The sequence below is a fragment of the Meriones unguiculatus genome, chromosome 14, assembly GCF_030254825.1.
Source record: "Meriones unguiculatus strain TT.TT164.6M chromosome 14, Bangor_MerUng_6.1, whole genome shotgun sequence".
NCBI lineage: Eukaryota > Metazoa > Chordata > Mammalia > Rodentia > Muridae > Meriones > Meriones unguiculatus.
The window spans coordinates 75,344,821-75,416,909 of record NC_083361.1 but is presented as its reverse complement, the minus strand read 5'-3'; the positions used below and the strand labels follow the sequence as shown (position 1 = coordinate 75,416,909).

Genomic DNA, 72,089 nt, shown 5'->3' with positions numbered 1-72,089 from the left:
AGGAGATCCACAAGGACCAAATATATCTGGGCACAGGGGTCTTTTCTGAGACTGATACTACAACCAAGGACCATGTATGGATATAACCTAGAACCTCTGCTCGAATGTAGCCCATGGTAGCTCAGTAACCAATTGGTTTCCCATAGTAAGGGGAACGGGGACTATTTCTGACAGGAACTCAATGGCTGGCTCTTTAACCTCCCCAACCCCATGGGAGGAGCAGTCCTGCTAGGCCACAGAGGAGGACATTGCAGCCAGTCCTGAAGATACCTGATAAAACAGGGTCAGATGAAAGGGGAGGAAGTCATCCTCAATCAGTGGACTTGGAAAGAGGCAGAGAGAAGATGAGGGAGGGAGGGAAGGATTGGGAGGGAATGAGGGAGCGGGATACAGCTGGGATACAGAGTTAATAAAATGTAACATAATAAAAATTAAAAAATAAAAAAATACTTTAGGATATCATATACTGAACCCCAGTATCATTGCTCACACACTGAATAATGGGATCTGAGTCAATATTCATGCCCATGTTACCTTGAAAATCATTTAACTGGTTTGATTCCTCATTTAAAAAAATTATGTAAAAAAAAGAAATAAAATAAGCTAAAGGCGAACTGTTCGCAGCTAAGCCAAATATAGCAACTGGTAAAGAATTTATATACCAGTTTGCTTCATTCTAAAAGTATCATTGAAAGAGGTAAATAAGATGATTAAAAGTTACAACAGAAAGACTAAAATAGTGTGGGAATCTTTAAAACTTTCTGTAACCCACATGCCCCTGGTCCCATCAGCCTAAAGGAACAAATAAATTCTCACTAATGCTCACAGGTTTTGCTCTCATGGCCTTACCTGAAGGACCTCCTTCTCAAAGATCTTCTCAGGTTTTTGATAGAGCCCTGGTCTTGTTATCACTCAGAAACAAGTCTGATGTTTCCTACGCCTCTGCCTCCTTGTTAATATCCACTGCCCCGGGCACATTCTGTTCCTCTGCTGTTAATGACTTTATGCCAAGTCTGTTTTACTGTCTGAGTCTCCATCTGTAAGCCCCAAATCCATGCTACATCAACGTCACCCTGTGCCAGGTCCACATCCATCATTGTGATGCCTATGATCAGAGAGAGCCCTCATAATCACACTTCTTCATACTGTGTTCACCCTCTGGAAGACATTAATGATGGACATCAAAAATGAGCTCCAGGCAAGACCAAACAGAACACTGGATCCTGAACTAACCCTTGTCATACTCTGCCACTACGCTGTCTTTACTCATCCACCCATCCCCAACCCACTCACCCATCCCCATAGTCTCCAAAAACTACATCCTGGTTTCCAGCCAGATTCACAAAAAATCCTTCTCCCCCTGCATTTCTTTAGTCCTTGTAAATCCCCTACAACTCAAAAGCCTACTAATATTAAAAGGATGTTTAAGGCGTTTTATTCCATGTTTTAGATATAGTTCTCTTATAACTTTACAACAGCAATCTACGGCAAGTGCTATACTAGAAATCATAAGACAACTGGGAAATAGATACATTGGTGTGAGAGCATTTGCTCATGTCAGAATGCGTGATTGATGACAGAGCTAAGATTTGAACCTGGATTTCATGCTTATCTCTGTAAGTCTAAAGCCCTTAATTGCTACATAATGTTGCTTCTTTAAGAAAAAAAAAAACAAAAAAACAAAAAAAAAAAAAACCAAAAACAAAAAAAAACAAAAAACATCTATTAAGTTGTAGGATAGCTACGGTTCTATTCTTTGCTCTTTCCAAAATGTAAGTTCATTTAACTTAATCTGATGATAGTCACTTAATAGGCATTAGCAAGTACTCTTGTGTTATTACTTTCTCTCTTTTGAAGCAGGACCTGATTGTTAGGCTTCTTCAGAGCCCCAGATCTAATTCGTGCCTAAAACTTACTATGTAACTCAAGTTATCTATGTCTCTATGACAAAATCATTAGGTACATTAACACCGATCAGAAAGCAAGGAAGAGGAAAGAAATCAAAGAGATGTGAAAATATTAAGTAAATCACTATCCCCTGATATTTCTTTCCTGCCAGCCAACTTAGGTCTTTTTTTTCCCCCATAAGGGTCCATCCTGTTTCTTTAGGTAGAGGAGAGAAACAGGCTTTTTGCTTAGCTTTAGCATTTTTTTTTTTTTTGTATTGTTTTAAATTCACCAGGGTGTTGGATTCCAAGCTGGCTGCATGAACTCCTGCAAGCACCGACAGCACCGGCTGGCTGGAGTGAATCACTGCCTTTAATCCCGAGCTTGATTAATGCGCCAGTACTTGTGGGGGCATGCTTGACATCCAGAGCAAAACAGCTTACTCTGTACGGAAGAATGACCTCAGAGAACACCCTTGTAAGTCACGGGACTTACAGGCTTTGGAAGCAATGGCAACACTCGTTCCTCTGAGGTCTTACAACCATCTCCAAGGAGAGACTCGCTCCCAAGGTCCTGTGTTGCTCCACAGGCACATTCTCGCTCTTTACTTGCACAAATTCAGGATCTAATTTAACACCCGACAGAGCTGAACGGAACTCGTGTTAAAGGTCCTTGGGTGGGCTGTAAACAAATATAGTGTTTTCATGGCAAACGCAGAACTTAGGGAGAGGCCCAAGTGTCTGTCTGTCCCAGAAATGAAGCTGTGGGCGTAGATTTATCAGGAAGCTCATGACAGTGTCAGGGCCTCTTAATTCTGTGCTTCCCTTCCAAGGCTCTGTTGTTTGTTACCTTTAACCTTGTAATTCTGTATTAATTTCCTTCCTTCCTTCCTTCCTTCCTTCCTTCCTTCCTTCCTTCTTTCCTTCTTTCCTTCCTTCCTTCCTTCTTCCCTTCCTTTCTTTTGAGACAAGATTTTTATGTGTAGCTTTGGCTGTCCTGGACTTGCGTTGTAGACCAGGCTGGCCTCGACCTCACAGCAATGACCCTGCATCTGCCTCTTTGAATGGTGGGGTTAAAGGTGTGCGCTACCACATCCGGCTGTATTAATTTTTTTTTAAGGAGCTCTTTCCCCCTGGATTGTCTAGCCATTGGGACCCAAAGCACCTGGGTCCATTCAAGCTCTAGGCAGACTTCTCAGCAAGATGTGGCCCAACTGTTCCAGATGACTCAGGAATTAATGATTTAACTTATCCCCTTTGGCTCCTTCACCCTTTTTGGCCCTTCTGACACAGATTTCAGGAGCCATCCACCAGGATCCCTCCCCCAAAAAGAAAGGAATCCCAGAGGGGAGAACTCTTTCCCACACTGAAGGGTCAACTAAGGGATACATTTCCTGAAATTCCCAGTAGAGACTTTTCCGAGCTCTCTGTGTCATCAACTAGTACCCCAAAGCCATCCCAGGCATGCTAGAAATGAGCCACAGAGGTAGGGGAGGATTCTACACATTCTTTTCACTGAGCCCAGAATTCCACCCCCCCCCCAAATTCCTACAATTCATACTTTTAAAAACAGCTCTTATATATAAGTAGGAGAAAAAGAAGTAATAGTACTCATTCCTGAACCAGTCATTGGTGGCATTTTATAGGCAATTAATAGATTTTTAAACCACATAAAGGGACAAATGAATTCATCTATGAAATATGAGAAGCAAAACACTAGGAGAGGAAAAGGAACCAGTCAAAAGTAGGGAAGGAAAGGAAAGAGAGAGAGAGAGAGAGAGAGAGAGAGAGAGAGAGAGAGAGAGAGAAAGAGGGAGGGAGGGAGATGCCAGGACATGTAAATATGAGTTTGAGCTGTATGACCAAAATATAATGCAAATATCAATTAACTGTGACCCCTGATTTTTTTTTTTTGAGTTATAAAAAAGTAGATATTTCTTTTGGAAGGGTGCTAAGCACTTTATTGATTGACTCATGTCCTCAGATCCAGTTACTTACATGTTAAGAGATAGTGGATGTGGTGAGAAAATGAACCTGTAATTCATATCAGGTCTGTGTCTATTCACTCTGTAAGGTGAATAGACACAGCCAAGAATGCTCGAGCACCACCCAGTAGATCACGTATGTGAAATCCCAGCATGACAGCTCATACCTATGAGCCCAGAATGAGGAAGGCTGAGACAGAACGGTTCTCCTAAGTTCCAGGCCAGCCTGGGCTATAGTCTGTCTCATCCCTGTCCAATAAAACTTAGACAAAGACCTAACAACAAGGAAAAAAAAGTATGAGAAATCATATTATTGTGGTGTAATTTCTATTGCACACAAGAAAATGGATGGCTAAATGAAATCATATTATTGTGGTGTAATTTCTATTGCACACAAGAAAATGGATGGCTAAATTTTAAATTATTCAGCTCTTAGCATCTTAGAATAAGATACTCATACAGAAGAATCTTCGTAAGCAATGAAGAGATGGAGAAATCTTTGAGAACTGACATGCACAGGCATATCTTTAAAAATTTATGGTAACATCAACTCCCTTATCAGGAGGTACTTGCTGAGCAAAAGGATTGATAATCCAGGTCTGGAAGAAGCTGGATTAACTTGCTTTCTCCTCCATTGCTGCATTGTTTCCTGCTCAACTCTGTGACTTCCATATTGCCTTTGACTGCAATATTTTCAATAGAGTAAAACAAAAACACTCGTGTTCCTTAGCGTTAAGGCCACCACAGGACGTTTTCACGGGTCATCATTTTGATCTGGAGTATTCGTCAATCACCCTTCTCTAAAGCTCTGCGTTACTTTAGATTTCATTGGCGCGGTGCTTCCTGGGGAAGCCATTATGATGTAGCTTCCTGGGGAGAACAGCTTCCTGTTAACACTTCATGAAGTACGGGTGCCTTTCACAATGTCATTTCACATTTACTTTGTGACCACTTGGCTGATATTTATCACACTAAGCTGTATGAAATGTGAGTTGAGGGACCATGTCTTACTCGCCCCCCTCCTGTCATCATCAACACTTTATGTAACGCTTGCCACACGAGAGACTCTGAAATGTTACTTGAATACACGAGGGAATAACTGAAACCTTTTACACTATTATTTTCTCATTGTATGTGTAGGATGTTTTGCTTACAGCTATGTCTGTGCATCATGTGTGTGCTTGGTACCGACAGAGACCAGAGAAGGTGTTGGAGCCCCTGGCACTGAGCTATAGATGTTTTTGAGCTGCTGTGCTGGGAATTGAATCCAGGTCCTCTGAAAGAGCAGCCAATGTTCTCTCTCTCTCTCTCTCTTTTAGGTTTTTAATTAATTTATTTTAAAAAATTTATTACAATTTATTCACTTTGTATCCCAGCTCTAGCCCCCTGCCTCATCCCCTCCTAACCCCACCTTTCCTCCCTCATCTTCTCCCATGCCCCTCTCCCAGTCCACTGATAGGGGAGGTCCTCCTCCCCTTCCATCTGGCCCTAACCTATCAGGTCTCATCAAGACTGGAAGCATTGTCTTCTTCTGTGGCCTGGTAAAGCTGCACTGTTCACTCAGGGGAAGGTGATCAATGAGCCAGCCATGGAGTTCATATCAGAGAGAGACCCTGTTCCCCTTACTAGGAAGCCCATTTGGAGACTGAGCTATCATGGGCTACATCTGAGCAGGGGTTCTAGGTTAACTTCATGCATAGTCCTTAGTTGGAGTATCAGTCTCAGAAAAGACTCCTGTGCCCAGAATTTTTTGATTCTGTTATTCTCCTTATGGAGCTCCTGTCCCTTCCAGGTCTTTCTATCTTCCCCTTCTTTCATAAGATTCTCAGCACTCTGCCCAAAGTTTGATTATGAGTCTCAGCATCTGCTTTCTGGGTAGAATCTTTCAGAGAACCTCTGTCGTAGGCTCCTGTCCTGTTCCCTCTTTTCTCCCTCTTCTGATGTCCATCCCATTTGCCTTTCTGAATGAGGATTGAACATCGTACTCAGAGTCTTGCTTAGCTTCTTTAGGTACAGATTTTAGTATGTTTATCCCATGTCTAATATCCACTTATAAGTGAGTATATACCATTTGTGTCTTTCTGCTTCTGGGATACCTCACTCAGGATGATTTTTCTAGTTCCCACCATTTGTTTGCAAATTTCATGATTTTCTTGGTTTTAGTTGCTGAATAGTATTCCATTGTGTAGAATACTATCCATTCCTCAGTTGAGTGATATCTGGGTTGTTTCCAGCTTCTGGCTGTTACGAATAAAGCTGCTACAAACATGGTTGAACAAATGCCCCAGCCAATGCTCTTAACCACTGAAGCACCTCTCCAGCCTCAGATTAAAATATTTTTAAATTAAAAAAAATTCTCTTTTCATATATTACATCCCGACTGCAGTTTCTCCTCCTTCCCCAGCCCTTCCTACCTCTCCCATCCCCAACTCCATGCCTCCCCTCTTACCCAGATACACCCCTCCTCTTCTCCTGAGAAAAGAGCAGGCCTCCCAGGGGCATCAACCAAACACTGTAATATTAGGCACACGCCATTACATCAAGGCTGGACAAGGCACCTCAATAGGAGGAAAAGAAGGATAGGAGGAATAAGAAACCGAAAGACCCCTGTGTTCAAATTTTTTGGTTCTGTTGCTCTCCTTGTGGACCTCCTGTCCTCTCCAGATCTTATTATTTCCCACTTCTTTCATAAGATTCCCTGCATTCTGCCCAAAGTTTGGCCATAAGTCTCAGCATCTGCTTTGATACCCTGCAGGGCAGAGCCTTTCAGAGGCCCTCTGTGGGAGGCTCCTGACTTGTTCCCTCTTTCTCCTTCTTCTGATGTCTATCCTCTTTGCCTTTCAGGATGGGGATTGAGCATTTTAGCCAGACTCCTCTCTCTAGATTAGTTTCTTTAGGTATACAGATTTTAGTAGGTTTATCCTATATTATATGTCTATATGAGTGAGTATATACTGTGTGTGTCTTTCTGCTTCTGGGATAGCTCACTCAGGATGATCCTTTCCAGTTCCCTCCATTTACCTGCAAATTCCACAATTTCCTTGTTTTTCGTTGCTGAGTAATATTCCATTGTGTAGATGTACCACAATTTCTGTACTCCAACCAAGGACTATTCATGGAGATAACCTAGAACCCTTGCACAGATGTAGCCCATGGAAGTTCAGTGTCCAAGTGGGTTACATAGTGATGGGAACAGGGACTGCTTCTGACATGAACTGATCGGCCTGCTCTTTGATCACCTCCTCCTGAGGGGGGAGCAGCCTTACCAGGCTACAGAGGAAGACAATGCAGCCACTCCTGGTGAGACCTAACAGACTAGGATCAGAAGGAAGAAAAAGAAACCCTCCCCTACCAGTGGACTAGGGGAGGGGCATGCGTGGAGAAGGGGGAGGAAGGGAGAGATTAGAAGGGGAGGAGGAAGGGAACTAGAGGGGGGATACAAAGTAAATAAAGTGTAATTAAAAATAAAATAAAAGAAAAATTAAAAGAAAAAGAAGCCAAAAGAGCCAGGGAGAGGCTCTGCTCCCATAGTTAGAGGTTCCATAAGAACACCAAGCCAAGCTACTGAGCCATAGCATATATACACAGGACCTAGGTCAGATCCCTTACAGGCTCCCTGATCTCTGCAAGCCCTCACGAGGCTGGGTCAGTTGATTCTGTGGGCAGATTGACACATTTAAAGCACTCTATTTTTTTTATCTACACTGTGGCTGTAACTAGGTAGAAGAGAAAGTTTGCCATTTAGATCTGGGCACCATGTTTTGGGTTTATAATTTTTTTTTCTTAGTAACACTGACTTTGGCTTTAGGGTCCAAAGCTATCGCTAACATATAGGATTTTGGTGAAAATAAAAATAACACAACACATGACAAAGGGCAGCTGGCAAAGTGTGCGACGGTCACAAATGTTCAACCACTCACTGTTTGAGTGGGTTCAGCAGGTAGAGAACGTCACAGAAAATTTTCTTTCTCAAGAAATGCGTTTTTCTTGAGCTTTTGAAGCAGTATGTACAGATTAAAGAAGCTGTCTCAACATACATCCATGCACAAAATAGTTGCAATATGACAGACAGTGTGGTTTTTTAAAATGTGGGTTTTACAGTTCTCTGAGGGGTGTATCTTAGTGTCTGTGTCAGGACAAGATGTGATCCATTTGAACTCTGTCTGCTTGTCTTCCACTTAGAGGGTTGATAGTCTAATTCCAATCCTACTGCTGACTGCCTCGATGACCTTAGATAAATCATTTACTCTCTACTAATTTCCATGTTGAAAGCAGAGGTTATCCTATCCTCCTATAATGCTGTTGCAAGAATTCATGACGGTTGTAAATTCCTACATCAAAACAAGAATAAAGGCATGTGACCAATAGTCTGAAAAAAGAAAGACCTCAATTCAAGAGCAAATTAAACCCAAAGCAGACACCAGGAAGGAATTAATAAAAAACAGCATGGAAACAAATTAAATACAGAATATAAAATTAGTAGAAAAAAATCAATAAAACAAAAATATCTCTAAAATGGTCCACAAAACTGAGAAGCCTGTTATTGTGAAAAGAGGAGGGGAAGAGGTGGAGAAAGAGGAGGAGGGGAAAGAAGAGAAGGAAAAGGAGGAGGAGGAGGAAAAGGAGGAGAATGGGGAAGAGGATAAAGAGGTGAGAGATACCCTGAATTAAAACCACCAGGAATGAAAGTCAAGATAAAATATGAATATATCTAAAGCAGAGAGAGATTATTAGTGATCAAAGATGTCCCTCCAAAGACATTGCAGCCAGTCCTGATGAGACCTGATAAGCTAGTGTCAGGTGGAAGGGAGGAGGATCTCCCCTATCAGTGGACTTGGAGAGGGGCAGGGAAGAGATGAGGGAGGGAGGGTGAGATTGGGAGGAAATAAGGGAGTAGGCTAGGGCTGGGATACAAAGTAAATAAACTGTAATTAATATAAAAAATAAAAATTTAATTAAAAAAAGATGTCCCTCCAAGAAGAGCCCTAAGGTAAGTAGATTTCCTAGTGCCTAAGCATCTTTGAGGGAAAAATTACATAAACTCTTCACATTTTTTTTTCCAGAAAGTAGAGAATGTTTTAAAACTGATTTTGAGACTGGAATACCCTGTTAGTAAAGTTGGGAAAAGATAACATAAAGAGAAAACAATTAATAACTATATAATCTATGACTATAAGGTGGTAGAATCTTCTATAAAATACTAGCAAACTAAGTCTAGCAACATGTAAAGAGAACTGAATACCAGGAAAAACTGACATTTATACAGGAAATTTAAATTTCGTTTAACACACAAAACCTAAACAACATAATAACAAATTATGTTGATAGATGCATGGTCAAAAGCCACAGGATCATTTAATATATGCAGAAAACCTATTTGGCAAAATCTAACATTTTTCATGAAATGATATAAAATAAACTAGGAAAGAAGGGAACTTCACCAACTCTGTGATGGTCATCCATGAAAAACATGCAGGTACCATCATGCTTAGTTCCTTCTAAGATCAGGAACAAGACAAGGGTGTCTGCTCTTGCCTGTTATAGTCAACAGTCTACTGGAGGGGCTAGCCATGAGAATTAGGGGGAAAAGGCATCCAGATAATAAAGACAGAAGGGGAGGTATCTCATTCTCAGATTAAATGAAATTACATATACAGAATCCCAGGTAATGTCAAAAGTTAACTACCAGGCCCAACAAACAAGTACAAAAGGTTTTAGGTTTCCAGATGATAACAAAATCAGCCGTATTCCTGCATGCTAAAATGAACTCCTTTAAAAATATAACTCATGTATAAAAGCACTAAAAAGGATGAAAGAAATAGAAATTAATTTGATCCAAAAGTATGAGAACTATGTGTTAAGCATTTATAAAGTTTCGTTGAAAGAATTTAATGGCTATCTAAGTGGATGGGAGAGCTTTTTATACTCATGGAGCGGAATACTTGGTGTTAAGATAGCAGTACTTCTCCAGTCATTTCACACAGTCCCAACAATGTAAACAAAAACCTCTCTATCTGCCTTTGTTAAGCACAATTTTAGAAGCTGATCCTCAATTTCAAATGGAGTTGCAAAGCTCTAGGAACCAAGCTGAGAGCACTGGGAGAACACAGTTGCCAGAATCAACTAAGCAGGGATCATGGGGGATCACAGAGACTGAATCAGTCGTGGGCCTGCATGGGTCTGCGGTACGTCCTCTGCATATATGTTCTGGTTGTTGGTGTGCTGTTTGGGGAGGACTCCTGGCAGTGGGAGTGGGGTTGTCTCTAACTCTTTTGCCTCCTCTTGGGACACTTTTCCTCCTACTGTGTTTTCTCCCTAAGCCTTGGTGAGAGGGTTGGTTCCTAGTTTCATTGTATCTTGTTGTACTGTATTTGGTTGATGTCCCCGGATGGATGCCTGCTCTTTCCTGAGGGGCAATGGAGATCTGGAGGTATGTGGTGGGGACTGGCAGGAGTGGAGGGCAAGGGAGCTGTGGTCGGGATGTATTGTATGAGAGAAGATTAAATAAAACTTTTTTTAAAGAATAAAAAAAGGTATTCTGATTTCAATACTTACTATATTCTTACTATGAACTACTTACTATATTCAATCCATAAACCAAAAAAAAAAAATAAAAATAAATCATCACAAAGCAACTGCAATTAAGACATTTAGTATGACAGTCCCGTAATGATAGACCTTTAAGCGAGTAGAATAGATTTAGGAACCCCAAAATAGATCCTGCTCAATTGATCTGAGTAGGATGCTAGATTAGTAAATAAAGAGCAGTTACAATAAAGAAATGTTGTGGAGGCATTGAATATCCACATGCAAATTGGATGTGGCCTCTTATTATATACTACATGTAAAGTTAACTCAAAATGACTTGAAAGATGGAATGTAAGCTCTAGAGCTATGGCACTTTTAGACTAGAACATAGCTGTAAATCTTAGAACCTTGAATTTGACAGTGGCTTGGTAGACACAATGCCAACAACACAACCAATAAAGGAAAAAGCAGGCAAACTGGACTTCATACATTTAAAAGGTTTGTGTTTCCACAGAACACTATCAAGTAAGCAAGCAGCAGCCAACAAAATTAGAGACAATATAGTGAAAAGCACATTCGTTGTACGGGATCGATAACCAGAGTATTTACAGAACAACAACCCAAATGTAAATAGGCAAAGACATTGTATAAGCATTTCTTTAGAGAAGGCACCATGCATCATTGCTCTCACATCCTGGGGGTTCATGCGTGTTCCTAGACCCAAACCTTGAGGAATGGTTGGGAGACATGGTTTAGTGTCACAGGAGAAGCACAGGTTTTTGGTGGAGACTAGCAGGGTGTGCCTCCAGGTAACTATTAGCCCTCTCACTTGGCCATCTTCAAAGTACAAAACCTGTATTCTGAGACCGGAAGAATCTGCTCAAACTCAGGGTCACTGCTGTTTGGACTTTGGCTTCTCTGTGGCCACATGATTATTCCATCCTGGGAAAGCAGAAATCCCCTCTTCCTGAGCACTTGGTATACTGATGGTATTTCTTCCTTTTATCCCATATGGAATATGTAAATTTATATTTAAAAAACGTGTGTGTGTGTTTTATGTCATTTGTACATAAGGCATTTCCTCTCTTGGCATCTCTGGGGCTAATGAATGACATCATTTTCCCCCTTTATACTCTCCATGCTCCTTCGTGTGCTGCGTGGGAAAGAACCCGCTCCCTCCCTGTCTGATGTAGGCGCATGCACACTGCGAGTCTTGTCATTAATTATGCTCCTTGATTCATGGTAACATGTGGTGACAGTGTTTCCCCATTACACTCAGAAGAGAAGCCTGGGTGGCTGGGGAAGGATGCAAATGCCAAGCCCAGCTTGGTTACACTAGGATTAGTTAGCTATGTGATGATAACAGGAACAAAGGATTGACCCAAATTCCCAAACAGTCAAGTGCTCAGAATGTCATTGTATTTTTTAGGATGAGGGATCCCAACCACGCTTAACCCCTAGTCTCCCCAAGCAATAAATCTGTTTTTCTGAGCTCAACAGCAAAAAACCACCACCACAACCAACAACAAAAACATGATTATTGAAGTTGCAAACCTATTTGCAGCCTTACAAATATCTGTCTGACCCCTGGCTACAGTGTGACGGGGCACACAGCTTCATTCACTCACCGAGCATGTGCAATGCACATCTTTATTTCAGTTTCTTAAGAGGAATTTGAGGCCGAGAGATTTGCCGAAGATCGAGGGTGGTGAGATTGTGAAGTGTGTGCGTGCATGCATGTGTATGTGTGTGGATAAGCCTGTGTATGCCCATGTATGCACACATGCATTTAGATCAGAGAACACCCTTGTGTGTTGTTTAGATGCCACCCATTTTTTTCTCTTATTGTCCCGGTGCCCTCCACATAGGCTAAGCTGGCTTGCACTGAGCCCCAGAAAGCCGCTTGCTCCACCTCTCCAGTAATAGAATTAGGAGCTGTGTTCAATGCTCGGCTGTTGATAAGTGGGCTCTCGGGCTCAAACTCAGGTCCTCCTGAGTTCAGGGCAGGCAGTGAGCTATTGCCATTCCCCCAACACATACTTGCCTTAACTCTAGATCTCTTAAGTCAATATTAACTTACAAGAGACATTTCAGTATTCACATACTTCAGGCAGAGTCACAGGAACTGTGTATTCTATTCCCCATCTAAACATCAGTCTTAAGAACAGACGTTTCCCTGTTTCAGCAGATTCAGGATCCCCAATTCTTAGCACCTGATTATGGCAGTGCTAAAGGCTCCACTTAGTTCTCTCTATACCAACTGTTCTTTGCCCAGTGCTGTTTGCTATGCCTCGGAGACTCTCCCGCCCCTTGAGACCCCGGATGATTCAATCATTGACATATGTTTGAGAGCGCCTCTCCAAAAGCCCCCCTCTGTGGCGCTCATCACCCTGAATGCTCTTGAGCCCGCAGCCCTCATGGTGAGTTGCTGCCCCAGTTCCTGCCCATTAGCAATGGGTCACTGACCTCTGTCTGATTCAGTTTGGTTTTAAAATTGCTGGATGGCTACCTCTCTCTACTTTCTTCTTTCATTACCAGGAGGGATCTGTTCACCATCTTCTCTTCAATCTTCCTTCCAGCTTTAATTAAGTCCTTGGTTAAATTCTCCTCAGCCATTACCAGTAATATGATTTCTAAAACCTGGTGAAAAATCAAAACGTAGTTTCCTATTGAAAAAAAAATGGTTAAGAATTTCAAAGTGACAACAGAAAAACATTCCAAGAGTATCGGGCTTTCCTGATTGTGTGATCCCATGTAACTACACAGGTCAGATACCCCTAAAACCAGGCTTACGTCTGCTGTTAATTTGGCTGAAATTTTGAAATGACTGTATTTCTACTGCTGAGTTTTTCTGGCTCATGCAGCGCCTCCCTGCTCCACCCTGGAGCAGGCTAGCCTTTGCCGCAGCTCTCTTAGGACCTGGGCTCTGTCTGTTGACTCCTGCCCTTTTGCAGTCTTTTCTCCTAATGCCCTGAGGCTGCAGAAATCTACTTCACCCCGATCAGGGCTTGCACTCTGACTCCTAGACATCTCACCCACTCAGTTCTCCAGCCGGAGACCTTGCAAAACCCACAAATGGGTGTGTTTGGCAATGCATTTGTTTATAACAATTTCTGGCATCTGGAGCAATTTTTGCTTTTTATTAAATATGTATCTGCATTCCTTAGTTGGCTTTCAACTTGTCCTGGGCTCCTTAAGGGAAATTTCAGTATTTTTTTCTTTCTGGCCAAACAATACCAGAGAACTTCACATTGATGTTATAAAAGCTAGCGGCGTCAACATAGCCCACTTCCCCTGCTGGAGCAATTTTACAAAGCACACAGCACAGCACTATTCAGTGCAGCAAGCCACACCCCTCTTTAGTGTAATTGATAACAGCAGAGCAAAATATGTGAGTCACTTCCAAATGGAAAACAGTGACTCCAAAGCATATTATTGTGAAATCCTGGAGCATGGGCATGTGGTCACAGTGATGATAACAGGGAAGAGATTAAGAACTATCAAGAGGAAAGGAAAGATGTTCCCAATGGAGAAAGACGTCAGAGAGAGGTTCAAGGGGGCATAGGTCAGAACAGGTTATAGATGCCGGACATTTGGAGTCTCCTGAAGAATACGAGTTGGTGATGGTACTAATTCATTAGGCCTTTGCCATCAATTCACTAGCTATGCACGTACCATGGCATTTCAACAGTTTCATGAAGTTGGTATCACTGCTCTCATGTTACAGACAAGGGACACAGTGCTCAGAGGTATAAGAAACATAGACCAAAGCCTCAGTCTTGTAAGTCAAGGCCTGCATCCGTGTCTCCTCCCATTTGACTGCCTGTGGGCACAGAGGATTGGATAGGTCTTGGACACCTGTCACAGAAAGGCCAACCCTCTAGGTGGGTAGCAGATTGATTTATGTGGAAAGGCTCTGAAATGTTATTTGAGCCGGATTTGGTCCTTTCTCATTGTTATCCTATCTGGAAAAGTTGTGATCAGTTAGCTTTCTTCAGAAGCTGAGCTGAAGGTGGGGAAGGTAGACTCCAATACAGGAGCAACCACTGAGGCATTCACAGGAGAAAATAAGGAAGAGTAAAGGTAGTAATACAGGAACGTAGAATACAGAGATCAAGAGAAAGTACATGAGGAACTGGAAAGACACAGAGAAACAAGAGAGATGAAGAAGGAGGGTGAGGTCAGACACAAAGACACGGACTTCAAGAGAATGGAGTGGAGAGCCAGCCTCTGTAGCCCCTAACAGGATTCTGGATAGACTACGGCACATACCCTTGGGTGATATCTCTGTTTCTCACAACAAGCCTTTCCACTTAAGTTTTGACCACTGAATGCCAAATTCATCTTTCCTCCTGACCATATGACACCCATTCATTTGTAACAGTGACAGCACCTACTATGTGTCCCAAAGATGACGGACAAGCCTCCACGTGCACCATGTGCGAGGCCAAGTGCCTCGTCGGTGAAGTTGTTACTCTGCTACCACCACATACCACACCTCCAGAACAAACTGCATGCTCACTGCCAGCCTTTCCCTACCATCTATGCGCTATCCTCTCTTGTGTTCCTTTCTGCCTTCACACCTCCAGCAGCTATGTTCTAAAGTCTGGAATTCAAGGGATACCAAGATACAGGTAGCCAGCCCTGAGCATCGCCTGCATTTTCATTTTACAGGTCCCCAAACAAAGACTTCCCTTTTCCAAATTTCAAATGTAATTTTGTTACACCATAGAGATTAATATGGACCCTCAGTAAGTAAAAATGGAGGGAGTTTAGTTAAAAGATTAAAATGTGAGAAGATCCTGACTTCCTGTTCACTTATTCTTCTTGATTTTGCTACATTGCCTTTTAAAAGTTGGCTGACATCTCTGAGTCTTGGACTTCTCATCTATATGATGACAGGGATGGGGGGTAACATGAATTAAGATCCTTTCAGCTCTTACATTCTACAATCTGACTTTAAGCACCACCTTGTTTGATTGACATTTAGAGAAGAGAAACTTGGATGCCTTCTCAAATTTGTGCTTTGTTATCATATCTGTTCTGGCTGCATGTGGAAAAAAAAAACCTTACAACAGAGCATATAGCTTGTTGGGAAGGAACTAAATAACATAATGGATACAGCAAAATGTCTTCTAAATGTTTATATCCTCATAGACCTGGGCTTCCCTCCACCTTGGTAAAGGCAACTTCTTTCCAAAGTAGACAGCGGTCAACATAGAGACTCATAAGTGATCAGCATGATGAGAAGAGAGTGTGCACCCTGCCAAGGCTCAGAGACCATCACAGAAGAAGAGGTAGATTGTTAGCTGAATGATGGGGGCAATTGCTGTGAAATGCTGTCTTCTGCACATGCTGTGGCTAACTTCACTCATGAGCTCGTAAGAGCTGTGCCTACCCACATGAGGCCTGTAGAAGACTGAACCTGTTGAAACTCCCATCTAGATAGGAGAGAAGACCTCACTCCTTACTGAGGAGCTATTGGCAGCTGATAGCTACTGGGAAAGTGGGAATCATTCTTTTTGGAGGGTGTGACCACTGATAGGTATCCAGTTGTTCAGTGGTTGCCCCTGACTCATGCACATATGGGCACACTGATTGAACTCAGTGTATTATTTTTTTTTAAAGGAATGAGACAGAGGTCCTAAAAGGGGATGTTGGAGGTAACCCAACATTTTTAAAAGACATGTTTAAGAGATATTGTGAAGGATATGGGGGAAGTTGGAGGGAAGGAATGAGGAATAGGGGACGTATATGCGCGTATTTCATTTAGACATATAGTCTCAAAGACTAAAAGACAAATAAAACATGAGAAAATGATGGCAAGAAACTAACTGAAGGTTTGAAAAAGCAGGCAGGGGCCCCGCACCTAAGAGAAGGCTTGTCCCACAGTCCCAAGAACTTATGCAATGGTGCAAACAGCAGAGGTACAAGGGTGTGGACTCTGCTGAATTAGCAAATTCTAATGCATGTATCACAGCAGGCTGGGCTTGTGGGCTTTATTTAGGTAAAGTTCCCATTGAGCTCTGGCTCCCAGGACCCTGTATTATTCAGAGCTTCAGAATGTTGGCCTACAGTTCCATGAGTCATGCTGATGAAATTTCAAGAGACAAGGACATTCTTAAAATTAGCTTGGAGACAGCAACTGGCTCTCCCTTGGCCTGGCCGGCACCTTTTTGAGGTTATTTCAGTTTGGCTCTCAGGAATGGCTGAGTTCTGCTAGTCCTCTGGCCAGTGACCCCTCAGACTCCCACAACCTCTCTGAACTTGCAGGAAGCAATCAAATATTGGGGCACTCACCCTCAGGCCTGCTTGGATAGGAAGTTTTCCACAGTTCTCCTTGTGCTTCCAAGGTTGAGATGGCATTCTCTAAAGTAGCCCCAAGGCTAGGGGTGCACTGGGTTGGGTTGGCCATTAGACAAAGATGAAGTGTGACCAACTTAGTTCTCTGACTGCACAGGCCCACTATGTGCCTTTTGACCAAGCCTCCTCTAGGGGCAGGAAATCAAAGCTGAGACTGACTTTGCAGTCAGAACATTTCCATCAGGATGAGATTGTGTGTAGATGCACAATTTCCCCACTGTTCTCCGTATAACAGAGGGGTCTGTTAAAATCTTCAGCTGTGGCTCAGTTCCCATTTTTTTTACTTCTCTGATGGAGAGCTTATTGTCTTTATTGTCTCCATTCCTTCTCCATAGGGGTATGCTCTGTCTTGGTATAACTGAGATTCCATTGAACAAATCTAACTGAGCTACCCAGAACTCAGGGAATGTGACTTGAAGGTTTAAGTAGGATTTTGAGTGCCCAGCTGGTGAGATTCAAGATGCCCCAAAGGATTGAAATACTCTTTGTTGCCTTCCCACCAATATGGCTACATTCATTGCCATTCACTTAAGATTTGATCATGTGCGAACCAAATGCCTCACCATGCTGAGTATAGAGAATATTAATATGCTTATTAGGTGTTGTCACTGAAGAATTCATCTTTTTGTAATGGAACAGTGATAGGCCACCATTTTAAAATAAGTAGTGTGATATTAGAATCAAAGGCAAAGTATGAGTTACAGAAAAAAGGCATAGAAATACAGGGATGTGGTCAGGCTCCAAGGGAAAGTTAATGATGTCTGTTAGTAACTAGGAAAGTTAAGCAATAGTGTAGATAGTGTGTTGAAAAAAGTGTTAACTTACAGCATGGCAGAAATGCAATTTACCATAGACCCCTCCCCACTCTCTCTCTTCCTGCTACTTCAGAAATATTAAATCCATTGGTGACCAGAGGGGTAATGGAGACGGGGTTCAATGGTTTTAACTTAATCTTAGCATATGGCTAAAGAAGACATCCCTGAGAGGCCAGAGCATCCCAGATCAGGACTCTTCTCCTAGGGCCATGCCTGGGTTACCTCCAACATCCCTTTTTAGGACCTCTGTCTCATAGTTCCCTTGACCCTGACAGATGTGTTCCTATTCCTGGTGCCACTTGTAGCGCTGAGAAGCAGTGTATCTCCAGTCTTTCTGTCAGAATCCCCCACTCCTTCAGCAGTCACTTGCAGACAAGATCTAAGATAACCCTGTCATGTTCTTTTCTGGTGTTCTGTACTTCTAGTGTGCGGGAAATGACTGCATCCTTGACAGTGAACCGCTGTAGATGTGCAGTCCAAACCCACCCAGCACACTACCCTGGCTTTTTTATCATCTTATTGTGCCTCAGGAACGGGAGCCATAATCCAGTTCTGGTCTACTTTCAAAGGCGAGCTTCAAGCACCTGTTCTCTGTGTTCTCAACTACACTGAATACCTTGGTAACTTACCTCTCCTCTGTAGGGAGAGAGTGGTAACAGCTCCAGTCCTTATTTTCTATTCTTGATCTGGCTGAAGGCCAAGACTGAAGATAGATAAGCCCTTACGATATGCTGTTATATCTTACAATATGCTGTTATATCTATATTTTAATCTTAATATTTATTATATTGGCATCCGAGATAAACCAGGGACAAAAAGAATCCCGTTTCAAACATCTTAATATTTACTATTGTGGTAGAACCTCAAATGGAGAACAGTGCCCCAGGAGATGGTCAAATGAACGATCTCCTGCAAGCAAGCAAAAACTGGGAATACCTTTAAGCCCAAATTATTCTCTAGATCCAGTCTATAGCCAGCCTACTGGACTAAGTAGGCTTCTGAGTGTAGTGCTCACATTCACGGTGAATTTTTTATCTCAGACTTTACTGTAATGTGGCCAACACTTAAACTAAAAATGTTTAAGTATTGAGAAAAGACAGGTTTGGAGAGGATCTGTGTTTCTTTACACAGGCTTTTTTTTCACCTATGTACAAGATGGCATCCCCCCAATACAGAGGCTAATCAAGCACAGGATTCATGCTGCGTCACAAGAAATTATGAGGATGCTGTGAGTCTAGTGGTTTTCTTCTGCCTGGACCACAAACGAACTTGATTGACTAGCTGAAAGATGCTTTTATGAGCCAAGGAAGGAAAGCATTAGTGGGGATTCCTGGCCCTCCAAAACAGTGTAGGTCGTTTGTCACCACCATATAAAGCCATGTCCAGGATCCCAGCAGTCAAGCTCTGAGCCCTGCGTGGGATGTAAAAAGTGAGTCACATGTTGGTGACTCACCAGCCTGAGACCACACAATGAGTCAGACAAGAAAGGCCCAGGGACACTCTTTTTAAAATCTAAGTTGTTCGGACTGTCTTTTAGAGAACCGCCCTTGAAGGAAAGAAGGCTCCATGGTAAGTGGATGGGAAGACTTGTCAAGACTCCCATCTCTCATCCCAGAATAGCGACATGCGTCTGAAATCTTGGCGCTTTCTGCAGCAGATTCTGATGTTGTTTTGTAATCTTTGACCCTGCTTACTGATAACAAATTCATTACTCCCTAATATCCACATGTGGTCCCCACGGACGGAGCCCTGCTCATTGCTGTTCACCATTTGCTTGTGCTTCAGTACTTATGAAACCCCAGATGCAGTAAGTCTCATGCTAGAGCAGAGGCAGCAAGGACAGGACACAGCCTTGGTTCTTAGGGTTCCATTTGATGAGGTCTTGAGCCAACCGCTAATTTCGTGGTTTTCCAAAATAAAAACAGAAGTAACAGTATACCTAAAAAATTGCATGGAAAATGAACAAGGTACTGTTTGTAAATCATATGGAATGTAAGATGTGCTTTATCATTGGACACATGTAATATCCATTAAAGACTGTGATACTTGGAGAGAGAACATTCACCCACTAGAGACAGGCTGAAGATCATGTGTTTTCATAGGCTACAGCCTGGCTGAAGAGGAATATGTGGTTTTTTTACTCTTTCTGGATATGAAAAGATGAGACAGGAGATAGTGGAGGCTCTACTGATAATGTATTTTATGACCTTGGTCCAATCTCCTCTGTCCCTGAGCTTGAATTCCCTCACCCATGAGCGCCAGGTAGAGATCCCTAGTTCTGAGTGCATTTTGCAACCTTCCCTGAAATGCAAGGTTAAAGTTTCACAAACTTCATGAGTGTGAGGGTGCATTTTTATGTCAATTAATTTTAAGACACCTCTATATAAGTGCTGCTGCATTTTTATGTTTGGAAAATCTATAGAACTGAAAACTATTCATGAAGTTTATAGTCTAGCACAGTACACAGTACTAAACACTCTATGATCATGGCCGTACTCTATTAATTTCAGAAGGTCATATAATCTTGAGAAATAGTGTTCTATTTAGGTAGGGAGCCATACTGTTTAACAATCATCTAGACAGTGTTTGACATCCTTTGCATTAATGTGTCATAATACACCGCTTCTGGGTACATAGCTCACAAGTTCTCTGTAAATTCCTACCTCATGACTAATAGTTTGTCATTCTAATTGGAGACCTTTTGACCAGTTGGCTAGACGCTGGGCCCTTTGCTTGTACTTTAAATCTAAAAGGGAACCTTGGCTGTGCAAGAGCAAGGGCCTCAGGAAATCCTGGTCCTAAGTCTGCCCCTCAAAAGGGACACTGCATCCACTGATTTGTAAGAAGGCTGGAGAGTTTATTAGGAGGGAGAAGAGAGGTTGGATTCTGTTCACTAGTAGGATTTAAACATAATATACACCAATTATCAGTTAGGAGGCAACGTTGTGAAAGGGAACTATGGCTTTTTCCTTAACCAAATCACCCACCACAGGAAGAATCTTGCCAGCTGCCAGGCACACGTAGAACAAGGCAACAGGTCAGGTCACGTGTCCATATCTACTTCTTTAGATGATAATAGGCTATAGCCTGTGCCAGTTGTAATAACCAGCTGTCATGGAAACTTAAACAGGTTTATAAAACATACCAACCCCAAGGCTGAAAACTGTGTGCCTGTGGCAGAGAGTGGCATTGAGGATCTTTTTCTCTGTGTCCATTAGCATACGGAATCATCCAGCTTTCAGCAACAGCTACAGTATCTGGGAAGAAACTGGCCATCCTGATTCTTGGATGTGGGATGTGGGTAAGCTTTCCTGGGGCTTCTCATAAATGACTGGCCTGGGGTTCTATTGGACATATTCTCCTACCTTCCAGTCAGGGCAGATTTAGTGCCATAGAGGTTTGGGTTCTACATGTTAGCAAGATTGCCTTTGCAATGCCTGTGATGTAAACAGAGTGGAGCATAAGTCAGAAAACAAAGATGATCAGACAGATAATTGTTGGATGTTGTTTTATTTTTAGGATCCTTTGGGTTCACCCAGTGGTTTACTCTGCTGGTAACTGACCTGAAAACAAGCACGTCCTTGTCCTCATAGCCACGAAGCTCTCACAAGTGCTGTCTCTTTATATCATTCCATCTCATCTTGAGCCAGTGGAGTATATCACAGGGACCCTTCTTTCCACAGAGTCCCTGGTTCCTTCAGATGGTTCCTTGTTTCCTGGGCAAGAGCTGATGTTTAGCTGCAGAGTTGGAGGAAAGACCCTGGAGTTGACTCCAGGGAATTCCTCTCAGGGAATTCCTCAATGCTCAGAGGCATTCTTTTCCTACTCTGCCAACCAGGCCCCACCCAGGCTTGTGGAGAGGGCAGCTGCAAAATGGACAGCAAAGCTGAAGTGTTCTTAACTTCCTGCCACAAGGGTGTCACTAGGATCGGGCATCTTGAGGACTGGAATAGTGTACATTACGGAACACAAATGTGGGTTTGACTCCTAACTGTGTATCTGACGACTGTGCAGCCCTGCACAAATCACTTAACCCCCACTGAGCTTCACTTTTCTTGAGTGTAAAGTAGACTTGAAAACCCTGCATCATGGGGTTGTTAAAGCATTATCGCTAGGTTCTGTAGGGTGCCTGGAAGTCATTGCTTGTGGGGCCAGTGCCGCGACAGTAAGGGAAGAGGATTTCAAAGCCTGCTTCACAGGTCTGTCCATACTCCTCCAATCCCAGCCTGCCAGGCACTGTCCTGGTCACTTGTTTATAAAGATGATCAAAAGACTCTCGCTTCAGCTAGCACGCCAAGAGCTCAGCCCAGGGACCACCTGGTTTTCTTCTCAGTGTACAGACCACATAGATTTCTTACTGTCTCTGTGCAGAGGCCCATTCTGGATGCTCAGATGCAGATTATGATGGGAACAAAAGGAGCTAGAAATCTGTCAGTGGGAATGTGAAAATGCAATGTTGGCTGAATCTCTCTGGCAAATATCCTCAGAACATTCCTCCTCTGCTCTTAGGGTGAGGAGGAAGAGCATTCACCCCAGATTGTGGGGGTGGGAAAATCTGCTCTTCATTAGGGGGTATTGTGTGCAGTGGGATCAGGCCTTCCAAGAAGCAATGTTCACAGTCTGGGTGTTAACTAGCTAGGCCAGCTCTTCCCAGCATTAAAATCCAGCCTCCAGAGCCCAGGAGAGTGAATTGTTGATAGAAGCTCTCAGATCTTTCTGCCCTTCTCTTCTACTGAAAACCATGTATCTTATTACAGTTTTTACCCATAAGTAGAAAAAAAAATGATCCTCTCTGTCAGGGACACAAAAAAGTATTGAAAATTTGTTTGTCAGTATCAAGCTGAGAAACCCAGTAATCCTAACAGGCATCTCTAGCCTGTCTTTCTTGCAAGCTCCTGATCATTACCCATTTTTTTTTTGTTGTTGTTGTTTCATTATTCACTAAGAAAATATATTGCATAAGGCAAGGACATTTCACTCACTGACATTCAGGATGAGACAGTAAACCAATCTCTAAGGATTTAAAACAGAGAGAACACTATGCTAGAGAAATGACCAAAGAAAAGATGGAAGCTAGGAGAAACCAAACAGGAAAGGGTAAAACATCTCAAAGTTAACCTCAGCAAGATGTGAGGCTGAATGGAGAAAGAGAGGAGGTGATGTTCGCCAAGTGAGCTGCTAGGCTCACGTGCTGAAACAAACTGTGGATGATGTGACTGCAGACACCACAGCGCATGGAGGAGAAGTGGCACCTGCCAGGTGCAGGAAAATAGGGACACCCCTTTTCTTCCTTCTTGCCAGCGTACATTCCTCTGAGGCATCTCCCACTGCTCAACCCAGATGGAAGCCAGGTGACACAGGAAATGCAGCTTGTAGCCTGTGCCATTCAGAATAATGCAGCACAGCATGGGTGATTTTTCTAAGGCAAGCCCACTCACATATGTGTCTACTCATAATCACATTACCAAATAGAATACAGTGCACCTTTTTTCTTTTAAATGAAGAGACTGTGGTTTGGAGGACAGACTGACACACACACACACACACACACACACAATCTGATATCCTTTCTAATCTAAGCTCTACCTGAGATTTAAACTTTCAGCCTCCCTCCCCACCTTCTGACAGGAGAGCTGGGAAGCTTTGAGTTAAGCAAGATCAATCTTGGAATCAAATCAAAGGGTTTATTTTGACTTTTGAAAATCGCCATTAATAGAAAGCATATCTGATGAAAGGAGCTAAACAACAATCCTCTGGCCACAGGAGCTTGATGGCCAATCATCTTTGAAAAATGAGCAAGAAGACCTTCTAGGAACATGCTGTGCTTGGCAATATAGACAGGGTGCCTGTAGGTCATCTCTGTGTCTGGAGTCCCACGGAGACACGCACAGTTTTGCCAGTGTTCGTGTCTAGAAACACTGCTCTGAAGTTCTTCCAAATGTATCAGTGGCCGTGCAGCCACTAGGAGTCCTTGCTTCTGTGACCCCCACTCCCCACCAGGTCAGGTCATCTGCAGTCTCATTTCACCATCCCCACAGAATTCTGTGTTGCATTTATCCCGGGCTTGATGATGTCCCTACTTGCCCATGAGGGTAAGGCCTGCTATATCTCCGTGTGGAGCACGTCATTGAAGACATGGAAGATGCTACTGCAGAAATTTGAGGAATGAGTGAGGGAAGGGTCAGAGAGGAACTCAGGATATTCTTAACCACATATTGCAGTGGAAAGAATGTGCAGTCATGTATCTACTGGACTTAGATTGTATCCAGCAACGTTCTCACATGATGTGTAAATTCAAACAATCTCTTGAGACCCAAGCTTCCGGTTTTTGCTTGATGAAACAGGAATCAATTCCCTTCCTGGAGGGTTATTGTGCTTCCGAAAGAAATGGTATTGCTTAAGAGCTAGCATTTCCTTTCTCCTGTTTGAAGGGAAATCGCCCTAAAATGTCAGAGATGATCATCAGGATTAAGTACTATGATCAGCATACCATGGTTTTGAAGAAAGGTGATAATATGAATTAAAATTCAGTATCTGAAGCATAATTAGGTACTTTGAGGTTAAAGGAATTTAACACACATAAAGAGAAAAAAAAAACTGCTCAAATGCCTGGAAGACCAAATTTTAAGGATTATCACTAGTCTTTTGAGTCCAAGGGATTTATTCCCCTGTAGCCGTCAGACCATGCCAGGGAGCTGCTATTGCTGCAGCCATTGAATTTCCAAACACTGTCTCAAAACGCTCAGCCTCAATAGTACTGGAGTGTTCATTCTACCTCTGAAGTCTTCGTGTATAACAGACGATGTAGCAATAGTAACTACAACATAGAATGCCTCCCATAAAGTCGGCACCTGCTAAAGCCTGCATCTCCCTGCTGCTATGGCCAAACTACCTCCAGAGCGTATCAGCTCTTCATCTAAAGCTACAGTCTTATGTGGTAGCCATTGCTGGCATCCCCATTTTACGAACAAGGAAACCGAGTCTCGGAAATCAGTAGAGTTGGTGAAGTTCCCTTGGTTATTAAGCTAAAGTGTCTACTCTAAATGACCAGAATCATTTTGTTCATCGTACTGACAGAAGTTCTAATCTCTTAAAATTACATGGAACTTTGTATTTTAAAGAAAGTTTTCTCATCTGAGCCTCCCAAGAGAATAATGTAATGTGTTCTTGCAGCATTTGAGACTATCTAACTGTGCCACAGAAGAAAAGAAAAAAAATAATTAGATGTATGAAAATTATAAGCATAGATTGGAAACTATAGCATGTGTATTGATGTGTAAACAAAGTCATGGAAGGACTAAAAGACACACGGTATTCATGGACTAGCTGTGCACTGGATCTTAAATGGTTTCTAAATGAGATGTGAGACACTGAATGATTTATACACATTAACTGTCCAAACCATGAAAAGGCAACGTTCATGAAGCCTGAGTCAACCAAAGATCAATAACATCCTAGCTGACTCCAGGTCCTCTGCACAGTAAATGTAAACGAAGCCTCTGCTGCCCACTGGGATAGCTGACAAGCTCTAGCTGTTCCCCCAGCTCTTGTTCAGGTGTGCTTGTCTCCAGGCCTGCCAACAGAGAAAGCACTTGCTGTGGGCCAGCCTCTTTCCCTCTATACGGTCCTTTTGTTTCCACGTACACTCTGGTCCCCAAACCAAACCATCAACGAGGCAGGCCAGCACAGCAGATGCGGCATACGAATGCCTCCATCCTAGCACTAAGGTAGTGTGTCTTTTCCTCTTTAGCCACACCCCGGTTCAGTGTGCCAAGATATACCCCATATCTTTCCACATTTTCTCTTTTTAAAAGTCCTTCTTGTGGTGCTGGCGTTCCAACCCAGGCCTTGTGCACATCAGCCAAGTACTCTGATGCTGAGTCTCTCTCTGTACTTCCAGCCTCCCACTGTATTTTAAATTGATTTCATAATCCGTTTGAACCAGGCACTGTGGTATTCACCTGTAATTCCCACATTTGAGGGGTAGAGGCAGGAGGATGAGGAGTTTCCTGGCATCCTTTGCTAAGTAACCAGTTTTTGAGGCCAACATAGATTACATAAAATAATAACCCATATGCTTTGAGCATTTTAATTTGGCTAATGAGGTTTGTTGTTATTGTTTTATGGCTTTTGTGGGAATGACAAATTGTTTGGTAGTGACTTAGGTGGCTCCCATTGTATCAAAGCAATTTTACACTTGACAAATAAATACAGGTAGGAAGATATCGTGAGCCCATCTTTACAGATAAGGAGATTTAAAGACATAAAGGGAGTCTGTCTTGTCACAAGTCACACAGCTCTTAAGTGAAGTAACTGAGATGCACATAGTTTTTTTCTACTCAGAGCCTAGTTGTTTTCTCCCTCAACACGATCCTTACGGGATAAAATCAGTGAGTATTACATTATGCTAAGCAGCAGGTTTATTGCGGGCCTCTGAAGACAAGTTACAAGGGAGGATCAGAGGCTACTCTGAGCAGCCGCGCCTCTGACAAAGTCTTTGTTTGGAGGGAACCATAATCATTTGGTATGCCCATGCTAGGCATGTCCTCATTCAGATAACAGTCATCCTCGTCTGTTCCTCAAGTATGTAAACCATGTACCCATGGACAAGTCTCCCCACGAGCAGATAAATTAAAGCTCAGAAAATTAGGAGTTAGGTCCGAGAAGAAAGCTGAGCTGAAAAAGGCTAGGTTGTGTCTTCACGCCTCCCCATTGCAGGAGCCAGACATTAGCCTCACAGATTAGCTCTAGTGTTTGCTCTGGCTCTTTCAGCTGTTAACTTTTGGATTAACTGTAGATTGACTTCAGTCGGCAGAGTGCTTTCTCCGAGTTAATAGTTAACTCACACAAGCACTTCTTGCTCTCCCTTCTGTTCTCTTCCATCTTATATTTGAAACCACATACAAGTAAGTACTTCTGGCCAGACAGATTTTCAGGCTAGAGACAGAAGGTCATTGTAGAGAAAGCAGGTCCTCCACTGATGGGAAAATTGCAAATCTTATTTCATTGTGTCACTTCTTTTCCAAACACCAGACGTCTCTGAAGAGGAAGCGGGTAAAACTCAGGGAATCATGCAAATAACCTTCAGAAATATTTAATTTTTCTGCAAATTCACTGGTTTTCTTCGTATTTCCATTCCATCCATCCAGACTACATTCTTTGATTCACACCAAGCCACCAGGCTAGGAAAACATCACCATGACCACAACTCGTGTTTATGAACATTCAGAGCAGATTGACATGCAAATAGAGCGCAGTACAATCCCTGTATTGTCTTTCCTGGTATTGTGGGAGTTTGTTCTGCATGGGTGTTTGTTCACGGATAAATGCAAGTAGAGCCAACAAGACCGAATTTTCGGTGCAGGAACAGCACACTGCTCGAACACTGTATCTGAGATGTGTATGTTTAAAGGGATGGGAAGTAATTTATATGTGACTTCTCTTCATTACCCTGCACTGTTCACGTTCTTATAACCATCGTTCATTGCTTTCTACCATATCTACACTTTGAAGAGAAATAGCAATACTGGACAAGCTCTTTGTTGTTTGCAAGGATCTGGTACGATCATGGTCTCCGTTGAGTTTCCTCACATCTCTGGGAAGTCGGCATTACCTTTTTTGTTCACTCTATAAATTGCTCAGCGCGATAATTGTGTACAAGTTTACGCTGTGGGTTAATGCAGTGTAACAAGATAGAGCTGCGGACTGTGTGTGCGTGAGTGGAGGTACTTGCTATTGTGGATTTGTGCACACGTGCATACATGTAGAGGTCAGTTGTAGACAGCGGGTTTCTTTCCTCAATTGTCCTCTACTTTCATTCTTAGAAATGGGGTCTCTCGGTGAACCTGAAACTCACTGGTCCTCCTGGACTGGCTGCTCAGTGAGCTTCAGGGCTGTGGTTGTCTCCACTCCCCTAGCTCTGAGATCATAAGGGTGCAGCTTTATCATATTTGTATGGGTCTGGGAATCGAAATTTAGGTCCTCATGCTTATGAAGCAGGTGTTTTCCCAACTAAGCCGTCTCCATAGCCCCTGGAAAATAATCCTCCCTCACTCATTTATTGTGTGTGTGCATTTCTTATACCAAAGCACAAGCGCTTTCCAGTGTGTTAGGGTTCCTTTAAGCAGTGTGCTTCAGTCTCGGCCGATAATTACTGTCACATGATGGTGCAACAGAGGGAAAAAAAAATGAAACTGTTTTTCTCCAGGAACTCCTGATCTATAGTAGAGTTTTCATCATTGGGTGTTCATTAGCCTTTCTGAAGATGAGTGTTTAAACTCCTGATGCCTGGGCCACATTTCAGATGTTCTTTAAATTTTTAGACTGTTCACTGAGCAGCTAAAAAAAAAAAAACCCAAACTCTCAGCTGATCTTCTGAGGAGATGACACAGCTACAAAGCGTGCTCAGTTATAACAGCTCATTGCCTGGTTCCCAGGAATCACTTCCTGGCATTTCACAGGTCTTTGTGTCACACAGATCTCTCTGCATGGATGTCATCAGAACTTAAGATCACAAACAACTTTCAGAATCTCTCCTTGAGATGATCTGGAAGCAATCTATATTATTAATGCATATGTGGCTGGAAGGTCAGTATGGCTATAAGAATTCTAGTGATACTCTAAAGACTTAAGTTCATCCCTGGCTCAGGCTTGAGATGAGTCGCTTCTCAGTTTTATCTGTTTTTACCTCTGTAAAATAAAAAGAGTCTAAAAATAAATGGTACCTTGCAGCTTCTCCAGATTAAAATCCTTTAATTCTACATAGCACACAATTGTAAATTGCTTAAAAGAAAAAAAGTGGGTAGTTTCTGATAGATAATGGATTAAAATAGATTCCTGAATGTGGTGGCCTACACGAATCATGGCTGTGTAACAGGTCCTGAGACCTTAGCACAACTGGTACCATATTAGAGGAACCATTCTGACCTTAAATCTAGCAAGTAGGCTCCACCACATGCGAAAACAGGAACAAAGACTGAATCCATCAAAGAGTCCATATTTCCAGGATCCAGGAAAGTCCCTCAATGGACTAACCTTGCTGTTTGGCTTCTGCAGTTTATCACTGTTCTTGCTAACCAAAGCGTGGCAGCCAGGATGTGGTTTTTGTGCATAAAAGGCAAGGGACAGTGAAGGGCTACATGGCTTGGGCGAGTTCACCGTGCAGTCACTGACTAGCAATACAGACCTTCTATTCAGCTTTAAGAATGTCCATGTATGCTCTCTGGTAGAATTACCTCACAACAGCTAATTTTTCAGCTGAGGGATGACAGCTTTGGCTGGTCTCACCTGGGCTCACAGGGGTAGCAGCAGGCAGAAGGACTTGGATGAATTTAGGACACCTCAGATGGTTTTACTCAAGTGCTAGGTGCTGCTTTCTCTAGAGAGACTCAGTCCTGTTCCCTGTGACCTCTCATCTTCCAGGAGAACAGGCTTATTCATGATGTCATGGGCTTGGCACCCTTAGAGAATGGGTATAAAATCATATGAAAATGTCTAGGCTCCCAAGCTTGCTTTATATCACTTTGTTTGTATTCTATTTGTCAAAGAAAGTCACAGGAGCAGCTCAGCTTTAAAAAGTGGAGCAACTCACACTATGTCTTGATGAGGTCGACGATGACACACTGAGAGGAGTCATGGGAACAGGGAAGCGTGATTCATGGCTGGTCATTATTACTGTGCGCCTCCATATTATTTTTGTCTGGAAATGCTTTTAATCTACCAATAAAGAGTTCAGTCTTTGGGTTCTGTTGACTTCAAATCCTACCAGTGACATTTACCATCCCTGTGCCATTTGGTCGAAAAACTCAAATCATTCTGTAAACTGTTTTCCAGTAGGTAATTTGAGGAGGATAATAACGTGGGTGCAATAATTAAATGTGGTCATGTCTGAAAGCTCTAACCAACTTTAAATGTGTCCTAAAACTCTCTGCTTTTACCACAAAACTGGCTTTCCTGAAGGAGGTGAGAGAAAACTGCTTCGTTCCTCAACTAAAGGCATCAACCTGTTCCATCCTTCCCAACAGCAGAGCCAGTTAACTAACTATAATCTCATAAAGGTTTGAATATGGAGGTTTTTAAACACCCTGTTGTAAACACTGTCCACAGAATTCAAACACACACATTCAGGGAAAGGCTTAGTTTGGGGCAGTGACTTTAAAATGAAGGATGTGCCCCACGGCTTCAGTGAGTGTCTGGCATAAGTGGCCCCTATTGCTGCATGGCCGGCCTTGGCTCCTGACTGCCTGGCTGAGGGTGGTTCTGGATGAAAGCAAACTTCTGTCCATGGAACCTCAGCCTCATTTGCACACAATAGACCACAACTTAATGATTTTAGCTTCCTTAGGGACTTGGATGATGGAGGTTGGAAGACAACCTCAGATGGCTCGTATTCTCCAATATGCTGCTAACTGCCTGATGCAGATCCCCCCCCCCATTAAGGCATATTTATAACTTGTTATCTAGAACATGTAAGTGAAGCTTTCTCTAAGGTCATTAAACATGTCCTCCTGTGTGACAGAGTATTGGAGCTAGGTCAGCATCATGACATGGGGTAACTGGGAAAGCTTACAGAGCTTCAGTTGTGTTCTCTACAAAATGAGGCAGTTCTGTTTACCTTGCAAGAGTGCTGTAAAGTTAAGAAGTAAGTGTGTAAAGTACTCAGGGCAGAGCATGAATATTAGGGGAATTAAAGTGCCCAAGAGTGCCTAGCACATGATAGATTTAAAAAAAAATCATTTCCTACATTTAATCTTCATTGTCACCTTGACTGGATTTGGAGTCACCATCAAAAGACACTACAGAGTGTGTCTATGAGGGTGTTTCCAGAGATGTTGAACTGAGGAAGGATAGTCTACCCAAAATGTGAGAAGCAGCGACTGGTGGGTTGGGGATTTTGAATCTGAACTAGTGAGAAAGTGATTTGAGCATCAGCATCCATCTCTCTCTGATTCCTGACTGTTGAAGCTATATGACCAGCCACCCCACACTCCTGCTGCCGTCGTTTCGTCGTTTTGATGAAATGCGCCCCCGAACCATGAGGCAAAATTCATTCTTCCTTCCTGAAATTGTTTTTGACAGATATTCTGTCACAGTAATACTAAAAGGAAATCCTTTCTAGCACCAGGGGGAATTTTTTTAAATTTAATTAATTAATTAATTAATTAATTTTACATCCTGATTGAAGCTCGCCTCCTCCCAGTCTCCCTTTCACACACTTTTACCCTCCATCCTCCCATCTCTCCTCAGAGAGGGAGGAGGTTCCCCATGGGCACTAAGTCACAACAGAACTAGGCCCATCCTCCCCCTCTGAGAACAGACAAGGCACCCCAGTTAGCGGAATGGGATCTAAAGGTGGGGCTCAGGATTAGAGAGGACCCCTGCGCCAGCTGATGGGGGACCCACATGAAGACCAAACTGTTAATCTGCTACACATGCACAGGGGGCTAGGACTATTCCATGTATGCTCTTTGGTGGTTCAGTCTCTACGAGCCCTCATGGGCCCAGCTAGGTTAGCTGACCCTGTAGGTCTTCTTGTGGAGTCCTTGACCCCTCCAGCTCCCTCAGTCGTTCCCCCAACTCTTCCATATGACTCCCCAAGCTCTGCCTGATGTTTGGCTGTGTATCTCTCCATCTGTTTCCATCAGCTGCTGAGTGAAGCCTCTCATAGGAGCTATGCTAGTCGTGCTAGTTATGTTACTGTCTACAAGCATAGAGTAACGTTAATAGTGTCTGGAATTGGTTCTCTCCCATGGGATGGGTCTCAAGTAGGGCCAGTCTTTGGCTGGCCATTCCCTCAATCTTTGCTCCATCTTCGTCCCTGCACATCTTGTAGGCAGGACAACCTTTGGGTCTAAGGTTCTGTGGGTGGTTGGTGTCCTTATCTCTCCACTGGAAGTCCTGCCTGTCTACAGGAGGGGGCCACTTCAGGCTCCATCAACTAGGAATCTCAGCTGGGTGACCTCATAGACTTCCTGGGGTCCCCCATCCCAGGTCTCTGGCCAATACCAGAGATGCCTCTACCTCTTATTTCCATTCTCTCAACAGCAGACCCCTACCTACTTACTCCTAATTCTCACCCCTCCCCATCCCCTCTCCTTCTCAGTTCCTTCCCTTCACCCACCTCCAATGCCTATTTTATTTCCCCTTCTGGGTGAGACTCAAGCAATCCTCCTTCAGGCCAGCCCTTCTTGTTACTTAGCTTCTTAGGTTCTGTCGATTGTTTCCTGTACTTTATGGTTAATTTAAATCCATATGTAAGTGAATACACACCATGCTGGTCTTTCTGGGTTACCTCACTCAGGATAATCTTTTCTAGTTTCATCTACTTGCCTGCAAATTGCACGATGTCTTTGTTTTTAATAGTTAAATACTATTCCATTATTTAAATGTATCACAATTTCTGTAATCCATTCTTTGGTTGAGGGACATCTAGGTTGTTTCCAGTTTCTGGCTATTATGAATAAAGCTGCCATGAACATAGTTGAGCAAGTGTCCTTGTGGTATCATGGAGCATGTTTTGAGTAGATGCCCTGGAGTGGTAAAGCTGGGTCTTGAGGTAGATCTATTTCCAATTTTCTGAGAAACTTGCAGGTTGTTTTCCACAGTGATTGTACAAGTTCGCACTTCCACCAGCATTGGAGGGGCATTTCCCTCACTGTACATCCTCGACACCATAACACCAAGGGGGAATTTAAGCCCGACAGTTTTCATTCATTTTTGGACAAACTAAATGTATTTGACTCCATTGGTAGAATAAAGTAGCATTACATCACAAAACACTTAGGATTATGAAATTTTAAGTATATTAATCAAAATGGAACCATTTATGACAATTTTCAGAAGTAGTTATGCTTTTACTTCATCTTTCTTTGTGTGGGTGTGTGTATGCTGTGGATCTCATGTGGAAGTCAGAGAACAACTCTTCATAACCAGTTCTTTTCCTCTGGATGTGAGTCCTGGGGTCGAGCTCAGGCGGTTGGACTTGGTGTTAAATAGTGCCATACTGAGCTGTCTCATCAGCTCTCAACAGTAATGATGTTTCATAGTACATTTATTTTCACCTAAAGATAACTTCCAAAAGCTGCAGCCATGGCTCAGTAGGCAAAAAAAAAAAAAAAAAAAAAAAGTGTTTGCTGTAGATGCCTAATGACCTGCGCCTCCATAAGAGTGAGTATGCATTCCAGTTCTAGAGAGAAGAAGGGAGGGAATGGAGATGGCCAACCCCCAATGGCTTCCTGTGACAAATTCGACCAACATGAAAAGATGAGTGACTGTTTCAAAACAGTAAGCTAGTTAACGAAGTGGGGAATAGTAGAGGCAGACACCAGGCATTGCTATCTGGTCTCTACACACATGGATGACTCTCTCTCTCTCTCCCTCCTTCCCCCCTTGCTCCACACACAGTTAAATTTTTTTCCCTCACATCTTCTGGTAACTTAAAAGATTTAGACTGACTATAAGTCAAGTTAATGGATGTCCATCAGATACCTAGACAGGAGTAGACTACCGAAAGAATATCACTAAATATAACTTAGAGTTTATATATTCGTACTTTTTTCTCTGTCTCTTGTTTTTGCAGCAGGGTTGCGCTGTACCCTCTAGATCGCCCTGGAACCATCATCCCCTGGCTCAGCCTTCCAAGTGCTGAGGTTACAGGTGTGAGTCACCATATCTGGCTGCTTCATATGTTTGCATGTCTGTGCATACGCATATGTATTTCATCAGTGAACGTGATTTTGCCACTTTGAGAAGTTGTGCTATAAAAAAAATGTATAGTGGATATTCAAAGATTCACAACAAGGAATTTTGTCAAGAAAACTGACTAAGGTGTAACTGGTCTGGTCTAGTTATATTCAGGTTTTTAACCTATTTTGCATTTCTTTGTACTTCTGGGTGATGGATATGCAAACTGCCTTGTCTGATATAAATAAATTGACTTATTACTTACCTGAGGGGGAATCTAGTTTGGTTATCTATCTCTGTGTTGAACTGAATCTCGTCATCTTGCCCCAACTATCAGTCCCTCCCAACTTTTCAGTTCTTCCAGATTTCTTCAATATTTGGCTACAACATACCAAACTAACTTTTATGATTTATTGTCCATCTCCAAGGATTATTTCTGGGGACAGAAAAACCCCAGCGGGAGAGCTTTATAAGGTCTATCTCTCATGCATGTGATTTAGAGTCAGACCACTGCTCACATGATTGAAGAATTACGCAGGCACAGAGTACACTGTCCTCCCCCCTCTGTGCATTCACCACCAACTCCACACCATGCTCCATGAGAAGGAAAAGATACCCGATAACCACGGTACTCAAATAAGGTCTTAGGTAATAAGAGAGGGTAACTGGTTTTCCAACCTAGAGAATACCCACAGGAAGATGGAGGATAAGGAACCAGGAGACCAGGGAAGATTCCCTAGGAGACTCTGCCTTCTGCCTGGTGACCTGGAGGGGAGAAAGAAGAAAGGAGTGATTTCCTTCACTCAGCCTTACACGAAGACTTAGGGATATAGTGAAATGCTTCATAAAACCACATTAAGGCCAGTAAAAGGCAAAATGGTCATCCAGACATCTTGAGATCCCTTGCACACTTTCCTTAAATACCAGAGACTCAAACCCCTAGTGACCTTTCCTCAAGCCTCTGGTCTTACCTCTGAAAGTTATGTCCTAAAGATAGCCAAATGCAGTCTCCAGGCTTGTGAGGGAAGAGAGTTTAGGATGGTGATCTGAGTGGAGGCCTTCACACTGAGGGCCTTCAAGTCTCTAGAGTTCTCAGGAAGAAATGTACAGCCTCAACATGGATAAGAAATGAGCCAAAAGAGATAAATGGAGTTCTGGTCACTAGTACCAATCCAAGTAGAACTACCTAATTTTATCGGGTGTTGTTTGTTGTTTTGCTTTTGCATTTGCAGATGAACTTCTATTTGCCAAAATTATTTCAATGCTGGGAAAACTATTATTATGCTTCTGAGCCCCTAAATATATCTCAATTTCTCTTTCCCTTCCCTGTGCCCAGATACCTGGTAGATGCTGAAAGTGGATGTGATGCACGCCAGTTTCTGGTTCCTTGCTAACACAGAAGATTGCTTTAGTAAACAGAAGTGGGGAAAGCCTGTACCAATAACCATGTTTTTGAGGAAGAAATTTACGGTCTGCTTGGCCTGTACGGTGGACCTCTCACCAAAGATTGGGAGCTAGAAACGACCCTTTCCCCTGAGTTCTGGGTGCCTCTGTCTTCTTTTCATTTTCTCAGTTCTTTTTTCACTACTTCCTGTGGATGATATCTCCTCAGGATCCTGATTCCAGCTGGAATGAATGCTCTCATGGGTCTTATCTTAATATTTCATAGGGAGCTCCCAAGTGGCTAACTCTGCAGGGGACAGGCAACTCTTCTTTGAGCCTTCTTAGAGCTTCTTCAGCCTTTCTTAGAGCTCCTATCCTGTGGACACAACCAACGCCTAGAACATTTTCTTAAACATTTTGACTCTTTCCATTGCAAGACTGAAAAACAGTGCTTGAGTTTGCTTGTGAGAACAAATGCTCCCCAGGGATTAATGAGAATAACTTCATTCTTCAAGATGGAATCATCATGAGTGTGAATGCAACTTTATTCTTTTATGTTTAAAGTGGCTGCTATTATCATAACTCTTTTATAATGATATGGGAGGGTTGTACCAGGATTTCCCTAATAAAAATATTTTTGACCTCATTTGTAGGAAGTTCAGTTATAACATTTTTATAGCTGATTAGAACATGGTGTTTATCTTGATCCCTGACCCACAGACAAAGTCTATTCTTGGGCTAGACAATGTGCTTTTCCATAATAGAGAGATTTGAAGTTCTAATAACTAGCCTGGGGGCAAAGACAGAATCCTTAGGGCAAATGCTGTGTGCAGGAAGAATTTGGAATCTAAAAGTAGATAACATGGCTGCTATAAATATTTCCTCTAATGTTTCCACAACACCTTAGTGAAATCTACATTGCTCAATCACACTTTTTTTTTTTTTTGGATGTTGACATTCATATCTAGTTCAGTCATCCTTGGTGCAGACCTGGAAGAAAATGAAACCTGTGTATGTGTTGGGGGTGGGGGCCAGACCTGAGATTCCTAGTGTTCAGAAAGCAAATATCAGTGAGGAATAGGTAAGGCTCCTCAGGCTGTGACATTAGAGAAGTTAGGTTTATTTGAATCTTGTGAGTCAAATGAGCCTTACCTAATTTTAGTATTGTAGTCCGATAAATTATATTTGCAAAACCATTGCCTAAATTTCATTCTCCTTGGTGCAGGGGTACTCCTCTACTGAAGATTTTTCTTCACCATCTTTTCACTTTGCTCCTAAAATGACAACAGATCGCTTTCATAAACTTGGTAGCTAGACTGGAATTTTCAAAACAACTTAACATTAAAGGAATAAAAGTGAAAAGAGAATTAACAGTAGCAAAGCACTAATTTCCATGTTTGCATGCAGATGGAACACCAGGATTTTGAAAAATCTGACCTTCTCAGATCTCCACTGCACTCCTTGAAAATTCCAGTCTAGTTACCAAGTTTGTGAAAGGGATCTGTTGCGATTTTAGGAAGAAAAAAAAAACAAAAAAACGATTACTTTCTATTTGTTGGTATTATGCTATGGGCTCCATCTCATTTAATCGTCTAGGGGCCCTCTAGAGATTATTCTTATTTTACTAGTAAGGAAACTGTGTAATATGACATGCCAAGGTGACGTTTTTAGTCAGGGGTAGTAGCTAAGATCAAAGGCAGTCAGTATATTTCAACAGGCAGTAGAGCTCCCGTACTGAGACATATGCAAAATAATGATGATGATGATGATGATGATGATTGGTTTAGCATGCCAGTGCACCTAGTATATTAAAAAAACAAATCAGAGCTGTGCCAAGAAAACTCAATACAACTTTTTTGTTGTTGTTGAATCTGAGTGCCTATTAGAACAGAGAACCAACATGTATTCAGAGAGTGGAGAAAAGATATGCAATATTTGAGATAGAGGTTGGCCACTAAATTGATCCCAATAGTAGAATTGTTCTATTTCTGTCTTGAGGCACAGCACACTGGCTGCAATATGCCATCACCTTCAGCAGTTCAGTCATCATTTTCTCAAGGTTACTTCTCCCTGGGACAACAGAGTTGGCTTCTAACAGCAGAGTCTGAGTTTAAAACTGTTCCTAAATGGGAACTAAAAATGTAGCCCTTTTGCAATATTTTCTTATTTTTAAAAACTACCTCTTTGCTTTCCAAATTCTAACACCCAGAAAGAAATTAAAGAGAGATGTACAAACTATTAAATCTTTTCTGAGATTTACCTGAAAAAAAAAATCTGTATGATAGACCTTCATAGTCTTCACTGCACTCATCCAGGGTCCTTTGGATGGTAACTGAGCCCTGACTATATTCAAAGCCACCTTCAACAGTTGTCATTGCAATCACAGGAATGCCCAAAGCACATGTGAAAGTCAGAGGACAAGCCTGGGTATCAGTCCTCAAATTCCACCTTGTTGGGATCTCTTGTAATATTCATTGTTAGCTGGGTTATCTGACCCATCAGCTTCTCAGACTTCTCTTGTCTCTGACTCACATCTTGCCATGAGAGCAGTGGGATTACAGATGTCAGTGCTATGTCCAAGTTAGTGGGGGTTTTGAGGATCTGAATGTGGGTCCTCCTCTCTGCAGGACAAATATTTTGCCTGCTTTGATGTCTCCCCACCCTTGTCTTTGCTCTTCATCCCCAAACTGCTCAGTGTCACTGGGAAAACTCATGTAACAACTGTGACTAGTTTAGCTACAAAATCCCCCTTATCTAATCTCTGAAAGGACCCTGGTGCCGACGAGAAATCCTTACTAATCCTGGTTGCCTTCCATCATATGTCCCAGGACACCTTTTCCAAGCTTCCCCTTTTCTTAAGCTCTCAACCCATGTCAGCACCATGCTCTTCTTTCCTGGAGGACTCAGGCTATTGATTTACTTCCTGTCCCATGAAAAACCTCCCTGATCCTTCTTAGCCAGTATTTGCTCCTTCTCCAGAATTTGTGGGGGTGCTTTTCCCGCTCAGCCCCAGAAACACACGATTAGGTAAGACACGTGGGTAAGCTCAGGATCTTTGACTCCAAACCCACCTCAGTGCTTTTTCCACCACACCTCCTTCTGTTCCAATCCACGGGGACATACGAGCTGTTTTGTATCGTTGATTTGCTGTGATTCCCTCCCTCTTCCCTAAAACTACTGCCATGCAGTATTTTGAACATCTCTGAGTCGGATTTCAGTTATTTCCCCGTCTTGATTGTGTGTGCCACACCTCTCAAGGCTGGATCAACTGCATATTACATTTGTGTCACGGTGGTTTCTTTTTCATATTGCACACCCAGATAGGAAAAGAAACAGATCTGAAATCAGCCCCACCACAGATAAGCCAGTTCAAACCCCCTCCACTTGTTTAGATATCTTAGTTTATTCTAATCAGTCTTTTCAAATTTATGGTAAAATGTAATTTTTTTTTTAATTTTTGCCATTTTCAACATGCAGCTCAGCAGCTAAATACACTTGTGAACCCTATCCAATTCCAGAACAATTTCATCTCCCACAGTCAGAAACATCACACTCACGTCTCTTCCTCCAAGCCCCTTCCAACCCTCACCTCACTTCCCAGCCCCTTGAATCTGAACCTCTCTGTACCTCACATTAAGTGGTATGTAGTGTATGTCTTTTTATGCCTAGCTCATTTCACTTGGCTTTCTTCATGGTTCGTCCACGCTATTAAATGTATCCGAATTTGATTCCTTTTTAAGGCTGAATGAAAAGCTTCACTGAAAATGAAAACGACCGCAGAGAAAAGTGGTCTACATATGTAGACCACTCATCTGTTCATAGACACTTGGGTTGCCTCTGCCTTTTGGATTTTGTGAGCAATGCTATAAAGTTGCAAGTTCCTGCTTGGTTAATTTAGGCATGCTCAGAAGCAGATTGGCTTCACCACATGGCAAATGCGTGTTTAGTTTGCGGGCGGGGACTACCATACTGTTCTCTATTTTAACAGTTGCTGTACTGGTCTGCCTTGCCTCCAGCAATTCATAAGTCTTCTAATTTCTTCACATTCTCCCAACAGGTTATCATTTGTTCTGCTGATGATCCGTGGTGTTTGAGCACCTTCTGTTTGCTCACTAGGCGCCTGAATACTCCTTTGGAAAAATATCTATGCATGAGAGCAAGTCCTTTGCCCATTTTTAATCAAGATAGCTGAGATCTTTACTGTTGCAGTTATTGTCAATATAACTTTAAGTAAATATTTATTTTCTTTTTTAAATTTCAAAACTAACACATCATTTTTTTAAGCATTCAAAATCATATTTAATTCTACTACCTGGGAAAACAAAAGATGTCACATTTAAACTGTTCCTATAAGTAGTTTGAAGATTCTGTGTGTAAAAAGTAAACACAGTAAATCCACAGCAATGTTCTCTTTGCTATTTTAGGGTTCTAGTACCTGAAAGGCAATTTCTTCGGTTTGGTATACTTCCCGTATAAGTAGCATCATATTGTAGCTAACTCACTGTGTTTCTTTTTTCTTTAACGTCACCACAGCTACTTACTCACTTCCATGCTCATTCCATTCCTGTTCTTGCCAGATGAAACAAGATCAATATCCTTCCTTGAATATAAATCAGATTCCAAAAACAGTCCTCCAAAACAGTCGTTGTTTTTCTTTACAGCTGTTAACGTAAGTAGCCGCTTCTAACACCCATGAGTGCTTGTATCTAGTTCTGCTCATTCTGCGTCATCCTGATTCGGACTTCTCCCATGATGAACGTTCGCTCCCCAATCAGCATTTTCATTGCACTACCACAGTGTTTTCATTGCTGGACTCTGGGTTCAAACAGCAACTAGGGCAATTTTATGCTATTTAGACACTATTCCTTCATCTATAACTTCATGCATCATTTCCTGTCTTATCATCAGATATAAGAGCCATCTTCTCAACGTCCTCAACTGTGTGGCATTGAGTCTCACCTTTACAAATTCTTCATCTTATTTCAAGTTGTAGCAATGTAGGTTTTCTAGTGTTTCTCCTTTCCATAAAATGACAGCATTGCTATTACTGTGCTAACTTCCAAGGTGTGATCTTGATTTAATTATCCAAAAAATAAAATATTTAATCAAACTTTATTTAGCTACTGTACAGTGTATTCAACTAAATAATTGACATTTATAATACCTGGTGAATTAGGTATTATTTACTAAAATGTTTCATAGGTATGTACTATGTGTATAATAATAACAAAACTTTTCCTGAGTCTTCCAGAACTAGAACTATAAGCAATAAGCTGCTTTACATCTCCATTGCTCTGATTGTTCCGTATCCTGGCCTGGTTAAAACCTGGCTTTTTCCCTGAGGCCACCATTTCCCCTAAAAACTCTCAAGGATGTCTTTAAATATAAATGTAAGTATATTATTAATATTTTAAACTATTTTGCCCCCAGCCTCTGTAAAGCAAAACTCGTGTTGAGTTTTCACAGATGTCTGTGGTTGCCACGATCTGTGCTCATCCTTCCCTCACACTGAAGGCTTTCCTTGGGATCCCTACGTTGTCACCCTGCTTTTGTAATCTCTGGGTAGCGTCTTCATGCATGGGGGCAGACTCTCTAAATCCACGACCTCTCTGTTCTTTCTCTTTTTCACCTCTCGCCTCTACGAATGTCAACTCCCCGGGAATAATGTCAACTCCCGGGGTTACGACAACTCAGACCTTGCCCCTGATAGTGACTCCACCCTGATCCCAAACATTCCACTCCCTGATGAGCACCTCATCGGAGCTTCCAGCCCACGGACCCATCACTCTTCTACATACTGTACTTCACCCCTGGCCTCACATCCTTCCTCAAACGTTTTAAACCTTCCGCTGCAATCATCTCTGACTCTTATCTCCCTGCTCCACCCCACCCCTCTCCCGTTGTTTATACAAGAACTTCAGCATTCCTTGAACCACCCCGCTGCTCTTTCTGTTCTCCATTCAAGCCGTTGAAGACTTCTGGGTTGATGGAGGGCGCGCAATGCTAAGTTGGTTGGCTTCCCTTTAAATATGTGACCGCAAACATGAGCCAAACACTGCCTAGGAAACCTGTCAAACTTCCTCACATAATTCATTTCTCACTCAGCCACCAAACTTTTTCTTGTACTTTAAACTTCCCACATCTACCCTTGTCTCTTCTTTCTATTCAGGCACATCCTCCTCACGTTTTGAACTTTCTCTCTCAATTGTTTGTGATAGTGAATATAATAAAAATGCTAGGTGAATGTTTTCTATACTGGTTTTGAGAAAATAACAAGAAAACATCTTCACATTATTCAAAACAACTGTGAGTTTTAAAATTTTCCCATCCTCACCCAGTTTTGTTGGATTTGGAATGTACAGACTTGGAAGGATGGCCATTTGGCATGCAACCAGGGGAACCATAATTACCATGGAACATGAAGGTACTAATATCTAGTTGGTGGTTACAACAGAGTTTAGTTATTGCTCTTTGTATTTAGGCTATTTTCGGCTGTCCACTGATTGATCAGAAGTAGAGAAATTCCATTCCTGAGCCGTGTAGGGATGGCTCCTTGGTCAAGGCTCCCATCACCCTATGCTTTTCTCCCCTCTTATGACACTCACGGCCTGCGCTGTAACACTGAGTTCTGTGATCTCCTCCAGGGTCAATGAGTTGTTTTAGGGCAGGGCTATTGTCAGGTCAGCTGACTATCCAGTGTTAGTTAGCTAGCCATTAGTAAGACAGATACCAGGGAAAGTCAGCTTAAAGGAAGGTTGGTGTTGGTTCATGACTTCAGACGGTTCAGCCCATGGCCACTTAGCTCGGTTGGTTGTGGTAAGTCAGAACACAGTGGTGAGGAGTGTGCAGTGGAGCAGAGCAGCGCCTGCAAGGCACAGTAGGTAGCCTTGTGCTGGGGAGGGGCTAGAGAGATCCCACAGGTGACAGAGAAGCAGAGCTTATTAACTCTCAGCACCAATGGGAGAGGGGTTGTGGTGGTCTGGGCAGGCCTGTAGGTTATTGAGCTACTAAAGCAAATGAACTGTCAGAGCAAAGACGGGGGACGACGGTCTTAGTCACTGAGTCACCTGTTTCCTAAAGGATAAACCCTGTCCCACAGTTGCCATCTTATCTAGACTGTGTCAAAGCCTTCAGAGATCTCCTGCCTCCCTCTCTACCCTTCCCTCTCACCATCGCCTTCCCTCCTACTTTCACACAGCCCCACCCAATATTTCCCATACAATGCTCTCTCTCACACTCTGATTAAGGGCTATGGGTTAAATTTGCTTTGATTCTTGAAATACCTTTGTTCTTTCCTCCTGTTTTCTTTCTTAAAATTTATTTATTTATTTATTTGTTTGTTTGTTTGTTTATTTATTTATTTATTTATGACAAGGTTTCTCTGTGTCTAAGCAGCCCTGGCTGTCCTGGACCTCAGTTTGTAGACCAGGCTGGCCTTGGACTCACAGATATCCGACTGCCTCTGCCTCCCAATTGCTGAAATTAAAGGTGTGTGTCACCATGTCCGGTTTCTTAAGGGGGGAAAAAACAACTAGCAATTATGAACCTGAGCCTATATAGAAATGAAACTATCGGGCGGCAGAAAGAAGAAAGTGCGTTATCCTGCTTGGCTCTCAGCCTACATCACCAACAAAGCGGCAGAGTGCCATCCTCGATGTTCATGCCACTCCTCCATCTGTCTGCTCACGCCCATTAGAGCTCCTCCAAAACTGAAGCTTCTGACAGGCACAGGCACAGAACTAGAAAGGGAGGCACCGCTTTGGCACTGGACCTTAGGTGGTTTCTGCAATTTTCTAATGTTAACCATTATCAATCCATCCAACTTTTAATTTTTTGAGTGCTGTATATTCAACAGACAATTGGATTTATTTATTTATTTATTCATTTATCTATTTATTTGTTTGTTTATTTATTTCCTGGGTTTGGCTCCTAAATTACCCACCCAGATTTATTTTTCCTGTGAAAAGAGAGTTGGAAACATTTCAAAGTAAGTTTTGAAGGAATTGTTCGAGCTCTCTTAAGATCCGGGATGGGAAGTGAGCAAGCTTTCTGCATAGCTCCTTCTCTCCCATCCCATCAGTAACAAAATGGACGGTCTCCTGTAGTCCTGCAGAGAGTTCACACATAGCCTACCCCACAAAAGTCACACTAAGGGACCTTCTCACACTCCACCACTCACTCCCTCTCTCCCATTCATTCATTCATTCATTCAGTCAGCCAGTCTCTAGCTCAAAAAAATAAAGAGTTTATGTACATATCAGGCATGATAGCAGTTGCGGTTCATTAAATTCAGGCTCCCTTCCTTGGTCTCTCCTCTTTCAATCACTTGACAGAAACACTGTAATAAAGGAATAGAGCACAGATCTCAAAATTGTCTTCCTCTTGCCCATGTCCCTAGGCTTCGCAGTGCCTGATTAGAAAGCTGCTAACTGAGAAATAAACCACTCCTTCTCTACCATTTATCAGGATCCTCATGGACATCAGCGCTTGTTCTAGGGCTATTCTGAAAGCAATGAAGGTCATGAGGCTTCCAGGCCTTGCAGATACGGCCACTACATTGCAGCTAGCTGCAGCCTCCTAGGAGATGTGGCTATAGGGCCTGCTTATTGTGGCAATTTACACCCAGCCCTGGCCAGACTGGTGATAATGAATGCACACCCAGGCAATCAAGAACAGGAGAATGATTTTTTAACCAAAGAGTATTTCACAGTCTTCTCTGCGACAGGTGAGAATTCCTGGCATATTTACTTGCTTTGTAGGATGCTAAGGCAGCATTTAGGTGTTGTGTGCACTGTCTGAAGAGTGGACGGCTCAGATCAGGCAGATGGCTCATGCTATGACTTGAGCCACTATCCCGTTTCAAACAGAATCCATTTCAGAAATGATTTAAAGGAGGAGAGGCTTATTTTGGCTCACGGCTTCAAAGGGTTGCAGTCCACAACAGCAGGGCAGGCATAGGGGAGTGACACAGGCCAAAATGGTAGGGACCTGTAGCAGGGCCTTGTCATCCATAACAGTGGAACAGGAAGCAGGCAGTAGCAGAAACTTAGGGGTAGGGCAAAACCAAAACAGAATGCCCACACCTTAAAGGCCTGGTCCTGGTGGGCAGTGTGCACGCAGAAGGCAAAAGACAGATTTGTGTGCTGGTCCTCGGGTTTCTTCCTACAGCCCTTGTTCGAGACATTTCCATATAAGCTGGGCCAGTTGGCCCATTAGCTTCCAGGGATCTTTTATTCTCTGCCTCTAATCACTCCTTTGGGGAATTTCAGGCCTGTGCCTTGCTATTCACATGGGTTCTGCAATTCGGGAGTCATACTTTGTGAGGGCGAGTGCTTTACTGGATGAGCTATGTCCTCAGCTCTAAGAATTCCAAATCATCATATTGTTTGAATCATGGCATCTAACCGTTCTGAGGCTATTGTGAAATTACATGAATAACTAAAGTTACTCTTTTGGGAGAGCAAGTTTGGATTGAGTTTTTACCCACTTCCACAGCAAGATACTTGACTTCCTTTCTCTACCAAGTGGCTTGCACATCAGTTACCAAAAGCTATGGTTTCTCTCTTTAAGACATCTCAAACGCAACCTATCATCTTCACTCAATCCCAGCTAAGATTCTGTAAAGCATTTGTTTGAATGTTCAAAATCTTAGTCCCCCAGCTTTTTCTCCCCCACCTCCTCGATCCCTTCTCAGAAGCTGCTGGAGTAATCCTCAGAGAGCAGAGGTGTAATAATGAAGGTACTTTGACATCATCGACAACGTTTCACGGTCTCACCATTCCCTACAGAATTAAGTTCAAATTCAAGTTCCTTGGCCTGACCTCCCTCCCATGCCCTCGTTAGTCCAGCTGTGCTCTCTGCCTTTCCCACTTCCAGTTTCTTCTACTTCTCCGGTTCTGATCCATATAAGGCATTCAAATCCTTGGAGAAGGTGTGATGTAAAACTCGAGTGAACTTGCTCTTCCCCAGCCCAGATCTTCCACTTTTCAGATCAAGTGACCCCTTGTCCACTTGATCTTAAAGCCTTCCCTAACTCACTACTGGAAACCGGGCCTGCACTCTCTGGACAGCTCCACAGCTGTGTTGCTCTACCCCGATGACTTACAGTACTTCCTCTTCTCTGTAAATTTTGTTTTAGCTTTAGCTGGGTAATGTAGCTAGCCTGTCTAGACCTCTCCCCCACTAGACAGCCATTCTTCTGCCACAGCTGTATTTCAGATTCGCATTGTACATATTCCCTCTCCTCCTAACATTTTATACACATTTATCTAATCAGTATAAATGAAGGAGTGAAGAGGTTGTTTAATGATTTCTTTCTTTCGTTTTTTTTTTTTTTTTTTTTTTAAGTCAAAGCCATTTTATATAACCCAGGCTGGCCTTAAAGTTATGCTCCTCCTACTTTAGACTCCTAAATTCTGGGATTATAGGCATGTGTCACCGTAACTAGTTTATTTTTTAACTTAAAATTTGAAGAACACCAATAAATACATAACTAAATAAATAAGTAAATCAACAAACGTTGCCTACTCATCTACCTTAACTTTAAATAAACCTTCTACCGAAGTTCATGAAGATGCCAGAAAATTGGCATTCTTAGGCACTATTATAAATTTCATGTTCCCCCTATCTTGCCCTATAAATATTCTTGCCTAAAACTAAAAGTTAGACAACTCTTTTTCAAATCTCTTACAAATTCTAAATTATTGTTGCTGAGCTCAGGAAGCATACATAAGTGTAATTTAAAAGCTGTCTGAGTCATGTCAACAGGAGAAGGAGCACGCATCCAAGTAGAAAGCTGTGTCATAGCAACTGCTTCCACAGAGATGAAATCACTGCTATCTCTCAACAGCCCTGTGAGATCAGCAAAGTAACCCCGTTCAAAACAATGTGCACATGGTAACAGGTAAGAGGGGCTAAGCAGCTAGCCAGTTTTCATATCTAAACAGTGGACGGGACTAGTACTAGAGCTCAGTATTTCTGGCCCTACGCCGAGCTCTTCCAGCTGCCCTCTACACTTGCTACCCTGGGTTAACAGGGGTAGCTTCATTTCCTCACCAGTCATTGATTGATGAAGGGACACCTGACCACTGGGTTCCAGCCATTGCAGTATAAGAGTGGAATAGAGAATAGTGGAATTTTTCTTGTTCCTAACCAGCCTTCCTTTCCATTTCTCCTAGACGGAATTGTATAAAGTCTTTGCTTCTGTTACAGCCCCCATCCTGCTCCACGGCTGTGGGTAGAGCCAAGACAGCTGAGAGACAAGTCCAGCAAAGCAAACTTGAAGACTTGAGTTACCCTCACCTGGAGTCACCCTGTCCTTGAATTTCTTGATATGGGAGATAATTTATTTCCACATTCTCTTTGGCCCTCATGTCTCTTGTGTGCGGAGGCATAACAACAGAAAGCGTTAAACAGTAGTTTGTATATTTGGGGTAGAGATTCTTGAATCTCAGTTTTCTTTCTAACACTCCAAACTGGGAATCTCATTGTTTGGAGTTTGGGATTCTTCCCAATAAAAAGAAGGGCATGAGTTTGATCGTGCTCAGTGTAGCTGGCAAATGCTGCAAGGAGCAAGAATCACTTGGTGCAAGGCGGTTTACAAGCGCCCGCCATTGGTCTTCCAACTTTATCAAAGCTACATGCTTTTTATGCTCTTTAGACTATAGCTTTACACAAAACATTCTTTATTAATTCCCTCATCCTTTCTTCTCTTGTCAGAGAGGAATTGGGTAAATCAAAGGTAAATTCTTAGATTAAAAATACAAACCTCTAAATGAACTTCATTTCCCTAAAGCTCCGAGATCACTGGGCAGGGCTGGGCAGGGGATAAAAGGCTTGATAATAAAACTGGATTGGAGGTGGGTTTGGAGAGCTGCTACCAAGACGGGAATTTGCCTTGAAGACAGCAATGAATTCTTCAAAGAATAGTCTAGCAAATCAAAGTCTTGTCATTTATTTGTTTTTAATTTTCCTGCAGAAAGGTTTTTAAGGATTTAGTAGTGCAATTTTACTGCATTATAAGGAAGACAGCAACGGGGGCGGGGGGAGTTGCTATCTCTTGTCTTGCAGGACAGGCTATCTTAGATAATCCAGAGCTCCTTATCCTATGGGACAAGTTCCAACTCACCTAGTAAATTCCGGAAAACCCACATACTACCAGATCTCTCTCTCTCTCTCTCTCTCTCTCTCTCTCTCTCTCTCTCTCTCACTGTACATACAGGCCAATAATAAAACAAAATTTTTTATAACTTAGGCACAGTAAGAGACTAGTAATGGTTAATAATAGAATCGTTCAGTTATGACAGTGATTTATATGAATGGGGCTCACACTTTCTCTCGAAAATATCTTTTTGTGCACTCACCTTTTCATTTAAATGGAGTGTTTTATAGCTTCTCTTTGTCATATCCAAATTGACAGCTTACTATTTTTGCATTTTGAGCCAGAATGTTATTTTTTATTTGCTTGTTTGTTGGGGGCCATTATTGAATTAAATACGGGTTACTTGAATACAATGCTGCTAGACTACTGAAACAGTTGCGCTGATACCTGAGAGAGCCACTAAGTGATTTGGGGATTGGTAGCATATGTGACACAGATACGCCGGACAAAGTGATGATCGGTGCCCCAGACAGGGTGGAGTGGTCGGAGTCTCATCAGATTACTCTAAAATAGTGAGGAATTTAAAATGTGTACAGTGCTTATTTCTGAGATTTTCCATTTACTATTTTCAGACTTTAGTGAGCCATGAATAACTAAAATCCCAGAGAAAGACAGCATGGCTAAAGAGAAGCCATTGTATACCGTATGAGATCAAAGTAGCTTAATTAGTTTATACTTCACAGTCTCCCTGTACTGGAACTGAGTGAATTTCATTTTTACAACAAAACAACAGCAACAAAAATCATATCCCTAAGGATGGTACCAAAGCCATTGTAATACACACACACACACACACACACACACACACACACATCAATTTTCAGTAAGACTGCGTACCTCCTCTCCTATAAAGGACAGAAGAGGCAAACCAGTAGGAGGAAAGGGTCCCAAAGGCAGGCTTCAGAATCAGAGATAGCTCCTGCTCCCACTGTTCAGAGTCCCCCACAAAGACCAAGCTATGTGCAGAGAGCCTAGGTCAGTCCCATGCAGGCTCCCTGGTTGTTGCTTCAGTCTCTGTGAGCCCTCATGAGCCGGGTTAGTTGATTTTGTGGGTTTCCTTGTGGTGTCTTTGACCCCTTTAGCTCCTACAATCCTTCCTTCCCCAAGGACCCATTTTTATTATCACCATAGACCACAACCCCCACCCCCACCCCCCAGCGGCCTATCATGCCTCTGTGGCAGAGGAACCTACTGCTCCGTCTGTAAAGGACCCCTCACTCTGGGCATGCGCACGCACTAAACAGCGCTCCATCAACCTTGAGCAAAGAAAGAAAACGCGTGATTGTTGCAGGAAAAGCAAGCGAGCCCAGGATCCTGGCCTCCAGAAGAGCACGAGGCTTGTGCTCACAGTGACCGTGGAGTCACATGTTAACAGTGGTGGTTTTATGTCCTGATTTCCCGGCGGGCAGGGACCGTAACGTGAGTAACTACGTCCAGATCTCACCGATGCTAGGGGATAAACGTCCTCACTAATTTTAGTCTACTGTACACCCGGATAAGAAAGTCACCCCTCCTTGAAGGAAGTCCCTACCTGCAGCTGCTGGTGTCAGTACTAGAGTCTCCTGGCAGGGTGACCTTCAATGACTGCCCCACGACAAGGTTCTCAGAACTACCGCCTTCCTGGAGCCCAGGGACGGAGCTGCTGGAGTGGCCTGTCTGCCTTCTTTGGGTAAGTCCCCAGCTCCCATGAAGGAGCTTCTGCCAGAAGCAGGGCAGCGGCCCCAGCAGGGCCTCTCTCCCGTTAGCCTGGAGAACGGCTCTCCCCGTGTTCTTCACGGCTCTGACAAGAAAATAACACTGCTGATTATTCCTTCAATTTCCCTAATCCGTGTGCCCAGGGCAGCAGGAACCAGGTGCTGGGGGGTTGAAATAAAGCAGGTTGCTTTTTTTCCACAAGAAGCACGTTGCTTCTGGAGATACAAAGCCTCCACCTAGCCTCTGGTGGGCCACCTTTCACACACTTTCAAAATGGGGCGTAGCTGTAACACTCCCGGGCGTGCACCAGAAAGACTCAAACCACGGAGATACTGGCACAGCCATGTTTGGTGCTTGTCTGTTCACAATGACAAAGAAGTGGAACCAGTCCACACGTCCATCAACAGGTGAACGGATAACGAAAATCTAGCACATATAAACAATAAATTTTATACATCTGTGAAGAAAAATGAAAGTGTAAAATTTGCGGGAAAACGGATGGATCTGAAAATGATTATATTAAGTAAGGTGACTCAGACTCAGAAAAATAATGCATATTCTCTCTCGTGTGTAGATCCTAGCTTTTAATAGTTTTTCATAGATGTATGACATTTATTATATAATCTATTCATATATAATATAAGCACATGAAAGTAGTTGTGGTTATTGGTCATGAAATTAAAAAAAAAAGGATTGCAAAGGGGGGGATGAAGTTTTGAAGGGTGTGGGCAGTAAAGGGACACAAGTGACATGAAAGCAGAAAGGTAGCTAAGGGGGTTGGGGGTAGGGGATACTGAGAAGGGGGAGGAAGATCAACAATCAACAGCGGATATTAGCTGTATAATATAGGATAGCCATCTACAGACTTAAAGAAGCTAAATACTAAGGAGGACCCCAGGGAGGATGCTTAAATCTCCTTCAGAGTGGCAAACAGGATAGACACCAGAAGCAGTGGAAGAGAGGAAACAGAGGGTCCTCTGAAAGGCTCCATGCAACAGGGGATTGAAGCACATGCTGAGACTCAGGGCCAAACTTTGGGCAGGGAGTCTTATGGAAGGAGAGGGACATGGAGGAGACAGGAGCCCCACAAAGAGACCAACAAAGCTAAAGGATCTGAGCTCAGGGGGTCCTGCAGAGACCAACTGAGGACCATGCATTGAGAGGACCTAGGCCCCCTGCTCAGATATGGCCTATTGGCAGCTCATTCTCCATATGGATCTCCAAGTGAGGGTAGCAGGGTCTGCCTCTATCATGAACTCAATTACCTGCTCTTTGATCAGTTGCCCGTGATGATGCCACCTTGCCAGGCCATGGCAGAACAGGATCCAGGCAGTCCTGATGAGACTTAACAAGCTATGGGCAGATAGCAATGGTGGAAAACTCTCCCTTTTAGTGGACTAGGAGAAAGAGGAGAAGAGGGAGGGAAGGTAGGACTGAGGGGGTTGAGGGTGGGGGCTTCAATCAGGATATATAATGAAATTGTTTAAAAAATAAAATTAAAAATTAATATATATATATATATATATATATATATATATATATATATATAATGCCATTAAGGAGCCTAACACTTTGTGTGTAAATAATTCAACACAAGTTTAACATAGGTTGAACACAAAATGAAACGGTGACATTCATAGAATTGTCATGGAAGATAAAAAGTTTAGCTCATTGCTTGCCCCTTTCTGCATGGCTCTGGGTGCTCAGAGCAAGAGAGCTTTTCAGCAACTTTCACCTCTACAGAAACAAAGGAAAAACCAAGGTCTCAGATTATCTAAGAAGGGCAGGGACAGCTTGTCAAAGCAAGAGCTGTCTCAAGTTCAGTTTGTTGGTGTCTATGCCAAGGTCAGACTGACTAAAACTTCAGACAAACATTCCCAATCACCTCTTTAAAATGTCTCCCTGCCCCTTGCTCCATGACCTCTGTTCCCTGTGATACCAATTATTTGTTTCTACGCTCTGTACAAGAGTGAACACTATGACACATCTTCCTCTTAGATAATAATCATTTATTATTATTACAATAAATAATTATTACTTGTTATAAAATAGCTCTTACAAAATAATTATTCGTAGAGGCTTTTTTTGTGATAATAAGAACAATGAGCGGCTAAAATGGAGACTCGGTCATTCACTATGTCAACGTTTTATGTGTTTCTTAGTTTCATCGATATAGCCCTATGAAGTAGGTACTGATCATAACCTTGTCTGGCTCTTAGAATGCTGGTTATTCAGTTGGCGTCTCTCTCATGATTTATGCACCATTCATGCCCCTGCCCAGGATGTAGAGCCTTAGAGACAGCTGGCCTGGCTGCCTTGCAAGTTCATGCTGGTAGATCCAGGATGTCAGAGGATGAAGGAGCTTTGTTGGGGCACTTCTCCCACACTACCCCCTTCTTTCTTGGGAACCAGTTTCTCCTAGCAGCTGCATCTCTCTGTGGCCTTGGCAATAATTCCAGGCAGGCTTCTCTCTGTGGTAAGCATGCTCACCTGGGATTTTGTTCCTTCTTCCCTAACCCCAGCTACTAATGGCATATAACAGTGCTGCTGTTCTGGGGGCTCTTATTCCACTCCTCAGCCCTCTTCTTTGCCTCTACTCTTGGGCCACTTTGTTAGAGTCTCTTCGATGAACTCTGTTCCTGCCAAATCTCTAACTGGGGCACCCAGTGTCAAACAGTGCGCAGGAGAGATGCAGGTCTTAGATGAAGACTCAGTATTTAGCATCAGGGGAACGAGAACGTAGAACATGAGAAAGTTGTAGAAAATCATTATAGGAACTCAAGGCTGATAAAAATATTTTCTAGAGAATGGATATTGCGTTAGGCCTTTAAAAATGGTTAGAACATAGACACAAGGACTTGAAATAGTGTTTCAAATATGAGCAGGAACAGTGTGGGAAAGATTCAGACCACATCTTAGAAGAGAAGTAGCACAGTCTCTGGAGTGGAGTACGCACAGAGTTGGTGTTTCCCAAATTGCCAATAGAACAGTATCGGCCTGTAAAACATTACTATCGTATTGAAAAACATTTAAAGTTCCCCAGTCAGGGGAGAAAGGAGGTATATTCAGGACTTAAAGTGTATAAATAAATAAATTTTTAAAAAAAGAAAAAATAACCCCTCCCCGAAGTTCCCCAATCCAGTAAAATTGGGTACCATTGTGTAAATGAACTGAACAAGATTAATTTATTCAGAACTTCTCAGAGCATTTAGGATGCTAATATGCACATTGAATTACCCTTTATTTTCAAAGATAATCTGTTAATACCTACAGGAAATATGGGGGGTGATATTTTAAAAATGCATATTGTCCAATAGGATTCTATGATTTCCTGGTAGAGCAATTAAGAACACAATGGGGAACCCAAATTCAGAGCCTCCTTGGAAATGTTCTTCCGAGTTCATTGGAATGTCTCAAGTCGTGGATAAATGCCACTTAGAATGTAACCGTATAGAAAATGAAGCTGAATTTATCATCTCGATATGACTTTGCAAGGAAACGATGATGATCAGGGTTTAAACAGAGGTTTGGACTTACTTATATACTGGACGATATTAGAACCCCGGCCATAAAATTTCACATGCGGTATGTCCTGCTCTTCATGGCTAGCCATTCAAATTATTTTAGATCTAATATTGCTAGCTAATTAAAATGCTATCTATGAATTCATGTGATCGCTGTTTATATACAAATCAATCGAGCCTTTACTAGGAGCTCGTGGCTCTGCTACAAAGGAAGAGTTTACAGACTACAAAGGAAAACAAGATGGAATTTCTGCTCATGAGGTGCTTTGGACCACGTGAGCATCAACGTGAAAATATACACCGTCAGAAGGCACCATTTTCATACAGTTCCCTGAGAGCAAAACATCCAGCCCACGAGGGTTTTGGGAGGCTTGAAGGTTGAGGAGAATTTGCCAGACAGAAAAACAGTCTCACGAAAGACACTGAATCCAAGCACCCAGACTCCATACTTAACCACATAAAAGCTTGATTCTTGTAAGAGAGAAAAGAGGCTCCAGTATTTCTGGATAAATATAATCATAAATTGAAAACAAAAACAATTTTCTAAAAAAAAATGCTTTCCAATTTGAGAGAAGTTTTTGTAATGTAAAAAATCTTTGATTTCTCTTTTGTTCTTGATCATGCGCCTCTTTATAGAATTAGGACACACCAGAGAAACCCAGTGTTGTCCTCTGGAGGCTTTTCAAATTTGACCAAAGAAAATGAGAAACATGTAGTTATTTTGAAATGTTTCTAATTTTTCAGTTTAGAAGAGTGCCCGCAGTATACAGGAAATCAGCAGCACCCGAGTCTGCTTTGCTTCTTGGCCGTTTTAGCTCGATCTGGTCTTCACAGCAGGGTTAGAATGAAGCTTTCCTTTGCCATTCTGCTTCTGTTTGTCACCAGGTTCCACTGTGAAAATTTAATATTTAATAATATGTGTAAATTACACTTATATTTTACACCTTCATGTACTTGTATTTGATGAGATGATTTATTTTTAAACACTTATAATGAATAATCACTAACAAAACTAAGAATTTTTAAAAGTTTTAGTACATTTGTTTGGTTTTATTAGATGCCTGAAAGATTTTATATCGTTAGTGGTTCAACTTGTTAGTTTTTAACTTAATTATGGAATCTGTTATGCTTTTTTTAAACATTAAAATTTTAAGATTTTAAAACATGTAAGATTTTAAGTATAGCATTGAAAGAAAGAAAATCAACTTCTTCCCTTAAGACACTAATAAATATAAGCATAAAGGCCTGCCAGTATTAATGGTTTAATAGATATTTGTTAACTAAATAAATTGGTGATGTCATAGAGAAGATTAGAGAAAGAATGTAACTTAAATCAGTAATTTTTTCTAAATTAAATACTAAGAGATGTATTCTCACTTACAGATCACATCAATAAAAGTATCTGAGGACTGACAGAAACTTGAATTAGTTTACTCTTAGAAATTTTGGATTAAATATTTAGGATTGATACCATAACAATTTAATTCATTCATTCAGTAACTTTTGAAATACTTAATGAGTACTCTTAATAGCAGTGACAAGGATTATTACCAATAACCGTAGCTGACACAAACATAGAGCTTATTTCATGTTGAGAATTGTGCTGAATGCTTTGTACTGATGAGCTCCTTAGGCAGCTTCAGTTATCTCCTTGTACAGATGAGGAAACTGAGGCATGGAGAGTCGCTCCCATAACTAATGCCACCCAACAAGCAAATGAATTGTAACTTGTCAGCCAGACTCTAGAGCTCCACATTCTTCTATGGTTTAGATACCCATGGCAAACCCTGTTGGCTAAAGATTTAAAAAAAATGTGTACCCCACTCCCCTGTTACAGACTCAGACTCTCAGACTCTAAGCGGGCGTCACTAGGAGCTCTGACTGCAGATGAGAAGCCAAGGGCAATGAGCAAGGGATGTCCAAGCAAGATGGCGTGCTTGAGGGCACACCTTCTTTATGGCTCAGATAGGTTTTGAAGACTCCCTCCCCCGTCTCCTTCCTTACCTCTTATTCTAGCCTTCTTCTTGTACACCATGTGGAGCTGACGGTGGCCATTACGGAGCAAACTACTAGCTCCACGTATCGCTTTGCAAAAGTCACCAAAGTAGTAAGAGAGCATGCAGAAATGATTCTTACTTAAATTATGTTTAAATGTTACATTAAAACATAGGCATTGTACATGTTTATGGGTACTGTGTGGTATTTCAATATATACATATAGTGTAGAGAGCTTTGACCAGGAAATAGATCTCCTCTGATGTAATCTGGTTGATAACTTACAAACTGACTAGCTTGCTGAAGCTGTGTATGGATCCTGGCCTTGAATAAAATAAGCCCTAAATTGAGTATCATAGGTTAGAGCTGATGTTGGGTCTCTCATTGTCCCGTGGCTCTAGTTTCCAATTATTGCTTGGTTCCATTTCATCGGTTAATGTGAGGCCATTTAACAAGTCCTGATGAGCACCTACCCAACTGGGAAAAGGTAGCATGCTCCCAAGAAGACAGTGAGAGTTGGTTGGACAGCAGCATCTGACTCAGCTGCTTAGTGGGAGCAATAGAAAAGGGGGTCTTGGTGGCACAAACTCTCAGCTAAGTAGAGCTTGGGATCCTAATCCTCCATCTTAGATTTCTCAGCCACTAGACTCATGAGCCAAGTAAGTTTCTGTTCATTATAAATTATTCAGTCTGTGGTGATCTTTCACAGAGTCATATGACAGCTAACACATCCCTCTTTCTCTGTTTATCTTGAAGATTACATGCAATAAAATGTACTCCACACACCCATGCATAATGCGTGAATTTATGGAACACACCCATAACCTTTACAGCCGAGTCCTAGCTCTGCTCCTTCTAACCTTGCAGATTTCTCATTTCTCTTCTAATCATATTGCAGTGTGGTTCTACAGAGCCGGTAAGATGTTAAAACCTTGCCGAGAATCTGGAGGTGTGACACAGTTGTAAAGCTTGAAACCGGTATGAGCAAAGTGCTGTATCCACTCTCCATCACTTCAAAGTCGGGGGTAAAAAAAACCAATAAAATGAAACTCCTGGGTCCTTACCTTTTGAGGTTCAGTTCAAATCTCATAGCCTAGGGGAAGCCTTCCGACCTGGCATTAAAGAATCAGAGATTCTCTCTTTTACATTTTCTAGCTCATGTTTGTTCCTTGACCTAGGCTGTATTTCCCCCTTCCTTGTGTTGCATCTTGCTTTATGTCCATAGCATTTAATGCCCTGCACCAAAAGGGTCAGGGGCATTTGCTTGCTGTATCCCACAGTCTCAGAAATTTTAAACAGAGTGGACAGATGGTAAACTTGCAGGCCTCTCCCTGAGTGCACTTTTAACTCCTCAATTGCAGTACACATAAAAAGGTTTGAAAAAGCAGTTAGGGGGTTGGGTGTTGTTTCCCCTGGGGGGAAGATGGACAAGCACGGAGAAAGAACAAAGCAAACATCTATGCCCAGCATGAGAACACCTGTTTACAGAGTGCATTTCTCTCAAAGGTCAAAGTACTCTACAAATCCATCATGTTGCTGGCCATCATATAGATGATCTAAGCGCCAATTATTTCTCTGCAGCAAACCTAGAAAACATTTAAAAGCCAGTGAGTCATATTTAAGCCCTAGACCCTCTGCATGCCCATCTGAACTGAGAACTCTTGTTTGCTGGTTCACTGCTTGGGGAGAAGACAATAGCACCTGGAAATGACTGAGAGAAGGATGTGATCTTAGGCCCTTCTGTGCCTCGGTTTCTCTTTATGGTTGATAGGAGTAATATTCGTTCTCTGTGGCTCTACTTTGAAAATTTCCACTGTTGAGAAAAATAGCAATAAAACGTACCGAGGTAGTGCTGGAAGATAATGCTTCAACACACTGCCTTTTTGCACAGTGAATTTAGTCTGGCTAATGTTAATTAGCTGTTCTCTCCATGTTAAAAAAAAATTGTTCTAAAGCACTTTCTGTGCACTGATCTATTCAACCTTTAAAACACCCCCCAAAGCCCTGGTTGTATGGAAGATGCTACTGGGCAGAGAAAGGTTAGGAGAGAAGCCACATAGCTAGTCTGTAGATGGCCCTGGAGTGGCACCCACACATAGCTGTGGGACCCTGTGACATGGAAACAGTAACACTGCCACACATTCATAGGCAGGCAGAGAGCTCCTTCACTGGGAGAACAAAGGAGTAGATCAAGCTGCTCCACTCAACAGAGAAAGCAACAAGCTTTTATTTAGTTTTGGGGAAAAAATAGGCTAAAATTAGAAAATCATTCATTAGTCAAAAGACTGGGTTTTAAAAATCTGTTGTATTGTTTTTGAGATGGGTCTCTCTGTGTAGCCCTGGCTGTCCTGGAACTCACTCTGTAGACCAGGCTGGCCTCAAACGTAGAGATCCTCCTGCCTCTGCCTCTAGAGTGCTAAGATTAAAGGTGTATGCCACCACTGCCTGGCTTAGGACTTTTAATGCTTAAATCAAGAATGACTGAGTCCCTTCTGCTGCTGGTGTCATCATCTTGCTTGAATACCCTGCTTCCATGGTTTGATCGAAGCCTCATGATGACTAGATTAGAGGGGTTGAGGTGGTGAGAAAGTATAAGAGTAAGATAAAACAAAACAAAACAAAAAAGCCAAAGAGCATATCAGCTCCACAGGTAAGAGGTCAAGTTAACCCTGTATTAAAGTTTTAGACAAAATAGTTCTCATCGCTCAATGTGTTTACATGTAGAGCTGAGTAGCCTACAACTCCAAGATTAAGGATAGACATGATATAAAAACAGAGAGGCCAAGTCTGTCATCCAATTTTAGTCATAGCAAATAGCTAGGTTAGCCCACACATCAGAAGGGCTTCGGTACTGAAGCTGGTAGCAGCTAACACCATGTCACATGGCCATGTGGCCTCTAAAGTTCATATTTATTAAGTTACCTAAGAGCAAATGAAGCTGAACGGTTTTTCTGGCTTTTTCCTTGATAATAATTCTCTTGACTTTGTCATTTGTGTGAGCATCTTGAACCCCACCAGGTTTTATTTGGCTTAGTCATAAGGTGTCCCAAGTCCATAAATATAGCTCCGTTGGGAGCTATAAACCCATGGAGATCCATAATTTAATTTGATTTATATGTCTGATTAAAAAAAACCATATAAGCACATTCTGATCATTGAGATAACCACCAGTATTAAGCTACTTTTCTATTGCGGTGATAATACTGAGTGGCCAAGGCAACTTACAGCAGAAAGAGTTTATTCGGCTTACAGTTTGAGAGGGTTAGAGTCCATGATGGCAAAGCACCGCAGCAGGAGCAACAGGGAGCTGGGATTTAAGCAGAGAAGGTGAACTGGGAATGGTGACAGACTTTGAAACCTCAAAGCCCAGCCCCAGTGACACACATTTCCCAAGCCTACCAGAACACCACCACCAACTGGGGACCAAGTATTTTAAATGCCAGAAACTACAGGAAGCATCTGATTCAAACCACCATAAATCTCCAAGAACTAATGTTTTTCCCTGTGTCTGTGTGTGCTATTCTTTGGATCACCACTTTCATTGATACGTTAATAAGAAAGAGACCTAGGGAGAACAAAGGCGATATGGTGGACGGAAGGGAGACTAGAAGTAAGAGGAAAGCATCCTTAAGGGCCGCTCACATACCACAAGAGTGGTGGCACAATGGAAAACTGAAGGGAACCCCTCTGGCAGTCAGCAGCCATATGCTGTCAATAGTTGAGGAAGCAGTATTAAGCTAAATTGTACTGTTCTGGAAGGTAATTTTTGTTTTCAATTTAAAAGTCAGTTTGGGTTTTATTCTTGAGTTGTTCAAAAGTTTTAACCTGGCGTTACGTATACATAGTCTCATTAACGGGTTGCTTTAAAGGAACTTCTAAGCTAAGACTGGGAGACGTAAGTATTGCGGTTTAAGTGATGGGCAAAGCTGGTTCCCTTCAATGTGCCCAGGCCTTTTCTGTTTAGAGCAAAGGCAAACACTAGCTCACTGGGCACGTCATTAACATCCTGGTGCGGACTAGGACATTAGGCCCTCCCTGTCTGAGGGCAGGTTTTGACAGGAAAAAGGAAGGCTACTCTGGGATTGACGGGGGAGGGGGAAAATGACCTTTAGGCAAAAACCTTGCCCAACCGTTCAGTAGCTGTCTGTCTTCGCACAAGAGTAGGACTCTCCAATCCTCCTGTCCTCAGGGGAAATCCACAGCAGCCTCACCCTTTTCATCTCCGTGGCCTGCATGAAAGGTTAGTTCAGACGTTAAGGTTGTGTGGGAGACGACCAAGCCTTTAGCATTAAATATTTAAATAGTGAAGTCACCAGGCAGTCTTGGAGAAGACCCTCAGCTGTGGACTCCTTGGAGTGATTTAGGGGCGCAGGCAGGCAGCACCCGCTAGGCAGTGGCTCCACCAGCTGGTGCCCTGCTGCCCCAGTAAGGACCAGGCCAGGGACTTCACCAGCCCGTCTCGGGAAGCTGCAGAGCCCTTAATCCCTTGCTCTGGCCCCAGCGCGCAAGTGCTTGGACTGCAGGTACTCCTGCCTCTGGCTTACAAACTGCTGTTCTCCAGAAGCCCTCGAGGTGGGGAGGAGCTCGGTCACCACCGTTTAAGGAGCAGAGAATGTGCATGGGTGAGGGGCTCAGAAACTGGACGTCGACTTCCCAAACCTGCCCGGGAGCTCCCTGCGCACCCGGGCTGGTGGGGACCGCCCTTGTTGGAGCACCTCTGCAGACACAGGCAGTCCAGAACCCTGGAGTTTGGTGTGCACTGTCGAGAGCCGGAGGGTCCGTGCGTCCCTGGCAGGACCGGGGGCCCGGACATCTTCGAGGCGGAGACCCGCTGATGGCGAGAGGCTGCAGAGCCCCACCTGCGCCGAGCCGCGGGGTCAGAGGACTCCGGATGGCAGGCTGAGGCTGGAGGCGGGCGGCGAGAGGAAGGGGCGGCGACCGCGGGCGGGCGGCCCGGCTCGAGGCCGGGGGCGGGGCGGGAGGGCCCGGGAGCCGAGGGAGGAGGGGGCGGGGGCGGGCCCGGCGCTGCGGGAGCCGCCGGCGAGCTCGCACTCGGCCGCGCCGCGGAGCGGGCATGGGAGCCGCGCGCCGTCTCCGGGCGCCCACACCTGTCTGAGCGACGCCGGGCCGCAGCCCCGACCGGCTGCTCCACGCGGGTGAGTGCAGTGCGGGCACCTGGCGTCTCCGGCTGGTTACCGGGGAGCTGCGCGTGGGCCGAGGCGGGACAAAGGGCCGGGTGCGCGTGGGGTGTGGTGGCTGCGGGCTGCAGGGGCACCGGAGACTTTGTGCTGGCCTCCGCACCGACTCCAGGGTGGGACTGGAGCCCGAAAGAGCCTCCCCGGGATGCGCGGCACTCTGGGGCATTCGGATTCACGAAGTGTCACTCTTAAAGTGGATGGGAGGCTGTCTGGGATGCAGGGTGCTGGTAGGAAGGAGTCAAGTGGCGTCTGGGAAGTTGTTCTGGGACTTGACGGACACACACACACCACCACCACCACCTCCTCCTCCTCCTCTACCTCTTGCTTTCCTTGAGTTTTGCACATGCTGTATCTGATTCCATCACGCTCTGAGCATTAATTTTTAACCTGACACGTGATTATGAACACACCTTAACAAGCAAGAAAAAGTCAGCAAACACAGCCTGGGAGCAGGCTCTGTTCTGGATGACGACTTCGCGCAGCTCGCTAAACCTAAAAAAAGAAAATTGCTGTGCGAACTATCAACAGTTGTTGGAAACAAATATTTCTTCAGCCCGTAGCCATTTATCATAAATCGTTAACTTTGAAATAAAAGATTTTTCCTCCCCTAGAACTTTTAGGAGGGGAAGTCTTGTTTAGATGGAGCAACAGCACCCCTCCCCCTCCCACCTCCCTCAAAGCGTCTCTTGAGAAAAGCCTCTGATAAAAATCCTGTTTGTCTTATTGCTCATTGGGTGACACGCATGAGAATTCAGAAACAGACGTGGCTGGGGGAAAGCTTCAGTATCCCAGTCAGAATAGGAACTGCTTCTCCCAGCTCTTGAAACTGAACTCGAGGGTCCTAGCAAACTCCCTAGGGAGAGCTAGGCCAGTATTAGAATTGCCTCATGAGGCCCTGGGGGAAGAGTTGAATTTATAGTTGATGTTAGCTGTGGCCAAAAACCCCTATTGCAAATTAGTATCAGGATCTTGTTAGACATTGTTTCAAGAGTATACTGGGGCAGGCAGGAGAGCATTTAAAAGAACTATTAACTGTCTTTCTAGGAGTCTCTTAGGAGTGCATGCCTGTGAATCCCTGCACTTGGAAAGCTGAGGAAGGGGGTGAACTTGAGGTTAGCCGGGGTTACACAATAAGCATCTGGTGTTTTAGGGTGTCTTAGGACTGGATTGGAGGTAGGATGAAGGGGCTGAAAAAATTCCACAGCAGACACTACGTTCATTTCCTTCTGAGCGCTTGTGCCCATATGTACACCGTGTACTAAGGAATAAATCCTTCACCTGTATTTTTCCTTTATTATAAGCTGTCAGTAGGGAACTTGTCATGCTGTCTCTGAACTGGAAGGGAAGCAGTTTTCCAAGGTAATTAATATGGATCTCGTTTCTGCCTCACTGACAACTATTCAGGTAGACAGTGAATGTAGGTGTGTTTTTCTGCCTGTAGCATAAGTGCCAAAGTGTCCATTAGTGTGTCTGAGAACATTGTTGGCCCAGGTCTGCAGTCTTTAATGGTCTCAGGTCCGCCCGAGCATCCTTCCCATGGATGCTTTAGGAGCAAGTGCGCCCGGCATTATTCATGCCTAATTCCAGATGACTCCAGGGAATTTCTCACGGTCTCACCATTGGCAACATTGTGCACTCTGTCCTCGATCTGCTGCGAAGTTGTCTTGGGATCACTAGGGTGGTTCATTTTGCCTAAAACCTGAGAGAGAAGAAGTTAAACTCTGTGTGACCGTGAGACTGTGTTTGAATTGCTAGGCTTCTTAAGTCCCCTCCAGTTTCCCGACAAGACCATCATTCTTAAGCTATCATGTGATCAGGTCTGTTTGCCTTAATGGGTTATGTGACTCTGGAAAATGAGAGCAAGCCTGGTTTCAGTGTATCCGCAGAGCTTTGTTCATTTTTAGGCATTTGCTTTGGGAATTAGCAGAGTCTCATTGCTCAGGATCTCTGGCTACAAGATCTCACGGAGGACCCTTTGTCATCCTTCCAAATGGTGTCTAGAATGGGCACCTTCATGTATTTTCTTACCTTTTATTGTGGTCACAGGAAGTCATACTTTGTATAATAGGGAATGGATGTCTAAAACATTAGATGTTCCCTTATAGCAGTTTTTTGCTTACAGGGGTTAAATTATTCTCTCAAACACTGCTCCCCTAGAGGAGAACTGAATTGTTGCAGTGTTGAAGATTGCCATGTGGAGAAACAGAAAAAGCAGCCCCAGTCCGTCAGTCCCTAGAAAGATTATTGTCATTGGTATGTTTGATAATGTGCAAAGTCCCTCTGCCATAAAAGTATTGTTGGGCTTATGATATATAGTTATAAAGCATAAATATTTTGAGACACTAGAGAGATAGTGGCTAGTATTGCAACCTGAGTAGAAAGTATGCAGTCCTCTCATGAGTCTGAGGATAGGCAGAACTGGAAAAGAAATGCAGTTTCTGTGTTACTAAGCATGGCGAAAAAAATAACTGTTCACCTTGCTTTTCTGTTCTGCTTCACCATTAGGTGAAGTAACACAGGAAACACTTAGCTGGAAAGGGGAGAAGATAATTTATGTGTATGAAGAATGTGCATCCTGCAAAGGTTCATTTCTAGAAATGGAATGTAATAGACCTAACATATTTTTCTCCAGATTTAGAAGATGAGGTTTGGAAATCTTCATTCCTTTAAAAGATGTTGGTTTTCCAAACAGCTCTACGAGAACAAGACAGTCTACTTTTAATCATTAGACAATTTAAAATTAAGTAGTACATGTGTCACGTTTCCAGCTAGGGGATTAGGACTGAGTATGTTACATCTGTTTACATCCCTGAGTGCCTATGCATAGACCACCTTAAATAGGATGACAAAGCAAATGACTTTGGATGCTTGTTACTTTAATAACCAGATGTCACTTTAAGTCCACATGAAGACTTTACATCCAGCTTAACATCTCAGTTGCTCACCAAATATTCCGAACCAATTTGGAGAAAATGACCCGCGCTAGTTTCTTGAAGTATGCATCACTTTCTATGTTTGGATTAGTTTTAACTTTCGGAGGCAGACCTCAAGGAAAATGCAGAATGAAGATTGTCTGTATGAGGTCGTATCACTTCAGCCACTACAGTTCAACAACACTGGGAACCTCTAAGCCTTTTCTCAAGTTAACAGAATAGTGCTTCCACAGAACCAAACTTTGATCTTATATAAAGAAGGCTGTGCTCTTCCCCTAAGTGGAGAGCAGTCTTTTCCACAGATGGCCAACTTCTCCCTGAGTCCCAGCTACATGATCAGAACTTAAGTTTAGGAATTTGAGTTGGTAATAGCTTATCATTTAGTAGAAACCTCAGCATTCTTTCATTTGTAAGTGATCTCCAAAGTAGTCCTTTACCATTTTGCCAAGGAACAAACCTGACCCTATCAGGACGAGAGCCAAGCTGACTGACTGACTACCCAGCACCCACAACCCAGGGAAAACTGGGTACCCTTCCACGCAGTACCGCTCACTTGACTGGTTTCTAAAAATGTTAGTTCTTTTTGAAACACCAACTAAGGGGGATGTCATGTTGGCACTTGTGAAGTAGGGTGTACTTTGGGACATTGGAAAGTATTCTTTAAATAAATAGGGACTTGCTGTATAGACAAAGCACTTGGAAAGAGGCTTAATTTTGCCTAAGAGGCGAATTCATTAGAGCAAAGTTTCTAGTCTGATTTTTTTTAAAATATGTGTTTGCAGTAGTTTCACAGTTTTTCTGCCATTTGTCAATAAATCATTTCATTTTTAGGTAAATGGATAAAGCTATGGGCAATCAGCAGTACAATTTTGGTACAGTTGATAAGCCAGACTCTACTTATCTATTGTGTTTTAGATTTTGGAATTCAAAGTTTCATGTTCTGGTGTTAGCATATCTTAAATTTCATGCTCTTCTTGTCCACTGAAATTATTATATGTATCTTTTTTTTTCTTTCTCAGACAGGGTTTCTCTGTATAGCCATGGCTGTCCTAGACCAGGCTGGCCTTGAACTCACAGGGATTGGCCTTCCTCTGCCTCCCCAGAGTTCTGGGATTAAAGGCATGCACTACCACACCCAGCTATTTGTATCTTAGGACCTGTGTAGCATAGTGATGTCTCATCTCCTACTCTCCCCTATATAGTCATAATTTAAAAAGGGAGCTTGGCTGTCTGGATTCTGTTTCTCCTTAAGATAATATGAAATAAAACTTGGTGCATCAGGCTTAGAAGAATTAACGTTCTCCACGTTAGTCAAGGGAGGAGGGGGTAGTTGTATTGCAGTCTAAGAGGGAGACACCTGCTTTCCTTAGTAGATCACGTTTGACAGAGATTCTGGTGTGGCTGGAGTGGCTAGTCAAGGCAGGTATCCATAGAGCAAAGGCTCTTCAAACCCAGCTGAGCTCAAGAGCTGGATCCTCAGCCAGTAAGGGCGATAGTCAGACAGATACCATGTCCCACAGGTCTCCCAAAGTGTTGTCACCACATTGTAGAGTGGACTCTTGTTAGCATCAGCACACCTTCCCTGGTCACTTTGAAGCACTAGTCCTGACATTATTTTCCCCAACAAGCACATGCAAATACGCATGGGCACCTATCCATGTACTCCGTGAATCAGGATGTAAGGAAACAGCTACATGTATTTCCTCCCCTCAAGTACCTAAGTGTTCCCAAAGTAATGGAGATCTTTCCTATTTAGAAAGATGGAGAGAAGTAGAATTTTAAGGAGTTGAGAAATCCTGAGGAAATAGATTTTTTTTTTTATTAAGGATCTCGTTTCTTCATTTCTCCATTCCTGTTATCTCTGGCAGAAATAGAATTCAAGGGACTGAGGCAAAGGAGATAGCAGAGGAGGTGGAACATACATTTTGGATGTGTGTGGATATTGGGAATGTGGCTTGACCTGCTCAGATAGGCTAGGACAGAACAATAGAGATTCCAGCCCATGTCAAGCAAGCACAGAGCACCCAGAAGCTGCCAGAATGTCTGTACCTCACAAGAGGAAGGGAGTGAAAATAAGGAAATCACTGTTTTCCTCTTGCTCCTGCTTTGTTCCCGTAGCTGGCCTCTTGAGAAATACCCCCTCCCGTCCCATTCTGGGATGCCTGATTGTGAATGAATTATCCTACCCACCGAGTCAGCTGAACCAGAAGATTTGGAGCCAGTCAGAGCCCACTGACGCTTGAGCAATGATGAAAGCACTCCCAGCCCTCTTTGTTATTGCCTTTCTCCAGGGATGATTGATCAAGGTTTTAAATAGATCTTTCAGGATAAAACTTGTATTCTTGCGTTTGGTATATACAGTGCTCTGTGAGGGGGTTCTTACCCGCTGCCTCTCCCATCTTCTCTGTCCACCCCTGTGAGCTGAATATAATTCCTGAATTATACACAGTTGCCTACCTGCCTGCTCTTGCGTGTTGTTCCTTCTAAGTGTCCCCCTCTCTGTCTCTTAATTTATCTAACGCCATTTCACCTTCCCAGCTCCCTCCAGTAGCTCCTCTCCTGCTCCTCTTACTGCATCTGAGTTTGTACCTTTTGTCTAAGCCACGACATCATCTGTGCGTATCTGTGCGCTGGAAGTCACTATGTACCGTTCAGGAAATATGTTTCCTGAGCCGAAACATTAATTCCAGCAACGCAAGTGCTCACCCAATGACTTTCAAATTCTAACAAGGGCCCAAGGTGAAGGCATTAGAAAAGCTGAAACCATGGAACACGCACCCAAATAAATAATCAACAGAAATACTCATAAAGTTTTTAGGTACAGTGTTAAGACTTCGTAGCTCTTACAGTGACCCCCTTTTTTTGCAGCATAATTCAAATGTCTACAATTATTTATTTGTACGCAAGTATAAAGATGGTGATTCACAGGCCAACAGCTGTTTCAGCCATGCCCAAGAATATGGAACTTCAGTGCATCGGGGTGAAATGCACCCATGTTCCCAAGGGTTAGATAAACGGCAATGCCTAACATTTTTTTTTTCCAATTTCAAAGCAAAAAAATCTGTAAAATTCTCATGCCATCTTCCAAATGCATGCATCATGTAGGAAAGATAGGATTCCTAGCATGACTCCACCCCTCCCAGACGCCTTTGCTGCCCAGTAAAGTGTGTTTTAGATTTACTATGTAAATGAGCATGTTGCCCAGAAAATTATGTAAGAACTTACTGTAATAGGGATAAGAAAAAAGCCAGGGGTCTGTGGGTAGCTAGAGAGGAGAGGACAAGGTGTATAAGCAAGTAGAAAGAAAGTTTAAAATCACATAAAACTGAGAGCTGGCCACGTGTTCACAGAGTACTGGTAATTTGTGTAGATGCGGCCCTGTCATGTGCCATGGTCATTACTTCTTAACGCATGAAGGAAAAACACAGCCAGCTTCCTTTGGGGCTGAAATGTGGGGAATGGTCCCAGCGTCAAGTACTTGCATGTAAGTGAGACCATTACCTGAGGAGTTCTCTCCCTAGGAACTGGAGGAAGGTTCAGTCATAGGATCCCAACCTGCATGCCCCTGGCCTTGCTAGGCAGCAGTAAATGAACTAGATACATACTCTCTGTCCTCCTGACTTCCCGTCTTTGTCTCCACAGTAGCACGCAGCATGGCCCGGATCCCAGGGCTCTTCGTCCTTCTCCTGCTCTTGCTCTGTGTGCTCAGGCAGGTGAGTCCCTACGGTGTTCCATGGAAACCCACGTGGCCGGCTTATCGCCTCCCTGTAGTGTTGCCTCAGTCTACCCTCAACTTAGCCAAGCCAGACTTCGATGCCAAAGCCAAACTGGAGGTGTCCTCCTCATGTGGACCCCAGTGTCACAAGGGAACTCCACTTCCGACCTATGAAGAGGCCAAGCAGTACCTTTCCTATGAAACCCTTTACGCCAACGGCAGCCGCACAGAGACTCAGGTGGGCATCTTCGTCCTCAGCAGTGGTGCCGACCGAGCGCAGCGCAGAGACCCGGAGGCCACCGGAAGATCTCGCAGGAAGAGGCAGATTTACGGCTACGATGGCAGGTTTAGCATTTTCGGGAAGGACTTCCTCCTCAACTACCCTTTCTCAACATCGGTGAAGTTGTCTACCGGCTGCACAGGCACCCTGGTGGCAGAGAAGCACGTCCTCACTGCTGCCCACTGCATACACGATGGCAAAACCTATGTGAAAGGGACGCAGAAACTCCGAGTGGGCTTCTTGAAGCCCAAGTATAAAGATGGCGGTGGAGGGGACAATAGCTCAAGCTCGGCCATGCCAGATAAGATGAAGTTTCAGTGGATCCGGGTGAAACGCACCCACGTACCCAAGGGGTGGATCAAGGGCAATGCCAATGACATCGGCATGGATTACGACTATGCCCTCCTGGAACTCAAGAAACCCCACAAAAGGAAGTTCATGAAGATCGGGGTCAGCCCTCCGGCTAAGCAGCTCCCAGGGGGCAGGATCCACTTCTCGGGTTATGACAATGACCGGCCAGGCAATTTAGTGTACCGCTTCTGTGACGTCAAAGACGAGACCTATGACCTTCTCTATCAGCAGTGTGATGCCCAGCCCGGAGCCAGTGGTTCAGGGGTCTACGTGAGGATGTGGAAGAGACCACAGCAGAAATGGGAAAGAAAGATTATTGGCATCTTCTCGGGGCATCAGTGGGTGGATATGAATGGCTCTCCCCAGGACTTCAATGTGGCAGTTAGAATCACTCCGCTTAAGTACGCTCAGATTTGCTATTGGATTAAAGGAAACTACCTGGATTGCAGGGAGGGGTGACGGGTGTCTTCCTGCCAGCGCGCGGTGGTCTTTCTGTCCTCATTGCAGGAGAGGCCAGCTTTTGATCATTGACTCTTTCGGGTGCGCGCCACATAATATCCTTTATCTGATAGTATTCAAATGGCAAAATTAATGGCTTTATTATTTGAAAACTGTTGTGTGCGTTGTAGCATTTAAGCAGTCTGAAAGCATACTTTTGCATAGAGATTTTAAAAATATTGATGTTTGGGGAAATGAATATTTGGCAAATAAGTTAAACTTTCCGTTTTTTGAGAACTCTCATTTTTGTCTTATACAAACTTGCTTCAAAGGTTTATATCAAATATGTGACATATGGGGAATATGAATTCATATATTTGTATATGTATGTTTTCTTCCGAGGGTCATAGATTGATATTTTTGTAATGTGTGCTTATAATGCTTCTGGATACTGATATCAAAGCACTTAAGTAGCCAGTTATAATGTCTTGGATTCAAACATTTACATAGCAGCCCTTGAAGAGAAAGAATAATTTATTGGCTATATTGATACACATATAAAACTGTATCTTACAGTACACAGAATTCTCATGCTGCTTTTAGTTTTGAAAATAAAACTTTCTCTTCCAAAAAACATTGCTCTAACTTTGTGGGAAGTCATTATATGGCTCTGCAAACCTTGCCATCACACCACAATAGACAAAAATCATTTATCCCAATCCTTCCACTTAGCAAGATTTTGCTCACATATCTGAAGCTGAGAGTTTTCCAAAAGACAATAAGTGAAGCCTAATTAGAATAGGCTGAACTGCTTCCCAGCTAGCAGTTTCGGTCACAATAAAAACAATTCTTGCATTTCACCCCCGGAGTACGGCACTTCTCGCTGTTGATCGTTTGGATGAGTAATTTAAAATGAATTAAATTCCAGGGAACAATGGATGCATTGCTCCATAGATGTCACAGCAGAATAACCATTTGTTTGAAGCCCCGCATAGTCACATGGCCTAGTCCAAGATTGTTCTGCTTGGTTTTCAACGTGTTTCCAGAGAGCTGTGCATTTGTTTTATTTGCAGACTTTTCTCTCGCACTGTACTTAGTTTATAGTGTTTAAATAAAATGCTTGGAAGTTGCTTTAAGAAGCACCAGTATAGGCCTATTTTCCTAGCTTAAAGGGAAATCTTTCGCTGGAATAGTATAGGCTATAGGCACATACAACGAGACACAGCAGTCAGAACAAAACTGAAAGAATAAATGAAGATGGCTGGTGAGATGGCATAGCAGGAAAAGGTATTTGCTGTCAGGCCTAGCAGCCTGAGTTCCTTTCCTGGGAACCACGTGCTGAAATGGGAGAACTGACTCTCACAAGTCGACCTGTGATCTCCACAGATGCACAGTGACACATCAGTGCATTTTTCATAAATGAACAAATGTGCTTTAAAAATTGGAGGGCTGAGGGAGCCTGTGGACCCAGATTAAAATCCAGCACTCACATAAAAAGTGGAACATAGCTGCACACACCTGTAACTCCAGTGCTGTAAGGGACAGAGAGCAGAGGATTGTTGATTCTTTCTGGCTTCTGGCCCAGCTCTCAGTTCAGGGAGAGACCTTGCTACAAAGGAATACTGCAGAGAATTATAGAGCAGAACACTGGATGTCCTCCTCTGGCCTCTACACATGCATGGAGGTGCAACACACACTACATAAAATACATTGAAACAGTAGGGGAGAATGCAAAAACTAATCAGAATCGTGTATTCAAGTAAGTGTGTGTGAATAGAATCATGGCGTAAAAAGAAGTGACTTATTTTGGAGTATCTTGTAGCCCTTGGCCTAAGCAATTTTCTTCGATTTTATCAGCAAGGAGAAAAGCAATATGAGGTAGATGTTTGAGGTGTTGCATGCTGGGTAATTTTAACTTAGATTGTGAGCTGTGAGGACATTCAAATATAACACTGTCAGTTAGACATTCTCCTAGCGGCCTGTGTTTCTTGAGCTTCATGAAGGCTAACTCTGGTAAGGCCCTCAAGATCATGCTGCAGGTAGTCTTCATTTTGTAGAAGTGTGAAAGGCAGGGCTAGTGGGAATCTGCTGAGTTCCAGTACAATTTGCTTTGCAATCTCGCAGGAATCTCACCCAACCCAAGGAAGAAGAGGCATGCCCATTTCTATGACTGGTACTAGGGGGTTTTGTTTGCTTTTGAAAGAGCACGCAAGAGGTGTGTGTGTGTTTGTGTGTCTGTGAATTTTGAAAATAGATATTCCTCTTATGATTTTTAGATTTGGGGTTTTTTTTACACAGTTACATAATGGCTCAAGCCAAAATAATATCAGTTCTTAGTTTATAAGTAGATGCAATATACTAAAGAATAATGCCCATATGGATGTAGTGGTAAGAGAAAATTATAAACGATTTCAACACGTTCATCTTCTCATCAGTGATGAACAGTGGTGTTAACTGTCATTGCAAAGCTAAGGACGTTGCTCAGTCCCTATGACTCAGTGGATAAACCACGTGTTGTGCAAGTGTAAGGACCAGAGTATTGCTAAACCTAGAGCAATGTTCGGCTGAATTCCCATGCAGTTTTCAGCTCAGGCTTTCCTGTGGCTCCTGCTACATTCCTTCTTTGCTTGCATCAGAATTCTGAGGTACTCCCATTAGAGAGGGGCATTTCAAAGGCCTCTTGATAGATGCTTAGGTGCTGGGGAGATAACTCAGTAAATAAGACCAAGCATGAGGACCTTGAGTTCAATCCCAAGTAGTGTGGTTGTGAACACATGTTAACCCTAGTGCTGGGTAAGCAGCTAGGTAGGTCCCTAGAGCTCACTGGCCAGCCAGCCTACCCGAGACTCTGTCTCATAAAGCAAAGTGTATAACATCTTTAGAAATGACTGACTGACACCCAAGATTGACCTCTGGCCTTCACAAGCATGTAGGTCCATACGCATACCCAAATGAACACACACACAGGCATACACACACAACCCTTTCTGGTGGATCTAGAATACATTGGTGGTACCCAGGCCCAGATCCTGGGCTCTGAGTTGGCCCGTTCCAACATCTACCCCATCAGTGAAGTGCTGACTGCATGAAGAGGCCAGTTCAAGGCTGCAGGATCTCCATGACACAGGGCATCAACAGGATATCTAGAGGCATCCCAGTGAGAGTCCACTGTTGATAGTGTAGCAGAAGCCAGAGAACAATGATTCATTGCAATGAACATTTGCAAGGAAAGAAGTGTGGGCAAAAGTGTATGCTGTGGGACACACTGTCACACACTACAGCTTCCACAGTGACTTTTTTTTTTTCTTTTGGTGGGAGTTGAGGGCAGAAGGCAGGTATGAGGGGACAGAGAGATGAGTGGGATTAGGGTGATGATGTGAAAATCACAAAGAATCATTAAAAGTTAAATAAAAAATTTAGAAGGAAAGTAAAAATATACATTGGTGGCAACGTTGACCCATTTCTAGCAATTGGGCAACACTTTTTTTTAAACCTTGTATCTCCCTACAGGAAAAAATAAACTCCAGGATAAGTGTAAACAAGGAAAAAGGCTGGGACAGAAAACTGGCATAGTGACAGGATGCTCTTGCTAGTGGACAGATTGTTTATTGTTTAATTTAAAGCTCAAACACTCCTATGTGGTTTAAAGATTTCACTCTCCCAGTCTCCAGCTCCAGGAAGGAGAAACATCACTACCCTACTTCCCTGTGAGTGACTCCTCAGTAGCTGCTGCTTCACTTTAGTGTCTACCTCTGGTAATATAATCATTCCCCCTCTTGCTAATCGGTCATAGCCATCCTAGAACACCTAGAGCCCTCTTCAATGGTGAACCAGAAAGAGGTTCCAAGCCCCGTCATCATCTTCCAAGTCTAAATCATCTATGACTAACAGGCTTGCTATACTTAAGAGCTCTCCGTAGGAAATCTGGAGAGGGGTAGTGTTTGAGGCTCAGTAAATTGGAGCATGAGTGCCCCTGTCACGGCCAGATTTGTGCTATTAAAGAGATACACAGAGGCCACTGTGGCCAGAGAAGATTAAACAAAAAAAAAAAAAGATAGTGTTGGGAGAGCAATTCTGAACAGCTCATGAAGGAAAGAAGAGTTCTGGTAAAGATTTATAATTTATTCTACTTGTCAGGAGACATGATCAAAGAGCTTGCAGCAGGGACGCTGATGGGATTCAGCCAGGACCAAGGTATGTGTGGATGGCAGGGGACTGAAGGGAAGGGAGGCTACCTTGTTCTTTAGGCTCCTCTTCTGACTCCCCATGCTTCTCGTCACAAAGCCAACCCTTGTTGACCACATGTTCTCAGTCATCGCCTACACATGACTAGTTCATTCACCAAATCATCTGCCCACAACAAACATGAAATCCTAGGGTCCATCATTCCCTGGAAAGCACAGCCTTTGGTGAACCATAAAAATGATGGGCTCATGTATGGCCATCAACCAAAACTCATTTGGAAAGAGAGTCTACCTGGGGAACTATTTAGGTTAAGTTGATCTGAGGGCACATCTGAGGGGTGGGGGTGGGGTTGCCGTAAGTCCTCTATGGTGGCACCATTCCCTATGCAGGGAGTCCTGAGCTCTGGAGGGCAAGCATGCCCAGGTGCATTATTCTTCTCTGCTCTTGACCATAGGATGTGACCAGCTATTTAGAGCTCCTGCCACGGTAACTTCTGTGCTATGATGGACGACTATAATCTGGAATTGTAAGATGAATAAACCTTCTTTTCTCCCACAGGTTGCTTTTTGTCAGTGTTTGTTTTTTTTTTTTTTCTAAATCAACAATAGAAATGAGACTAAGACACTCACTGTTATCTGCCCTGCCAAGCTCGATGCCCTCTGAGGGGCAGAGAGTTGGCTTCTTGGTATGCATTCTCTCTGTGTCTTATCAAGTGCATTAAGTGTCAAACGCTCTCTTGGTTTTGATTTATCTCTTTCTTTTCTTTCTTTTTTTTTTTTTTTTTTGAGACAGGGTTTCTCTGTATAGCCTTGGCTGTCCTAGAACTCACTCTGTAGGTCAGGCTGGCCTCAAACCCTCAGAGATCTTCCTGCCTCTACCTCTGCTTCCCTGAATGCTGGGATTAAAGGCATGTGTCACTACTGCCTGGCTTGTCTTCAGACTTAAAGGGACTTCAGATGTGCTTTTTCATAAAA

At 43.0% G+C, this 72,089-nt stretch overlaps 1 protein-coding gene across 4 annotated transcripts; it reads left to right on the top strand.

The window, feature by feature from the left end:
* Nucleotides 1-48,450: 48,450 nt before the first annotated feature.
* On the top strand, nt 48,451-71,670 carry Prss23 (serine protease 23). 4 transcript variants are annotated; one of them, XR_009585616.1, is made up of 3 exons: nt 58,146-58,255; nt 65,789-71,124; nt 71,570-71,670. XR_009585616.1 is itself a non-coding variant. In XM_021633146.2 (2 exons), the coding sequence occupies exon 2, from the start codon at nt 65,800-65,802 to the stop codon at nt 66,949-66,951; it is 1,152 nt and encodes a 383-aa protein (XP_021488821.1). In that variant the 5' UTR covers nt 48,451-48,470; nt 65,789-65,799; the 3' UTR covers nt 66,952-71,670. The 4 variants fall into 4 exon arrangements, 3 of the variants coding, with proteins under 3 accessions (XP_021488821.1, XP_021488819.1, XP_021488820.1); XM_021633146.2 differs by lacking the exon at nt 58,146-58,255 and adding an exon at nt 48,451-48,470 and having other exon boundaries at nt 65,789-71,670; XM_021633144.2 differs by having other exon boundaries at nt 65,789-71,670.
* Nucleotides 71,671-72,089: the final 419 nt, after the last annotated feature.